General features: G+C 37.0%; 1 non-coding gene across 1 annotated transcript; it reads right to left on the reverse strand.

The window, feature by feature from the left end:
- Window positions 1-34,102: 34,102 nt before the first annotated feature.
- LOC115303174 lies at window positions 34,103-34,206 on the reverse strand. The gene has a single exon (XR_003913884.1). It is a non-coding gene; the product is annotated as a U6 spliceosomal RNA (small nuclear RNA).
- Window positions 34,207-72,089: the final 37,883 nt, after the last annotated feature.

The following is a 72,089-nucleotide window of genomic DNA, read 5'->3' on the forward strand; positions in this document are numbered from 1 at the left end:
TTAGTTTATCAATTATTTCTTCCCCTAGTCATTCTTCAGGAAACAAGCTGGATACAGACAGACGCAACAAGACGCTTTTCTTCAGCAGTTTCAATGTTAGTTTGCAAACGTGCTTAATTGTACAGGATGTACTAAGTGTTGTTGCTATTTTAGTCCTGGTTTCTTTTCTGGAAAATGTGATCTGTTTTTTGTGAGGCCTGACAATTCATATTCGAGCTTGTTTGCTTGAATTTTGTCTAATACGTCAGTGCCTTCACATTGCCTTAACTGTTCACAGTTTTCCTCAATTGCCTCCTCAACTGATTGCTCCTTTTTAAATAATGTATTCACAATACTGTAGACATTTTTTACTGTTTTTATTTATTTTTGAGAGAGAGAGAGAGACAGCATGAGCAGGGGAGGGTCAGAGAGAGAGGGAGACACAGCATCTAAAGACTGGTTCCAGGCTCTGAGCTGTCAGCACAGAGCCCGACGCGGGGCTCGAACCCACAAACCAGAAGATCATGACCTGAGCAGAAGCCGGATGCTCACCCAGGTGCCCCTACTGTAGACAGTTTAACATGGTCTTCTCAGAATCCAAATGGTCCACAAACTAATATTCATCCATATCATTTACTTTAGCATAGCACACAAAGTAAGGCAAATGAAATGTGATTTTGTTCAAACTCTTTTGTAAGATTCCACAATTATTCATGTCTTCTTTCCCCCTGAATGTTTAGAAATTTAAATTTCACATGTTTTAACTGTTCTATGGCTTATATACATTCCTATGTAATCACTCTTTAGATTGTAGCACTACCCATTTTAACACAACAGATAATTCTGTTAAAAGTCCTCTTCCAGGGGTGCCTGGATGGCTTAGTGGGTTAAGCATCTGACTTTGGCTCAGGTCTTGATCTCACAGTTCATGTGTTTGAGCCCCACATCCTACTGTCAGCACAGAGCCCTCTTTGGATCCTCTGTTTCCCTCTCTCTCTGCCCCTCCCCTATCCTATCTCTCTCTCTCTAAAATAAATAAGCATTAAACATAAAAGACCTCTTCCAAATTATTAAGCGGTTAACTGTTGTTAAGTTAAATAATGTTGAATGACATCTAAAGCTACACTTATAAACTCGTTAAAATTGAGGACAGCACAGCATTATGGTGATGACATTCTTATCATGTTTTTACACAGAGTCTTCTAGTTATTGATGGCAATACAATTAATCTAATACGTTTTTAATGAATTACTATATACTAAATGTTAGAATGTTGATCTCTAATCATTATCATCTATCACAGGATGCCTAAGCCCACACTTGGCATTGCGTCCACTGCTCCCCCTGCTGTTGCAAGATAAGCTACTGTGGCACCTGTGACACTTATTTGAAAAACCACTGGAGGCCCAACACCATCAGAAGGGACCAATAGACTGAAATTTTGAACACCAGTGGGGTGAGGGTCCTGCTGGATCGGGGGACTGTTTCTCCTACTGCCCATCAGAGTCTGCCACCGCTCATTTCTCCCACTGCCAATGAGAGAAGCACTCACATTCTTCTTTGAAAAGAAACTATATTCTCCCACTATAAAAATAGCATAATAAAAATTTGAAGTATCTGTAAGTAAATGCTACACTGGAGGAAGAAAAACCAATATCCAATATGCCATACATGAGCATAGATGAAAGGGAAAACTCAGATAAACACTTGAAGAGTAAATCAAAATGACAAGGCCTTACTAAAGTTGGTGAGATGGAAACACCCAAGAAGAAACTGTGGCCAGTTCTTCCTCTTCTCAGAGAACAGTTAATGCGTCCTTCAGAATTCAGCATAGACAGAACCAAGAAGAAAAGGTTTACCTTAAATATTCCTCTTTTAAGTGATTAAGAAAATAAAATTAGGGTATTTAATTATTAACCAAAGATAGTTGATAAGGCAACCAGGCTTTGAATCAAAGTATCGCTTTTCTAAAAAGAAAAAATATTGGGGACACTTGGGTTGCTCAGTAGGTTAAGCGTCCAATTTCAACTCAGATCATAATCTCATGGTTTGTGGGCTCAAGTCCCACATCAGGTTCTGTGCTGACAGCTCAGAGCCTGGAGCCTGCTTCAGATTCCCTGTCTCCCTCTCTCTGTTCCTCTTCCAGTCACCCTCTATCTCCCTCTCATTGATAAACATAAAAACAACAACAACAATGTTTAAAATAACAACAGAATAACTGCACCTTGAAATATTTTCAATATACTTTTTCATTTGTTTTATGAAATATGACCAGGTTTTTGTTGACCAAAGTAAACAAAATTCACATATTGTAAACATTAAAAAAATGCATGTGTTGGACATTTAACTGAATATACATTGGACCTTATTTGTATTATCATATTATGAATAGGTATATGTCTCGATTTGATTATTGTTGTAATTTAATGTGCATACTATAACACTAATTTTTTTCATGTTTTTAAGTATATAATTTTTATTAAAAACCATTTTTCTTTTTTATTCAACAATATAAAAAATACAACATATAAGACACCAAAAAGAACAACTCACAGAGTACATACAATCTGATCATAGTAAGCAACTTTGGTCTATTTGAAAGTATAATTTTATTGTACAAGCATGAAATAATCAATACTATTGATTTTATAGCTCTTTATTATAAGTGGCAACTGTGCAAAGCAATTTACTAAATTGAGTTTTTCCTTTACACAACCTTGACCTTAGGTATAACTGCTGTGCTTATCATGTTTAAAGTCAGCGTAAGAATAAAACAAACTCACTGCACAGTGCTCGATACAGAATGTGTTTTTTTGCTAAATAAGTGTTATAAGAGTAATATTTACTCAGTTAAGTGTGATTATTAACAATTAATAATAGAAGGGTTATAATTTAAAAGGTCTCCAGTGAGCAAAAAGGCATTTTATTATTCACCATGAAGTGTTTCTATTTCCTACTTCTAACTTTATCTTTGTTCTAATTTTTGATGTTTTCTTCTTTGGAACTTAAAATAAATATATTCTGAGATCACGGATAATTACTTAAGTGTGTATTTTGTTTTGACTCATACTCTAGCCACGAGTGGCAGTAAAAGATAAGGATAAGGTTTACTGACTTTCCTCCAGAAAAAGAAAAGGGGGAAGGAAAAATTTAGTACAAACATAGCCATTCAAAACACTATGGATTTATGTACTTTTGAAATCCTGGAAACAGATGAATTCCATGCAGCATCTCTGGACAGTGTTTGACTGTGGTTTGTATATGGTGTAGATATGAAATACTTTTCTCTAGATGGCAAGGCTTGACTGGAAACATTATATCTGCCAACTCTCAATTATCTAGACTATTATTAAATTTGAAAATTAAACAGACCCTTGTCTTCTCTTTCTTTTTACTTTCTTTTTTTTCTTCCTGCTAAATCTTTGACAATTTCACTGCCAAGTAGTTTTCCACCAAAAGATCTACCAAACCAAAACAGAACAAAATAAAACAAACAAAAACAAAAACCCAAAGAAAAAGCAATCACTTTGAATCCTGTTAGTGGACCACGTAGAAAGATTTGGTTAGAGGAAAACCTAGTTCACATAACACACAACAAATTTCCAAGGAACACCTTGTCACGTCCTGGATAATGCACAGTTTAAGGGAAAACAACAACAACAACAACACTTTTATTTGAGGCTCTGAAATTGCTTTAAAAATCAAAATGCCAGCCAATGACAAGTGAGAATGCATATTACCTAGAGTAAGGAAGGCTCGCCATGCAAGAGTAGACCATTATTGTCATAATCTAGCAGATGTTTTATTTGTAATACTGTATTTTTTCCTAGTTCTGCAGAAGAATTTGGCAGCTATAAAGAGTTTTATGTATATGTTCCTTTCTAGAAATTTGGCAAGCATACTATCACATTGAAATTTCTATTGCATAAAAATTTTAAAGCGTGCTTCCCCGAAAAGCAGAATGTTTAGCAACAAAATATATAGCTAAGGAGTTTTACTAAAGTGACTCAGGTGAAGTTTTGTTTTCCTTTATTGCCTGAAGGGATATATAGTAAGAAACTAGATGAGGGGCTCCTGCATGGGCTCAGTCGGTTAAGCATCTGACTTCCGCTCAGGTCATGATCTTGCAGTTCATGAGTTCAAGCCCCACGTCAGGCCATTGGGTTCTGTACTAACAGCTGGGAGCCTGGAGTCTGCTTCAGATTCTGTGTCTCCCTCTCTTTTTCTCCTGCCCCTGCTCATGCTTTGTATTTCTCTCTGAAAAATAAACATTAAAATTTTTTTTAAAAGGAAACGAGATGATATATTCATGCATTATTTTCTAACAAAAAGTGTGTCTTCTTCCCTCTTCTTGCTTCCGCTAGAGGGACCACTCCGAGAATGTGTTTTCATGAAAGTCCCTCCAATTCCCACTAGTCCCAAGGCATTTCCCTAAAGTCCCTGTAGCCCCTAGATTTGCTCCAACCTGAGGCCCATCACCCGAAGGGAAAACCAGTCCAGTCCATGATCTGAGGGTACCAATTACCCAAATGTTCAATCAAGAGAACTATGCTGTCTCTCACTTAATAATCCAAATGTTTGGTACTATAAAACCACCCAGGCATAATCTTATAATAAGTGACATAACTTCCCAAAGAAAGTCCTTGGACAATTTCTATTAATGAGAAGCAAATGAAAACCAGGTTATCAGACAATATTTACTGGTTATCTGTGTTTGCCTTTCATGGCATAAATCCTTATATGGACTCATTTTCAAGGTAACTCCCAAAATATTGGTAAAAGAGATTTGGGCTTAACACTAGAGAAATATGGTATGAAAACTATTTTAACTTCTTTTTCTTGTGTAAACTTTTTCTACAAACCATTTTTAAAGATGATACCTAATTAATAATTTTTCTCTATTCAATATATTTTGGTCAAATATTCCCTATATGTCTAATAAAATGTTAAGCATTATGGGGATATTAAAAACTATGTTGGAACAAAAAAGTTACATATTTTGTATAAATTACCAGAAAATAATATAAAATACACATAATCTAGTCAGAATGCATAGTATTTAAAAAAATTCTTTTGAGATGTTAAAAAGATAACAGGGAATAACGTTACTAAGCATTGTCATTACATCCCCACAAATGTTCCCCACCTGATACTGGGTAGGCATTCAAAATAATTTATTGAATAAGTAAAAGTTATGAGTTTGAGGACCCATAGTCTGTATCATATAACCTAGAACTTGAGTATAATATTTATATGAACTTGATGGGAAGCAATTGCCCAGTTCTGATGTGGAGGAGAGAATTCCAACCTGTAGCAGAGACATCTATGGGGGCAGCGCTGATAAGGAAACATGGTCAATAATCTGAAAAAGCTTGGGGCACCTGGGTGGCTCAGTCAGTTGATCATCCAACTCTTGATTTTGACTCAGGTCATGATTAACCCACAGGTGGTGGGATTGAACCTGTTTGGGATTCTCTCTGTCTTCCCTCCCCCATTCTCTCTCTCTCTCTCTCTCTCTCTCTCTCTCTGTCACTCTCTCTCTTTTTCTCTCAAAATGAATAAATAAAGATTTTTAAAAAATAATTTGAAAAAGAACTATAATTTCAAAAAAGAAATGTTTCCACCCTCAATGTCCTAACTTTGAACCCTTAACAAATGTTCAGGATGACAGAGTGATTAGGAAGTAGCAAACAAGGAAATATGTTAGACATTCAGTATATGAAGTATTATGACATCATGATGATATATAATTCTTAAGTTTTTTCTTTTTTAATGCATTCTCTTCTCTTTATCTGTTTCCTACCCTGCTTCCTTTTTTCCTCCCCACCCCGTCCATCCCACATACACAAGCAAAAGCTACATTGAAATTATATAATTTGAAATCAGTTTTCTTTCTGTGAGTGATGTTTAAGTGAGGGCTACTTTAAAAAGTACAGTCAAGCCTCTTTTGTTCTTGCCTAACTACAGATAAGAAAAACATCCCATGTAATAAAAGTAGTTTAGTCTGTTCAAAGTTCTGGGAATGATATTTATCCAAAGGCCAAATGTCCCATCTTTAGAGCGGAGGTGTCATGCAGCTATGGTGTCATCACAGAATGCAGACCATCTGGGAAAGTGGCCCTCACCACACCCTTGAGGACCACGCAGAAAGAAAGTGCACATTCCAGCAGATTGCCATTCCACAGCTGCATGCCAGATGGATTTCCCAGTAGAGCTCCTCCATCAGTTGGCTCTGTCTAGCCCATTCCCGATGGAAGAGGCAAAAGGCTCGCACCTGCTTGTTTGGAGTGCTGATTGAAGAAAACATAGGCACTGAAAAAGTCTTCTGAGCATGAGGGGATGAAATAATGAAATCAGGAAGCTTAACAGAAGTTCTGCCAATAGGAAGGGTTTCCAGTGGCTTAAGTTTTTGGTCTATAGTTCCCAAGAAAAAACAGAATAAAAGATATATTCAATTCTTCATTGCAAGGTTGACCTGACACACGAAAAGCTGATCCACACTGGGAAAGGCAGTGCAGGACTTAATTCTATTAGACCCATTTGGCTAATTTTAATTCTCTCTTCAAACAATTATCTGTAGACAAGTGACTTACTTGTTCTATCAAAATTAAACTGAATTTATAAATCATTACCAGATATCATATTTACCTTTATTGTCAACAAATGATTCAGAAAATGCCATATTTCATTTTTTTCTAAAATGACCTATTTAAAATAGAAGTTAAAGCTTTCTGAGCATTTAAAGGTAATTTTCACTGACTCGAGCTTACCAAGTATCCTTCTCTAAAGAGGGTGATTAATTAAAACTTCCTTCAGAAGACAGAGAATCACAAAAGAAAACACACATATGCCATAAAAATAACAAATGTAAAACCATACTTTGGGGAAAAGGAGAACATCCTTTTCACACTAATGACATGTAGAGACAATCTGAGTCTCACAGAAAGTGAAGAACAAATCAGTTTCTCTGCATGACCCTCCAGTCATGTATTGTTACATGTATATTTACGTATAATTTATATTTTTAAATCATAGTTTAGAAAAATATGTGATTATCTAAAAAATGTATACAGCGTAGACAAGTTAAAAGAGGAAATTAAAATATACCTGAAAACCCCTTCTCTAAGAAACAAACACAAGTAAATTTGAGGAGGGAGAAACATCTATCTGATCTTCTGGACTTCTATTTCTGATGTAGGCATGTTTGTATGTATCTATCTGTTATAGATACATTGATAGACAGATACAAAGCCTGATAGAAAACTTATGATAAGACATCTATATTGTACAGACTGTTTTATAACCTATTTTAATTTCATGCCATATTTTTGTATGTCTATAAAATAGAACTGCATTATTCATTTTGATACTTGAATCATAAACATGCAATTTCACTACACTTTTGCTATTACTGGATATTGACTTTTCAATCTGATGGGTAAACTATGATATTTTATTGTTTAATTGCATTTCTTTGATTTTTTAGTCAAATTGCAAATTTTCAAACTGTTAGTGATTGTAGTTACTTGTTTGGAAAAGTACATATTCAAGTTCTATAACATTATATTCCATTGAGTTGTTTACTTTTTAGTATTTACTTTTTAAAGTTTATTTCATTATTATTTTGATTATTTTGAATCATTAAAATGGGAGGGCCAGAGAGAGAGGGAGACAGAATCTCAAGCAGACTCCATGCTGTCAGAGCAGAGCCCATTGGTGGGCTCAATCTCACAAACCATGAGATCATGACAGAGCCGAAATCAAGAGTCGAAAACTTACTGAGCCAACCAAGTTCCCCTATTCTTAATATTTTTCTTAGAGCTATTTATATATTATTGCTCTTAAATTCTATATATCCTTTGTGTCATACATAATATTTCTAAACTTTCATTCACTATGTGGAAATAAATGCATATATGTGTGTGAATATGAACAGCAATAGAAGATTTGAAAAACAACCATAGAGCCATTGGGTCAGAGATGGCCGTGATGATCTGAAAAGAATAACGTCCGCGGACTAGTTTGGATAGACTGGCCACGCGGTCATAAAGGAGCCATCTAGTTGATGACATTCATCACAGAGGGGCTAGATAGTAACTTGTCATCTCTAGAAAGAGGGAATGTTAACCAGAATGAGCTTGGTCAGCCAGTGAAGCAAAAGGTCTATGAGTAGGTACCCAGCTTACACTTAGAAAGGTTTGTTACAAACCTTACTTTTTCCTCCAGAGTGCAGTCTCCTTCCCGAGGCAGATCTGAGTCATTTGCATGACAATAGCCACCACCGGCTGAGCTTCTACTGAAAGAACTGTCACTGCCCAGTATTTAATCCTCAATGAACATTTTGAAAAAAAGAATGATGTACAAAACGAGATGACTGATTCATTCACAGATGATGAGAAATAGCACCATCCAGCTTCACTGTGGAAAAGTTGTTTGATCACAGTGTGGTCAGAAGTAGCAGAAGATGGGGGAGTGATTCCTTGATTCTCCCTTATAATGAGTGTCATCACTGTACAACCTTCTATGGCTGACCAAACTTATTCTGGTTGACATCCCCTGTTTTTAGGGAGGTCAGGTTACTGTCTTGCCCCTCTATCCTAGGAACTATTCTCCTCCTTCCTCTCTCTTTCTCCCCCACTTCCTCATTCTCCCCCACTTCCACCTCCTCTTTGAATGTTTATTTTTGAGAGAAAGACAGATAGAGTGAAAGTGGGGGAGAAGCAGAGAGAGAAGGAGACAGAATCTGAAACAGGCTCCAGGCTCCACGCTGTCAGCACAGAGCCGTGTGGGGTTCGAACTCATGAACAGCATGATCATGACCTGAACCGAAGTCAAGGCTTAACCAACCTAGCCACCCAGGTACCCATTCTTCTTTTTTAAATAACTTTACCCAACTTTGTTTCAATCCATTGAAGTTTAATTCTCAGAATATCACGTCTTTCCAAATTATTGTGGTATTCCCCATGTTATCTGCTAAATACCACTTAAAATAAAATTTCTAAAATACAAACCTAACCATTATTATTAATGGCAATTAAAAAAATGAAAATTCCTGTTGTCTGATGCCAGAAAATGTTAATTATGACAAGAATGGCAAAACTTAAAAATGTATTTGTGTAATCAGCTAAATCTGATCAATGCTTTCTGAATTGTACAAATTATTTTAAATAAAGTATATTTAAAGGGTTAAAAAAGTTTTCATAAAAAATTACATACATATACATGTAATACATACATGTGTATGTATATATAGTGATAAGACTACTTTTCCAGATCCCATTAAAATTTCCCAGTCTTTTAAACTTTATTATAATTATTATATCATTTGTTTATGCTTTGTGTTCAAATTATATAAAAATTGATTCTTTGTTTCTACAAATACTGGCAGATGGATCACATGGCAACATATTGGGATTTTCATATTACCTTACTTTTCTCCATTTTTTTGATAAAGACTATAACAAACAGCAAGGAGTCAAAAGTAAAACCTAAACACAAAAGAAAATTCTAAAAAGGGAAAATCCTGGGTCATCTATTCCTGAATAACTGAGGGTTGGCACTTGTTCAGAAGATCTGCTGAATCACCTACAGGGACTCTATTGTCTTCGAACACACCAAATTCAACTCTTTCAAACGATTTCCAATTTAGGGAAACTTAGACTCTACTGGTTAAATAAAAATTGAAGCTGATTTCTCACTTTGTATAATAAAAATAATGTGAGCTGTCCCAGGTTCAGGTATTCTGGGTGTCTTTTTTTAATATGCAGTAAATTTGATAATTAACTTTTGGATAAGGAAGCATGCAGGATATAGAACACACTTCAGGAAGAAAAAAGTATGTGTGGTGTTAGCAGAATGGGAAGGCTGCCCAGAACATGTCCCCTGCTACAAGATTAGTTTGGGAATTAGGGATTTACAGTGCTTACCCCCATCTAGAGGGGACTTGGCAACATTCCCTAGAACTGCAAAGATAAATTGGTGAGAGTGAAAGAAATAAGTAAAGGCCAGAGGTTGCTGGAAAACAGGCTTTCCTGTCACTAAGTCGTGATGTTGTAAAGAGTTCTGAAATCAACCTAGGTCCTAGCCTGAGAAGGAAAGTTTTCTATATGTTAACAGTAACAAATGGCCAATTCAGTCTCCTAATGGTCAGTCTGAGAAACAGAATAGAGGCCCATATTGGGAGAGGAAGTAGCAGTGAGGTCATTCACTCGGCCGAAGAGGTCCAATGCCTATTTCCTGTCACAGTGTCATGTGGCAAATGGAGGCTTGAGATGAAGACTGGATGAGGAGCAGGATGGTAATTATGAATGGTGAAATTTAGAAATGGTGAGAAGACTATTGTGGGAGAGAGGAAAGATTAATTACTTTTAAAAATCTGAATACATGACTATAAATGGGATAGATATTAGATGCTGGTAAAAACATTTAAATGTGCTTCATTCAGAAGAAACCCCATCAGAATTCACTTCTGTTCAAAAACCAAAAAGATTGTAACTTAGAGTAGTTTCTAGAAGCTGTTGTAAATAGAAATGCTTCAATTTTTATAGGGAATTATTTCTATTGAACAAAATAAAGCAGTAAAGTTTGCCTGGAAATTCCCCTCACCTGGTCCTACATACCACTTTTGACTTCTTATTTTGCCCCCTTGCCCTTTTGTCCCCTGTTATGAGAGAAAATTATAATTTAATATACATTATTACTAGTCTCATTTTAAATATTTAAATAGGGGACATATGTAATTTAGTAATAATAATACATAAATTCCTTCCTTCTTTCCACTATTACTTAAAATGTTTATGTATTTTTGACAGAGAGGGAGAGGAGAGAGAATGAGCACACATGTTGGGGAGGGGCAGAGAGAGAAAGAGAGAATTCCAAGCAGACTCTACACTGTCAGCACAATGATCATTACTGAGATCAAGGGTGAGATGCCTAACTGACTGAGCCACCCAAGTGCCCAGTTTCCACTATTTTTTAATTTTTCTTCTTTTATTCCTTCTTTCTCTCCATTTTCTCCCACCCCTTTTCCTACCTGTCTTCTTTCCTTTCTGTCTCTCTCCCTCCCCAACTCCCGTGCCCTAGAAGAAATCCAGCAAGTAATAACAGCCTGCATTTTTTCAAGAAAAGACATTCATCTTGAAGTACTTCTCTTGGAAATGTAAGGAAGGAGGGGCAAAAAAAAAAACCCTCAGACTCTCAAACTATGTTGGTGCCAATTTGATTGCAGTTCCTGCCTGGCAGCCTCTTCAACTGGCCTTTTCTCCATACTCAGAAGCATAGATGTGAGGTAAGAGTCACACAAATCTGGTCCTATTCCATCTGGATCAAGCCCATCCAGGATTCCCGGCCTTCAGTGCATATGGACTCCAGTATTCAGTGGAATAACAAATTGAGCTGATTGCAGGGGTGAAATGAGGATTCACGAGTCAATCCCAGGTTGATGCTATATACATGTATTTCACTGCAGGTTAGTATAATCTTTTCATCTCTTTTCTTTTCTTTTCTTTTCTTTTCTTTTTCTTTTTGAGAGACAGAGCGAGACAGGGTATGATTGAGGGAGGGGCAGAGAGAGCCAAAGCAGGCTCCAGGCTCTGAGCTGTCAGTACAGAGCCCTACATGGGGCTCAAACCCATGGACCGCGAGATTATGACCTGAGCCAAAGTCAGAGACTTAACCGACCCAAGTGCCCTGCAAGTTAGTATAATTCTTAAGCCATAGAAATACTTGACTCAAACATATCAAAGATTAGATCTTTAAGTCTGTTATGACCAGCCGTGGCTTCTAAATAGGCTACTTCCACAAAATGATGTTATTGCAGACAATAAAAAGGACATCTTCATGGAAATCTTTATGCTAATCTTTTAGTAGATGTTACTTGTAGAAGCATGCTGTCTTTTTAGTAGAGGTAGACATGGCCTCTGTGCTCATTGCCTGACAATAATAGACATTTTATTTACACTTTATGCCATTAGGGAAAAAAATAGGATTGGATTTGTGTGACCATGGAACAGTTCTTGATTTCCTTATCTGTGATCAAGGGCATAATCATGAGGGCTCAAGTGCACTCCTCAACTCCCACAGTGAAACAGGATAAAATGCACATCAGTATTAAAATATCCATAAACTTGCACTTATAAGATGATAAGTTCTGATGATCTAATGCATATATTGTGACTGTAGTTAAAGACACCATACATTAAACTTGAAATTTTCTCAGAGAGTAGATGTTAAGTATGCTTACCAAAAACAAACAAAAAGTAACTATATGAGGTGTTGGAATTAACTATATGTTAATTAGCGTGATTGTAAGATAGAGTTTGACAAGGTATACATGCATCAAATCATCACATTGTACACTTTCAAAGTATTGCATTTCTAGTTGTCAGATATACTTAAAGCTGGGGAAAAAATAAAGTTTTATTTTCAGATCCTCCCCTCTTGCTAGGGTGCCAGATAAAATATAGAATGACCAGTTGGGTTTGAATTTCACATAAATGACAAAAAAATCTTAGCACAATATGCCATACTTATACTAAAAAAATTATTATTTATTTGAAAATCATATTTTAATTTAGAGTCTTGTTTTTTTTCTATGAAATCTAGCTGTCCCATATAATACTATTATTCTCCCAGTGATTTCTTTATCCTATTTTTGTCTTCTTTGCTCTTATCACACCATCTGATAACACATTGTTCATTCTTTTTATTTTTTTTCTGGATCATTGTCTGTATTCCAGTACTGAAAAGCTTGCTCAATAGAAGTAAAGATGTTTTCATGTTGTTTCTCACTGGACCTCCAATAAATGGAATGATGCTCAACATATCATAGTTACTCAGTAAGTATAGAATGGAATTATTTAATTTCTGGATTTAATTAGCAAATAGAATATCCATCTCAAAAACCTATTGCTTGCCCATCAGATAGGCAAATAATTCTTATGGATAACTAAATCTATAACATTTGCTGTTTGTCTTTACTTTTGATAGTTTTTTACTAGTTAGATTGAAACCATTAAAAGATATGGATGATGCTAATATTTGCATACTTACTATGTGCATTCTGTCATGTACGGTTAATACAAACCTCTGATGAAATTGATATAATTTGTATTCTCAGTTTGGCAATCAGAAAAATGAAGCTTAGTAAATAACAATGTCCAAATTCACATAATCCAATTACCAAGCAAGACTTGAGACCTCATTTAAAACTGTCCCTGGTATAAAGCATTTTTTCAGTATTTATTTTATGCTGTATGAACTCATAGTAATGGTAACTGAAAAGACACATGGACAATATCCTCACACTTTTTATGAAAATTTATTTTTGTAGATCCTAATCTAATGTACTGGCAAAAAGTAAGTAAGAAAAACTATAGCAAACAACTAATTTAAATGAATTTTTCTAACAGATTAAAAGCAATTTAGCACTTTATTTTCCAGAGGAGAAACTGCACAGCTCTTTAATTAATTTTTCTGCACAAATTATGAGTAATTATGGTGTTAAACAATACAATTTCATAAGAGTTTTCATTTTGGGTTTTACTAATATAATTCTACTTACATGCAGAGAAAATGAGAAAAGAGGGCAACAGTATGTTTTCCTATGTTATTTAATCTTCTACAGGCTTCTTTCCAAACCAAGCAACTAAAATGAAACACAGCTTTCCTTCCCAAGAGGGTTTCACTTGTTCCTTCTTTTGCCTCCATTCCGTCTACCCCCTTTCTTCCTGTGCTTTTGACTTTCCTTCTCTTTCCTTCCACCACAGGCACTTTTGAAAAGGCCTCAGATGGCAGGGTGAGATCAGAAATATGCCTATAGAACTCTCTACACGTGGGTCTGGCAGGCTCTCAACACAAACGCAATTAGAGGGCTTACCCTTGCATGAAATATTTGCTTTCCTGAGAGTCACCAACATTAAACTTTAGAAATGCTAAGGCGTAGTGTTTCTATGTCAGGCCAGAATCCTCAACTTTTCTTCCTCAAAGTTATTGTTTTTAAAGTAGGCACATTGTATCAAAGGCCAACTAAGGAATAAATAGGAAAGCAAAAATTTTATTAAAATCCACTTGGGACCACTGCATCTGTCATTGGTGTTCTTCGGCCAGCATCTGAAAAATTATAGTACACCCAACCAGGGGTATGTACGAACATCATTCATGAATTCAATTTTTTTATGATTTAAATGTTTTTTTGTTAGAGAGAGCGGGAGAGAGAGAGAGAATCTTAAGCAGGTTCCACACTGAGTGTGGAGCGCAATGCAGGGCTGGATCCCACAACCCTGAGATCCTGACCTGAGCCAAAATCAAGACTTGGACATTCAATCAAAAAAAAAAAAAAAAAAACCCAAACCACCCAGGCATTCAACATTTATCAAATGTATCTCCTAGAGGATACCATACACTGAGCTCAGACCAGCGTGAAACTCTGAAACTCAGCTTCAGTGGTGGACATTGACAGCTGACCAGGAACGTGAAGAGTAATTGATAAAGGTACTTGATCATCCTTATCCCTCTACACTATAGAATTTCTAAATATAAAGAAAGCCTAAGTAGAACACTTTTTTGCTTTGGTCAAGGATAAATATATTTCAAATTTGGTCAATACACTGATACTTGAAGAGAGAAAAAGCATATTTTCCACATACATCATGATATATTGATATTAAAACCATATATATTTTAGTATAGAAATACAAAACACACACACCATATGTTAGTTAAATTTTCAAGTTCTGAAATTAGAAAAATAGTTTGTAATTTTTTTTCACCCTAAATCAACTTAAAATGGTCACAACATTTTAGTCATTCATTTCATGCATCATATTTTACTTTATATTTTATCCTTGGAAACTAGTCTTCTAAATAGGTTATGTTCAATAAATATTTGTTAAATTGAAGTTTAATCACAATGTAAATAATATTAAAAATGTTATGCAATGTTGGGGCACCTGGGTGGCTCAGTCGGTTAAGCCTCTGGCTTCGGCTCAGGTCAGATCTCACGTTCGTGGGTTGGAGCCCCGCGTCGGGCTCCGTGCTGACAGCTAGCTCGGAGCCTGGAGCCTGCTTCTGGTTCTGTGTCTCCTTCTCTCTCTGCCCCTCCCCCTCTCATGTTCTGTCTCTCTCAGTATCAAAAATAAATAAAACATTAAAAAATTTTTTTTAAAATGTTATGCAATGTTGAAGTATATGTAGAAGTCTTTGATCTTTCTCAAACAGAGAAAGTAAACAAACACTAAGGCATTCTAAAAATATTATTCAGTGATCAAGATATGCTTTATATACCGCTACGAACTTGGCGAGCACTAAGTCATTCAGTGCTGCTGACATTCATGTAGGTGAGGAACGTGAGGCTGGGAGAGCTTCAGGAAGCTGTTGAAGACATGTCCGGTTAAGGGGAGATGGCAACTTCCTACAGCTACTGGAACAAATTATCCCACTTGCTGGCTTAAAACAACAAAAAATTGCTCTCTCATGGTTCTAGAGGCCGGAAGCCTGAGGTAAGTATCACTGGGCTGATACCAAGGCGCTGGGAGGCCTGCGCTCCCTTCGGAAGTTCTAAGGCAGAATCTCTTTGCCTCATGCACACATCACGCCAATCTTCAAGGCCAGTGTCTCCAATTCTCTCATTGCTCCACTTTCACAACCCCCTCTACTGTGTGTGTGTGTGTGTGTGTGTGTGTGATCTCCCTCAGCGTCCTCCTATAAGTGTACTTCTGATGGCATTTAGGACTCATCCAGGCAATCCAATGTAATCTCCCCATCTCAAAATCTTTCAATTTAATCGTTTCTGCAAAAAAAAAAAAAATTACCATGTAAGATAACATTCACAATTTCCAAGGATTTGGTCTTGATCTCTTTTAGGCGCCAACATTCAGTTCAACATAGGATTAGGCCTAGAAATTCAACAGACAGCTTGCCTCTTAGGTCTTTGTTTTTAGCCACTGTGATATACTGAATCTCCAGTGTGTGGCTTTTATCTAGAGAGGGAGAAAACACTACAGATGGGAAATTTACCAAACCATTAGACTAAGACGAAATGCTAGTGAGAACTACTGGATGTTTTGAAAAGGGGAGATACAAAGTGAAATTTCTATTTTCAGAAGGATTGCCATCCTGTAGTGTGAAGTATAAAGCAGGTAAGGAATTACTGCAATAGTTTATGCAAAAAAAATGATAAGAAGAAATGACAGGACTTGTAACTGAGTAGACCCAGAAGGACAACAGAGGGGAAAGAACTATTCATTCATTTGACGACACTTACAGGCACTATCTATACACCAGCCCTTCCTTGGATCCAAATATGAAGAGTTAAATCAGAGCCTTTAATTTCAAAAAGTGCAATAAAAGATGACAACAAATAACCAAAGACTAAAATAGATTGTTATGAGAATGATCTCACTGGAAATGTGGGAACACAGTTAAAAAAAAAACACTGCATAGAATGGTTGTGTAAGTTAGACAAAGTGTTTTATTTTGGGCCCTTCCAGAATCCAGGTTCTTTCAGACCTAACACAGAGATCCCAGCCCAAGTAGGATGTGAGGTCAGTAAGCATAATGGGGTAATGAAGAATCGATACAGGAAGACAGGGAGGCCAAGAATGCATACATTTTTGAGCCAGTTATTGGCGTGGTAACTGGAGTCAATGCTGCTGGCGTCCTCTGGAAGCCAGTGCAGAAATGATGCTATAGAAATTTTTTACTTTTTTTAGAGGGAGGGTAATTTCACAATATGACAAATGAAAATTTAAACTACATTTTTACAGCCAGTCACAGGGATAAAAAGATCCAGAGGCTGTATAGAGATGGATCCCATTTTCCACCTGAGTTGTGGGCTTGTTTTTCCTTGCTGCAGCAGATAAACGCCGCAGAACTTCCTGCACAGGTGTCTCCCTTCACCTATGATTTCCCACTCCTCCACATTGTATGCACTTCAGTGACCTATCAAACGACTAGTAGGTTAGTCCACCGGGAATCTTATCACCTGCAGTTTTTATGGTCTGTTCAGTAATGAAAATAGAGAGGAGTTTGAACTCCCTGACATGGAAACCTTCAAGAAGCTATGGAATGTGGTCACTGGTATTTCTGGTATCTTTTAAATGTCAAGAGAGCAGAATTTCTTTTGTCAGTTGTCACAGTAAGGCTAACAATTAAAGCCATCTGCTCTTCATTGCACTCCCCAAGGGCATCTTTCATTTTTCACCAACTTCCTGTTGTTGACAGCACAGTCCTCCCCTCTTCTCTCCAAAACGGTGAGGTCATCACCAGGCTCAAGCCATTCAGTGAACTGCTGGATTGGTCTAACCCCCAAAATGTCCCTCTTTGCCCCAGAGGCTACAACCTCCAGTAACTGGGACCTTGCAGCAGACACAAATTATAAAGAACATGGGCTCTTCCCCCAAGCAGTGCTGGTGAGGCCATGGCATGCTTGTGCACAACCACCATCACAGCTGACACTGCTTTGTTTGAGACTTTTTAGGGGGAGGTGAGCAGGAAGAAAGGAAAAGAAGTGGGAGGTGAGGAAACAAGGGAGGAGAGAGATAAAAAGAAAAAGGAAGCAAGGAGGAAGGGAGAAAAAGGGAAAAGGAAAAGGAAGGGAAGGGAAAGGAAGAAGAAGAAAAAGGAAAAGAAAAGAAAGGAGAAAGGGAAGAAAAGAGAAAGGGAAGAAAACAAAAAGATTAGGGAAAAAAAGAAAAGTGAGTCTATGTTCTTTTTGAATTCAGGCTCATTACTGTCTCTGATGATATTAAAATATCTGTCAATTGCAAGCTCTAAATGCCTTTATTATACTGTTTAGTTAAAAGGAGGGTGGTAGCAAATGAATAAAAGCAGAAAGTATATAGAGCAGGTTTATGAATTCATTGATTGTAAAAAAAAAACCTTTACAAATGAACTGATTGCAATGATTCAAACCAATAATTTGGCTGCTTAATGTGTTCAAGGGCTATTCTTTTTGTTGTTATTGTTAATGTGACAGCACCATGAAATAATAAGAAAAGTCATCCCATTGCTGAGAAGAAAATCACCCTCCAGTTCTGGGGATAGATTTTTTTTCTTTAATATCCAAGGCTATCAAATACTATATGATTATAAATATTGTGAAATCTCAATGCAGGTTTTGAATAAACTTATTTATCAACCCAATTCAGACAAAAGCAATGTTTCTAGAAATTCTGTCAGCATGAAGTTCTACATAAACTAGGGAAATACACAGTTGTTGTTTCAAGTCACAATTTTAAAATACCTAATCAGATTTGTTAATAGACATTTCAATTTTATATGCACAATTCTGACCAAAACTAATGAACAAATTCTAAGGAATAATTCTCTTTGGGACTATGGATAGCAGAATCAAGCAAGTCACCTCAGGGCCCCAAGACATGCAGTCTTTGCCTGGTATAGACAGAATTTGGTTTATTTTGAATTAGTAAATTGGTCACTTGAGAAATTCATTAATTTAGGTCCCTAAGGTACTGTTTAGTAAATTGCTGCCTTAGCCTCTCATAAAGTGATACTTTATGTGAAGAACCCTGTAGTTGGCCAGTTAGCTCATTAAGAATAGAGTTACAGTAAACATCCTTCAAGTAATCATTTCTGGATATTTCTGAGCTCATAGCACACAAAGTGCCAACACCATGTGTGAGGTTTAAATTTGTGTCAAATTGTCTACTTCACTCGGTTTTTGAAAACACAGAACTAAAAATTGCAGAAGTCGACAAGACTTCTAAATAGCTTCTGCTCTACATGTATCCAGAATGGTGAGAGGCTTGTACAGTGTTTTCCCCTAATAATCATCAAGTTGTAATTTAGCTAGATCAAAGTTATTAATTTTTTTTCTAGATCTTTCTTCTGAACACATCAAATAGAGGAGCCAGAGTGGCTCAGTGAGTTAAGTGTCCGATTCTTGAGTTCCAGCTCTGTCTCACTTTGTGTGTCATACTCACTGAGTGCGCTGACAGCGCGGAGCCTGCTTGGGACTCTCTCTCTCCCTGCCCGTCCCTCACTCACACTTTCTCTCAAAGTAAGTAAAGAAACATTTAAAAAAGAGCATATCAAATAAACGGCTATCAATATAATAAAAAAATTTTTTTCATAAACATGTTTGAAGACACATTTTTTAAAAACTGTATCTTTGAAAAGCAATAGAGCAGCCATCTCAGGATCAAAAGAACTGACTAACATAGCTATTTATATGTATATTAATGTTTTTTGCCTTCTGTTTCTGAGAAAATGGCAAAATACTATGGCTTCTTCCCTAAGACCCAGTTCTAGAAAAGTCACATATGTAAGAGAGAAGTTAGTGAATCATGAATATAAACAACAACAAAAAAAGAAGAAAGAAAGGAAGGAACAGAGGAAGGGAGCGAGGGAGGAAAGGAGAAGGAAAGAAAGAAGGAAGAAAGGAAAGGAAAGGAAGGAGAGAAAAAAAGAATAGAAGACAAAAAGAAACAAACAAAAGATTCTAGGCCACCAGGAATAAGACGTATATTTGCAGTGGGCATTTGCATGAAGGGGAAGAGTAGCACACACACACATATAACACACACCCCAAAATAAAGGGGCCTTCCTATGTCCTCTCAGAAAATGTTGATAGTTGGCTTTGAACTGAGGTGTGTGCTTAACACTCTGCACTTAATATCCAAGAAAGTAAAAAATAAAAATAAAAAAGACTCCAAGACAAGGAACTGAGCCCATATGTTTACCTAACTTCACTCTTAATATCAAATGAAATGAAAAAAATAAGAGTAGATTAATATTAGTGCTAAAAAACGGGAAGGAAACCATTAATGGAGTTTATGGAAGATATAAAGCAGATGGGATCAAATTAAAAACAAAACAAACAGAAAACAACTGGAATAAAGCTCTCGCGATCAATGGAAGCTTTAAAAGAATAGACTATCATAAACTTTTCTATTAAAGTTCTGCAAAAAAGTCCAAGTGCAAACATGCAGAGGCTGGAAATGCATGCAGGCCTAGCGACTGTTGGTGCCATATTACAATGATTTCCTTTACCAGCATCAACATATGTAAACCATCCAGCCTGGGTTCACTTCAAATGGAGAAAGATCTCAAAGTACAATGGGAGAGCCACCACAAAGTTTCTCAGCATGAGGCCAGAGAAAACAGCAGAAATATTCTGCAAAGTACTATAATAGATGAGAAAGAGCAATGAGAAAGAAAATAGAAATCAAAAAGAAAAGAAGCTCAGCCCAGAAATAAATTAACTAAATCTTATCTCTAGGGCAAGTCCTTCCTATTGGTCAGTTCAAAGGATCTCTATATTGTCATCTTGTTTCCTGCCTGTGAAATCTAAAATCAGGTTCACCTGTCCATATGGCCCTACATCCTCTTTGCAGTTGGGGGGCATCAGGTCCTGCATCCAGCACCTACATCCATCACACCTGCTGGAGTGCCTGCCATGGTCAGACTCAAGAGAAAAGGATAGATAGGAGATGGATAGATAGACCTGAATCTTTACAATGTTATAAGACACTACCTAGAAGATGGACATTTGTGTGATAAGAAATAACTGATTATAACATGTAGGAACAGCTACTTTAGTGGAGAAAGCCTTATCAATAGATGCTGAAACTACAGAAAAATGTAGTGTTTGTCTTTCATAACATACCCTTAGCAAGTTAGGATTAAAGACTCTTATCAAGTCAATTTTTTTATTTTGAAAATAAGTAGTTATCAAAAGACAGCAGAGAATATGATACTCAAGGGTCAAACATTAGAGACATTTCTTTATGTCAGCTTGATTTTGCTGATTAAGTGGAAGCACATGTTATGGTCCTGAATTCAAAAATCCTACACTGTAAAGGTGCCTTTTCTGGTCAAATAACCTATAAATTACAATTCCAATAAACACCCCAAATTCCAATAAATACCCCAATGTGATTTTGAGGGGAAAGACAACATTTTGTCAAGGGAATTTCTGATGGAGAGTCCTTATGTGATCTCTGCAACTTATTGAGAAATGTAAAACCTTGAGTTCTCGTCTGGTTTAAGATACATTAAGGTCTTTAAAAGGGTCTTTTAGGGGGAGATCTACCAGCCTAGAAGAAACTCAGCCCAGAGCTTCCCTCCTAAGAAGTCCTATTCTTACTGCATGTATAAAAGAGATACTCAGGAAAAGAGTTTGCTTTTTGAAAACTTATCTCTATATTGCAATCATTGACATAATTAAATCAAAGGTGAACTACATTCATGGAAATTTTCCCCTCTACAATTTATTTTTCTTTTATAATCCATTTCCAAAAAATAAATTTTGAATAATAATTTTGTTAAGGAGAGTTAACAGAGAATTTATTTCCTGTCACACCTTTTATTGATTTTTATCAAATATATATAAATTTTTAAATTTTTTTATGTTTTTATTTTATTTTTGAAAGATAGAAAATATATCTTTAAAAAAATTTTTTTTAGTTTTTATTTTTGGGGGGGAAAGAGAGAGAGAGACAGAGCACAAGTGGAAGAGGGGCAGAGAGAGACACAGAGTCCGAGGCAGGCTTCCGGTTCTGAGCCATCAGCACAGACCCCAATGTGGGGCTCAAACATACAAGCCATGATATCATGACCTGAGCCAAAGTCTGACTTTTAATGTACTGAGCCACCCAGGTGTCCCAATATATCTTTTTCTTTTAAGGTTATTTATTTATTTTGAGAGAGATGGTGTGAGTGAGGGAGGGGAAGAATGGAAGAAGGATAGAGAGAGAATCCCAAGCAGGCTTAGTGCTCTCAGTGCAGAGCCAGACACAGGGCTCAGACTCAGACAGTGAGATCCTGACCTGAACCAAAACCAAGAGTAGGACACTTAACCAACTGAGGTGCCCAGGTGCCCCTGATTTTTGTCAAATATATCTTTATTTCAAAATAAAATTATAAGTTAATTGAAAAGGCAATCATTTTGCTGAAAGGGCTAGACAACGTGGCTAGAAATGAATTTGATTATTCACTCTGCCTTCAGACATGCTCCCTCAAACAATCCCTTAATACTTTTGGTTTCAGATACCACCTCAGGTAGAACTACAACTCATCCAGCTAGTTTCAAATATTGACACAGCTTCACTTGTGTATATGGAGAATTCCAGCCTGATATAAATCAAAGCATCCAGCATCTCCTCATTTCCAGTGGAATCATGCAGTGATTCCACAAGATGGCCATGAGCATGAGCAAAGCAGTGTATGTGCTATTTCTCAGCCCCTACTCTACTACCTCCAATCTCACTGGACCACTTTTGGATCCACTGGAGGCCAGGGACAAAAGAAGGAAGGGAGAGGTGTGAAAGAGGAAATGGTCCATTACTCAATCAATGGAATTTATAGTGTCCTGTAACTGGCTGATGCCCTTTGCCTTACCTTACTTCTAACCACTGGCTCTTTCTCATGGGATGCTTTGGTTGATTCTTCTGCACACTTCCTTCTAATGGGGCCCTCAGTACTATGCCTTACCCTGTCGCTAAGGAATTGTCACTCTCTCACAATGAGTTAGGTCTGCCAGCTTCCACTTGGCCCCAGGACTATGAAACTGCAGGTAGATCTCAAGCTCCTCACTCTTCCTTTGTGAGTCATGGTCATTCTTGCCTTGAATTTTTCCAGGCAAAGACTAATATCTGTCTCAATGCCTCACAGGAGGAAAGCCAGGGACCCCAAGGCCCTGCTCCACAGCAACCTGGAGCCCACACATATTTGCTGCTCAGCAAGTGGGCAATTAGGAAGTACGATGCCAGTTTTCCACATCTTTCCAAAGAATTCTTCTGCTATGATTTATTCCCTTGGTTTGAAGGATAGAAAGAGAAGCATATCCACTCCAATCCACCACAGTCCTCTCTTCCCACAAATCTCTTCATATAATCTTGTCTTTGATCTCCGAGTATCATTGAGGCTGACAGTGCATGATGGAGATGGATGGCCGAACATCCAGCCTGCCCAATCCCTCATTGGTCTGGTGGGGATGTATCTATCACTTTCGGTAGAATATTTGTGCACTTACCACTTGCCTTCAGTTTGGAGCTTCAGAAGAGACTCAAAAATAAGACAAAACTCCATTTAAATGTTTCTCCTGCCTCCATCTCTTTCTCTTCATATCTCTCTGTGTTCTGTCTTTCTGTCATTCTCTCTCATACACACACACACACACACACACACACACACACACACACACACAGCAAAAGTAAATAAATAAGCCATATTTCTGTCACCTATAAGCATGTCTATGAAGATCTCTATTGCATTTTCACTTTCAGGACATAGACACAAGAAATCTAAATCACCCAACTCTACTGGCAGTTGGATTGGAGTCATGTAGTAGGATCTAGACAAAAATATATGGACAGAAGTGATGTATGCCACCTCCAGGCATGACCATTACAACCTCCATGTCTTGTTCTGTCTTCCTATTTGATGGCAACCTTGAGAGCTGTGTTTAAGATGGCAACACTTCTAATAGAAGCAGCCCGGAGTCACTGCTTGGAGGAAAGCTGTCAAAAAGAACCTCCCAACCCTCTTCAGACTGTGAAATAAACAACCAATAACCATTCATTGTATTAAGCTACCAAGATTTGGGGGTTTGTTTGCTATTGTGGCATGACCTATTCTGTCTATTCCAACTGACTAAGCCACCAAGGCGCCCCTCAAATATAAGTAGTCATTTAAACAATTGCTTCACCACTCATTTTACTAGATAACACCTGGAAAATATTGCCTTTCAAGCCATGACTATTGACCAGTTCATCATTGATAATTTTTGCTCATCCAGAAAAAGGAAAGAGCTTGATAAACTCTCATTGGCTTTGCCAAGCAACTGTTATGTCTTAGGGTCTTTCATCAGCAGTGGCACAATTCAGTTGCCATTCTCAGTATTAGGACACTGTGTTAGAATAGGCCAGAATTTGTTAAGATAACAAAAAAAAAATCCCAGATATCAGTACCTTGACATAACAGAGCTTCATGTCTCACTTAGGTCACCTGCAAATTAAGCCACTGATCCTTACCCCTTAAGTGGTGACTCCGGCATCATGTTCTTTCCTCATGATAATGTTGCTAGCTTAATTACATGGTCTACAGAAGGATAAGAAAGAACATGTATGGAGTTTCATAACTAAGACAGAAAGAGATGTACATTATTTCTGTTCATGTCTTACTGGGTGGAACTGTCACATGGCCCCACTGTCCCTGAAAAAGGGTCTCATAAATGCAGGCTTCCTATGTGTCCAAGAGCAGAAGTGGAACCAATGTGTGCTTCTTAAGTCTCTTCAGTCTTCACCCTCCGGATCACAGAACAACCATTTCATTCTTCCTCTCATACCTAGAGCACATATGATCACTTCTCCAACAAGGACAACTGAAAGCACTATTTAGTTACTAAATCCAACAAAAAGTTTATCATTTTCAGGTGTATTGGAATTATTCAGAGAAACAAAACCAATAGAATTTGTGTATATAGTTAGAGACTTGTTTTCAGTAATTGGTTTATATGATTGTGGAGGTTTAGTAAATGAATGAATAAATATGATACCTATTGTTGGCCTCTGCAAGGGATTTTAAATATCAGATGAACTTTGGTTTAAGCTATCCTATTTTTTAAATACTTTTTTAATGTTAATTTATTTTTGTAAGAGAGAGACAGGGGAGGATCAGAGAGAGAGGGAGACACAGAATCCAAAGCACGCTTTAGGCTCTGAGCTGTCAACACAGAGCCAGATGTAGGGCTTGAACTCACAAGACATAAGATCATGACCTGAGCCCAAGTCAGACACCTAACCAACTGAGCTATCCAGATGCCCCTGAGCTAGCCAATGTTTAACCTCACAGACAATTGTTGGATGTATATGGCTTGGTTAAGATGTGCCTTTTCTGTCGATGGCCTAGAAGGCAAGTTCACCATATTGTTAAAACCTTGTTTCCATTATCCTTAAGTTAGTGTGATAATTGAGAATGAAATGACCCAAGGGAGTCTTGGGTTAAGCTCAGTTGGTTAAGCATCTGACTCTGGATTTCAGCTCAGGTTATGATCTCATGGTTTGTGGGATCAATCCTCCATTGGGCTCTGGGTTGACAGCACAAAACCTGCATGGGATTCTCTCTCTATGTCCCTCCACTCCCTCTCTCTCTCTCTCTCTCTCTCTCTCTCTCTCTCTCTCAAATTTAAAAAGTTAAAAAAAAAAGAATGGAAAGACCCAAGAGGAGCTAGAGGAAGCTAATCATCTAAATATCCCCAATCCTTGTCCTAAGATATTGATTGAATCACTGTAAAGCCCCTGTGTTCACATAACCTCAAGAGCTGTTGGGGCTGCGAAGATAATGGATCCCCTATAAAATTGTGCTTTCCAAATCTTCACTTGGGAACTCAGAACACTTCTGCAAAGTCCAAGATGGACTTCAGGATTCAATTCATTATAGTTTTCCTTTCACACTGCCAGCATGTAAGTATCTTAGTTATCTTCCCCTTCATTCACTCAGCAAAACTTCTTGCCAGTTTTTCTGTGGTAGAGTTTCATTACCAAGAAAGCGTTTTAGAAATGTAAGAAACAGAACACTTGGAGGAACAAGTGTGGAAGAAGGGAAAGAAACTAAAGTGTCTTTCTTATAAGATTAAAGTCTGATTCTCATTAGAACCATCTTTTTTATTTCTTTTAGTCCTTGGAAACATAGACCAGCAGTTATTTAATAGATGATCTAATTCATGCCACCGCCTCCAAGAAGAATAAAATCTAAACCATACAAGATAAATAATAGTGCAATGTTTTCCTAAAATTGTTCAAAGGAAACGGTTCCACAGTTTTTTCTATCCAAATTCATTAAAGAACTTATTTCTTGATATTAAATTCACTTCTTTCTTTCTTTCCCTCCTTCATTCCTCTCTTCTCACCCCCTGTCCTTTCTTTTTCTCTCTTCCTCTTCTCTCTTTCTCTTCTTGTATTGGCCTTTTTAGGCTGCCATGACAAAATACCACAGACTGGTGGCTTAAACAACAGAAACAACAGAATTTTATTGTCTCACTGTTAGAATTCCAAGATCAAGGAGCTGTCAGTGTTAGTTTCCAGTGAGGTCTCTCTTCCTGGTTTGTAGGTAACTGCCTTCTCATGGTATCCTCACACGGCCTCTTCTCTGTGTGTGTCTGGCGTTTTTCCTAAGAAGACTAGTCCTAACATATTAGGGCCCTGTTAAGACTTCATTCAACTTTAACTGCCTCCTTAAGGCTCTGTCTCCAAATCGAGTCCCATTGGAGATTCAGCTTCAACACGTGTTTGGGGAGGTATAATTTAGTCGTTACCACCACTGTACTCAAACATGCAAATTCGTGCTTGTCTGAGACAAGTTGTGTAACTCCCTCAGCCTTAGTCATGGGGACAATAAAACTGAACACTGAGTGGCCTTTGTGAGAATTAAAGCAAATTGCAACACCTCAAAAGTTAGCCCCAAATATATGAAATATTTAATAACTTTGACCATTAATTTACTTTGAAACCATTGTGACTTCCTTCAGCCTTTTTCTTCTTGTCAATAAACCAACCTTTTTTTCCATTTCTTGGAAAATTATTTTTGTCAAATATTCTCATCTTTCTTTCATCGATTTAACAAATATTTTGGAGTGGGGAGGTCCTGGCTGGTTCAATTGGTTAAGCAGCCAACTTCAGCTCAGGTCATGATCTCCTGGTCCACGGGTTTGAGCCCCGCATCAGGCTCTGTGCTGACAGCTCAGAGCCTGGAGCCTGCTTCAGATTCTGTGTGTGTGTGTGTGTCTCTCTCTCCTCTCCCCCACATATGCTCGGTCTAACTCTATCTTTCAAAAATAAACATTAAAAAATTTTTTTTAATATATTTTTTTTGTATGACAGGCACTGAGCTGGATACAGGCTATACAGTCCTGCATGAAACAGTCACAGTTCTCATGTAGCTTAAAGTCCAGGTGGGAAAAATGACAATCAACTAATGAAAACACCAATAATATGCAATTCTGAGTCAGCTAGTAAGAGCAATTTTAGAAATGGTTAGTTTATTACAGCTGGAAAGGCATGATTATATAAGGAAAAGCATCACTACTAATGGTCTTTATTTTCTCTCCTAAGACTTCTTAAAGTTTTTACAATTCAACTAGTTTTTAGAAAATACAACTAATACCTAAGACAGAAATACATCAGGGGAGTTAAGATAAACAAAATAAACACGGAAAAGTCCCAAGATCTCTGTAACACATAAACCAGAACTAAAGCAGGAATGTCTGGGTGGCTCAGCCAGTTCAGCCTTCGACTCCTGCTTTCTGCTCAGGTCATAATCTCATGGTCATGGGATCAAGCCCTGTGTTGGAGTTGGCACTGGTCATGGAGTCTGCCTGAGATTCCTCCACACCTCTCTCTCTATTAAAAATAAATAAACAAACACATAAATAAACAAATGAAATATTTAAAGAACTAAAGCAGTAGAGTCTTTGGCCACTCAGTAGAGAGATCAATGGCTTAAATCAAAAAATGCTAAACAGAAAATAGGTACCGTTGGGAAGAGTCTTGTCAGAGACTAGTACAAACTGTACAATAAATAAGAGTACAAATGTTTTAAACATATATACATAATTTTAACTTGCAAAATTCTACATTCATAGGAGGAGTGTCAGTCTTGAAAAAAGTAATATATGAAACATATTTATTAAGAATATTTTCTAAATTCTATGCAAATATCCTTTGAGCAGAAAATTTGTTATCTATCATGGACTATCTAACTAATGAACTAATGGATGAGCTAACTAAATGGTATTCCAAAATAAAGATCACAAGATATTTAAGTAAAAAGAAAAAAAAAAGGGAAAAGAGAAAAATCATCTTTTAAAATGTAATTTTAATGGTCCATTCAGTAGAATAATGTTATTTCTGACCTCTTGGTCAGATCCACACACTAATTAATCATGCTTAATGATGAGGAGACAGCTAATAATAGAAATATACAATTATTGTACAAATGATGTGTTCCTAGGTTTTTAGCCATTTGAGTGACAATCTGTGTACTAAAATCTTGGAGAGTTTGAGGAGATAAAAATGTTACAGGAGTGCCTGGATGGCTCAGTTGGTTGAGCGTCTAGCTTTGACCAGGTCATGACCTCCTGGTTTGTGGGTTCAAGCCCTGTGTCAGGCTCTAGGCTGACAGCTAGCTCAGAGCCTAGAGTCTGTCTTCAGATTCTGTGTCTTCCCCTCTCTCTGACAGTCCCCTGTTCATGCTGTCTCAGTCTCTCTCTCTCTCTCTCTTTCTTTCAAAAATAAATAAAACATTAAAAAATATTTTTTAAAAATATTACAGATTATTTGGCATGGTTCCTTTCATTTATAGTTGAGGGTGCTGAATCCTAGAGATATAAGTGACCTTACATGCCTTAAAGTTTAGACTTTTCATACCCCAGAGTAAGATTATGTGCATAATCATCAGTGAATAGTCACAATTTTGTCCAGCAGTCTTGACAGTCAAATAATAGAATATTAGTACATTTCCCAAGATCTAGGCTCTTCAGTCATATCTTTATATTCACCATAAGACAATATAAATGAATACTATGTTAATAGAATTGTACACAGGTTGGGGTGCCTGGGTAGGTCAGTCAGTTGAACGTCTGACTTCAGCTCAGGTCATGATCTAACAGTTTGAGAGTTGGAGCCCCACCCATGTCTGGCTCTGTGCTGACAGCTCAGAGCCTGGAGCCTGCTTCAAATTCTGTCTCCCTCTCTCTGTGCCTCTCCTCTCCTCATTCTCTTGTCTCTCGGTATCTCTCAAAAGTAAATAAACATTAAAAAAATAAAAATAAATAATAAATAAATAAACCTTAAAAAATTTTTAAATGTACACAGGTGAAAATTCAACAAGATTTTGAACATTTGCTGGACAGTCTAAAGTAGGAAGATGACTCTTTTTCAGAGAAAATAAGAAAAATACTTGGGGTTAATACAATGTCTTATTTCTAAAACAAATATTCAAAAATACTAAAAATCACTAAAGAAAATATTCATGCAAGTTCTAGATGATGCACACAACTGAAAATAGTGCAAACAGAATTTTTATAAAATTAAAATCATAATGTATTTATAATAGTGTATTCACCATTTTCCACTTACAATTAAATCATTAACATTTTCATTTTTATCATGTTAATGGTTGCCCAAAGCTTAACAAAATTGTATCAAAATTTATTAAATCATTTTTCAATTATTGTATTTTTAAGATTTTTTTCCCCAATGGTTTTCTATACATAAATAGATTTTTATAGGAAAACATTTAAAGCTTTTTTGCTTTTATTTTAATAAACCATGGTTTTCTTTTTAAATTAAAAAATGTATGCAGAAGAAAAATTAAAAGGCATAAGCAAAAATTTTTAAATCATGCATAATTTCATAATCAAAAATAATTACTATTAGTTTTTTGTCATATGACTTTCCATTATTATGTGCATTCATATATATGTATATATGTGTTTATTCATATATATGTATATATGTGTTTATGCAAATACACATAACATATAACTACAAGAAATTTTAGTTTTATGGGGGGCTTGTACCATAAACAAATATTTCTAAGTTAAAATACTCCTTATAAATGAATTTTTCACTTCTTACTAATTGCCAGACCTAACACTTCTGTCATGAACACAAGCTTTTAAAACTTATAAATAGAAAATTTCGTATTATTTATCTTTATAGTCTATCCTCTGACATGACAAGATTCTTACAAAAGATGCATATTTTCTTGCTGGTCTTCTGTAAACTGAAGAATAAAGTTTTGTTTAAATATCTGTATATAATAAAAATTTACGTATTAAACACACTATTTTCTTGTCTATTGCTTTTTCATAGTTATTTATGCTGAATATTTTATCATTTCTAAAATTATGTATCCAATGTGATAATCTACTCAAGAAGAATCTTAAATTAGATCCTCATGTGTTAATTACTATTGTGAAAGATGCTCATGTCAATCTACATATATTGTTTTCCTCCTGTGCATTACATTTATTGTCTTCATCCATTTCATTAAGATAATTGAGGCTTAGAAATGAAATGACTTCCCCAAATAATAGATAGTAAGTGATCATATTAGGACTTACACCTGAGTGTTTTGATTAGTAGCTCAGTGCCACATACTTATAAGAATGTTAGGGGAAGAATTACTTGAGATAATGTGTGTAAGGCAAAGGGTCCAAAACAGAGTGCACATTAAAATATGTGGTTATTTTTGCTGTTTTATAAGAATGCTGCTTTTTTAAAAATATAAGATGATCTTATTTCAGATGATCATGGAGATAAATGCCAGAAGCATTTAGATTGTCATTTTACTTCAATCAGCATATATGTCAACTCTGTCAGGCCTAATTAATTCAATGTTTCAAATAAAAATTCTATTTTAATGACCAATACATTATAATGCCTTTTTTATCCTAAAATAAACTTCCTAGATAATATATCTATCTTCATCAATATTTTCAATTCAGCCTATAATGTGAAAAGAAAGAGTCAATATTCTATTCTATTTTCTTTTCCTTTTTAAAAAAAATTTTTTTAAGTAATCTCTATCCCCAACATGAAGCTCAAACTCATGACCCACAGATCTAGAGTGGCATACTTTATTGACTAAGCCAGCCAAGTGTCCCTATTCTATTTTCTATTCTACATATTCTCTTCTCTATTCCCATTACTGCATAGCAAATCCTCTAAAAATACAATGGGTTTTAAATAATCAACCACTTTATTCGCCCATGATGCGAATGGGCTCAGCTGGGTAGTTCTTTGCAAGTCTTTCCTGACTAACTCATTAGGTGACTGATGAGGCTGAAGCCCTGTGGGCTGCCTGGGCACCGGCGGGTCTAGTAGCCTAAGCAGAGGTGGCTCCATGGGCCAAAAAGTGAGAAGAACAGGGTGACAAGAATGGATGTAATGGCACAGAACTAATCTTTGATAAAATCTGCCTCTTGGGCTACCCAAAACACAATCATTTCTCTTCATTCATGGGATACACCCACTTTGTGAACAAGAAACTAGGCTGAGGTCTCTCCAGTTACTGCTTGTAGCTCCAATTCTCAGATCTCTAGCCCTAACGTGCTTCTCATGATTTGATAGTTTATAACTAAAATGCAAGGTGTCTATCTCCCAAATCTATCCTCCAAGAGGCTAGCCTAAGCTTCATCCCAAGCAGAAAAAGATCTCAAAGAACTTTGACATGAAAGCAGTAAGAAAGAAAAATAGAAAAGAAGATTCAAGGTCTCTCAAAGCATAGTCCCAGGTGGCACATCATTTCTACTGTCTTGTATCTGTCAAAGCAAGCCACAAGGTCAGCCCAGATTTAAAGACATGAGGAAATAGACTCTGTCTCTTGATGGGAGGCGTTGCAAAGGATTTGTGTCCAATCTTTATTTTAGGCATTAAATCAATGTTTGGAGAACAGAGAAAAGAAATAGGAAAGGAGAGAAAGAGAAGAAAAGGAAAGAGAGGAGAGAAAGAAATGGATCAAGAAGGGGGAAAGAAATAGAAGAAAGTATTTTTAGACATCTCAAAAACTAGAATACAGGGGGAAATATTCAGGGCATAAAAAATTCAATCCTTTAAAACAGAGAATTGACATTTAATGAATTTTAAATTAGTAAAATAATGATAGCTTTAAAACATCATGACATTAAATTATAATATTACGCTAGCCCCAGTTGTCGAATGTCATGCAGAAAACTATTCCAAACTTAGTGGCAAAAAACAATCATTTATTATGCTCACAGATTCTGCGGGTCAGGAATTTGTAAAGAACTTGGCTGAGGGGCTCTTGCTTGGACGTCTCCTGCTATTGAGGTCAGATGTCAGTTGGAACAGCAGTTTTCTCAAAACTTGTGTGGGGCTGGAAACTTCCTTTCGCAGCTACACTCACAGCTGATATTTGGTGCTCATTGTTTCCCAGGAGCCCCATTTCTCCACTCTCTCACCTCTCTGAATATGGGTAGCTGGTTGCACACTGACTGACTTTGCTAACAGCAAGCAGTCCAAGAGGTCACAGACGAAGCTGCAGTGAATTTTGTGACCAACTTTCAGAAATCATATCCTGTCACTTTTACTGTATTTTATGGGTCATGCAAAAAAAAAATTCAATATGGAAGGGGATTACACATAGGCAGGGTAATAAGGAGGCAGAAATCACTGGGGAACATTTTATAAGAAGGAGCACCACAAACCCAAACATATTTTTCTAATACAGTCTATACAATCTAACATTTAAGCCACCAAATCCTAGCAACAATAATTAAGCTACAAATTTCAAAATAATTATTATACATGAGGTTAGGCAATGATTAAAAGTGTTTTTCTTTTTTTAATTTTTTTTTTTTGAGAGACAGAGAGAGACAGCATGAGCAGGGAGGGTCAGAGAGAGGGGGAGATACAGAATCCGAAGCAGTTTCCAGGCTCTGAGCTAGCTGTCAGCACAGAGCCCGATGCGGGGCTTAAACCCATGAACCATGAGATCATGACCTGAGCCGAAGCCGGATGCTTAACCGACTGAGCCACCCAGATGCCCCTAAACGTGTTTTTCATGCACAAGCTCCACAAATGGAAATGTCAAGTGTCACTGACTCTCTTTTAATGTTAAGTACACACAGAAGAGAGTGATGGAAGGGAAAGCACAATTGCATCTCTCAGTCAGGAGACATGATCCTCTAAGATTTTCATTTGAGTAAAAATCAAGTAAAATATCCCTTAGCAAAAATTATCTCTAAATAAATTTTGTCTGTACATGGGTTTTATCTCTTTTGATTGGTCAGTGAACAAAAACAGTTCACTGTTACAGACTGAACTACATCCTCCCCAAATTATACTTTGAAGACTGAATTCCTAAACTGACTGTACTTGAAGATAGGAACTTTAAGGAGTAATTGGAGTTAGATGAGGTTAACAAGGGCAGGTCCTTAACCCAATATGACTGGTGACCTTATAAGAAGAGAGAGAGAATCAAAGATGTGCACGCGCAGAGGAAAGACTATGTGAGGACCCAGGGGCACAGCCATCTAAAGCTAAGAAGAGGTCTCAGGAAGAAACAACTGTGCTGAGACCTTGATCTTAGACTTTCAGTCTCCAAAACTTCAAGAAAACAAATTTCTATTCTTTAAGCCACCCAGTCTATGGCATTTTACTATGGCAGCCCCAGGAAACTAATATACCCACCAAAATCAGGTCATGATCTCATGGTTTGTGAATTCGAGCCTCATGTTGGACTCTGTGCTGACAGCTCAGAGCCTGGAGCCTGCTTCATGTTCTGTCTCCCCAGCTCTCTGCCCCTCCCCCACTCATGCTCAAAAATAAATAAACATAAAAAAAATTTTAAATACATTTGGAATTATTAAGGGAAAACTTGTTGTTAGGGTAAATCTAAAAACTGGTTTTATGTTTTGGAATTTGGAATTTAGAATTTAGATTTCTGTCTTGTACTTAATCTCTACCTTGGATAAATCTGACACTTCTCATACACAGATGATCTATGGCCTATGACAGGGACTTGAATGTGTGTTTAATTTAAATAATCAATATCGAGAAACTAGCATTTCATCCCAATTCCTCATATATCTCAAAATCTTGGCTATTATATCTTTGAAATCTCTTTTTTTTCTCTTCATCTTTTAAAAATGGTATTGAAGTATAATTGATATATATAGTATTATATTAGTTTCAGGCATACAACATAATGATTTGCTATTTGTATATAATGCAAAATGATCACCTCAGTTAGTCCAGGTTAACTCCATCACCACACACAGAAAAAAAATTTCTTTTCTTCTTATGATAAGGACATTTAAGATTCACTCCCTTAACAACTTTCAAATATGCAATACCATATTTACTAAACATAGTCATCATGCTGTACATTATATCCTTAATTTTTTTTGAAGCATAGATTCCTAGGTACAGACTTTCTGATTGGAAGGATAGGTATGGTTTTCAAGCTTTGGTTGTTATTGAAAGCAGGGTGTACCCCCTTTTAAACTGCTATAACAAAGAGAGGGAAGTTGGGTAGAAAATGCTTTCTCTGGTTGCCAGTGGCAATGGGAAACTATCAGGCTGTTCCCTGAGTGTCCCACCCGGCAGGTGGCCTGGCCTAGGTCTTCTTGTCTTCTAGACATTTTGTTTTCATGAATTTGCGGGTCATCCTTCCGCAGGGGCCATGCTAATCTTCTCTGTATTGTTCCAATTTTAGTATATGTGCTGCCGAAGCAAGCACTGGACATTTTGTTTTCAAAGAGAGCAACCCTCTTTGCAAAAGGCTCCAAATTAGCAGAATTAGGCCCCTTTGATGCACTTCTTTCCTCTGAGACATATTTACCCAAGAAATTTTATGCACAGAAAAGGAAGAATGAAAAGGATATGCAGTCACTGTCTTGTAGGAATGAGATTTATGTTGTCACTTTCTTTCAAGTATCTTAAAACACAGCTGAATGGAGAAGGATATTATGGGTCAGTAAAATGCTGCTTAAAATATCCAGTAAATGAATAACATGGGACATTTATGATAAAAATAACAGTGAGCCAAAAAAAAAATTCCTTTACTGGATACAACTGCATCTACCCTTAATTCTTCATCAGAAATATTGCTGCAAGCAATCTGCTAATAAGTGAAATTGTAGTGATCATGAACCCTTTCACTTCTGGTGAAATTTTAAAAAACTTCTTGTCATAAGAGCAGTTGTCATTTGTCACCAGAGTGTCATGGTTAACACTTGCATCCGTTTCTTTAGAAATAAGTCATTATAGCTTAATCATCTATCTTCAAGTTCTCCTATGGTTAATTTTTAAAGCCTAAACTGTGAATGTTTGGCTTTTACTTTCTAGGCCCAGAAAAAGATATCATTTTTTATAATATTTTAGTTTTCAGAGTCATGTCTTAGTAAGGTATGAATATCATTTGGATTAGGTAGATTATTAGCCAATAGACAAGAAGTAAAGAAGCAGTGTAATTAAATTAATTAAAATTTAATTTAAAAAAGACAGTGAAGTCTAGAGTTATAAAACTTAGATTATGGCCCCAAAGCAGTTACCACCAACCATAGGATACTAGAAAAGTCATTTTCCTTCTCTGAAGTTTCTCCTTGGTTCACTTAAGAGCTTGTGGGACTGTGGTGTAGATCTCGAGTGAAAACTTTTTCCAGGTGTTTCCTAAAAGGAGAAAACTTCCATAAATGCTATTTGGAAGAATGAGGTATGTGCTGTCTGTCCAGGAGTGAGTGGAATTGAGAAGATGGGTGTGCCTGAGCATCTGGTGAGACAACGCCACTAGGAATGCTTTTGCATAGAAGGCCAAAAAGTCTTTACAGAAAGAATTCCTCCAAAAAGAAGAGAAAATCATGAAATCTCTCAGTTGTCAGAAGAGGCCAAGTCTGACTGTATCCTGTCTGTCCCATGAATGTATATCTAAAATTTAGCAAGAGGGTAGACTATGTGTAATAACAAAGACAAAAACATAAATAGCAGTTTCTCTGAAATCTTTGTAAAACTTTTAGAGATTACATGATGCTTGTGTAGAACAGGTAGGACATATTTCCAATTGTGAAGAAAGAGACATTTTCTTCCACTTCTACATAGAAAATAGCATGGTTTCTATGCATCGATGGCTCCACAAACACAAGGGAGTTTAGTGCACTCACAGTTCTGCCCACCAATGGCAGCAAAGCAGATGTAACTCAGCCTCATGAGAACACAGCTCCCCCAGCACAGACATCAGGTTCCCATCATGGACCCCAAGCAGAATAGCACCTTCAGACCAGTTTAGACCCACAAATAAAACACGTCAGGCAAGTAGACTTAGAAATATCATTGGTAACTGAATATGTTACACAGTGTAGTTTGTCAGGTATTTTAAAATTCAGAGTATCAGAGAATGAGGCAGTTAGAGAAGCAAGAAAACATATTCCACCTCAATAGAGCAAGCATGCTCTAGATTTGTTTCTCAAACTGTCTTCTTTTGAATTTCCCGCAAATTCATTAAAGCAAATTTGAGATAGTTTTCCAGGACATTAAGAAAAGACAAGAGGGAAAAACTATTGAGATAGATGATATACCTAAAGCACAGAAAAATAGAGAGAAAACTAAGAATTGTATGGGACGCCTGGGTGGCTCAGTCGGTTAATCGTCTGGCTTCAGCACAGGTCATGATCTCACGGTTCGTGGGTTCGAACCCCACGTCGGGCTTTGTGCTGACAGCTCAGAGCCTGGAGCCTGCTTCAGATTCTGTATCTCCCTCTCTCTCTGACCCTCCTGTGCTCGCACTGTCTCTCAAAAATAAATTTAAAAAACATTAAAAAAAAGAATTATAGCCATTTTTGAGAGGAGAAATGAGCATAATTTGAACAGAAAAAATACAAAATAATTAAGGCTTATCTGAACTGAAAAATATTCTCATTTAAGATGTGATCTTCTATGTAGAAGTGGGAGAAAATGTTCCAAGCAGTCTGCTAAATACTTCAGCTGAATTATCTCATTTACTTCTTAAAATAATCTTCTGAGTTAGTTTGTATGAATCCCATTTAGAGAGGAGGAAATTAACCTTAGAATGGTTAAGTAGGTACTCATTGAACTGTTCCAGGACTCTGAGAAGAAAAAAATCTGTGTGCATGTGTGTGATTACATACATATGTAAATATATTGAAATATATATGTAATGTATTGTAATAATTGTAATATACATGCAATTGTATATATTGTGTATGTTGTAATAATTGTAACATATATGTAAATACATGTAATATATGTAAAGCTATATATATATAGTTTTCTTTTTTATGCATGTATATTGAAAGAGCTTACCCTGAACTCCAGGGAAATATATTTGTATCCAGATATAACTCAGTCACTTTTCTATGACTATACATAAAAGCATGAAAAGCATCCAGGCAGAACTAGTATATTAATTGTAAAGGAAAATATTAGATTGTCTCAGATATCCTCTATAAAATGCAAGACAAAACAAATGGAGCAATGACTACATAGTTTTGAGAGAAAAAGTCAATAGCCAATGTGTTTTTTGTATTTGTAGGCAATACACATGCAAAGAGTGACAAAATATAGAACACAGATGGTCTTTTAAAATATGAGGACCTAGAAATGAATACAAATTAAGACCTGAAAAATATGGATCACATAATATCATTAAAAAGAATTAACCATTCAGGTAAATCAAACAATTATAAATCTAACTACAAAATTAAAGGCACAGTTTTTAAAAGTGTTCTTAAAGGAGAAAATAAATAATTTCAAATTTAATAGTTTAGTGTATTAATCTGGATTTAAAATAATATTCTCATGTAATGTGAAGAGAAAAATCTAACCCTAAATTTTATAGCACAAATTCCTTTAAAGTTATAGAGACCAGTTAGGTAGGGGAGGAGCCAAGATGGCGGAGAGGAAGGGAGCACTGTAAACTTCATCTGCCCCATCTATCGAACTGAGAAGGACATTACTCTCATCTGCAAGAGCAGAAGGAGAAAATACAGACTCCAGAAAGTAGACAGCCTCAAAGATGTCTGAGTGAGTGCGAACTGGGGAGATTGGAAAACGGGCCAGCCTGAGACGGACAGTGGAGGTGGGAGCCCCAGCCCAATGTGGAGCAAGCGCGAGGACCCCTGAGACAAAGGGAAGAGAAAGAGAAACTGAACAGGTTCATAACTGTCTCTGGAGAAGAGATAAAGAACGTTTAACCACGCTGGAGAGACAAACTCTCACTCCATATATAAAGTTATAGAGACCAGTTAAGAGCATAAGCCAGAGATGTACGTATGCATACATATATATAAAGATTATCTAATACTGGTAGGAAATGATAATAGCCATGAAAGTTTACAAGCAGAATAATATTTTATAGTGATATACAAAGGCAAAACTTTTTTTAATAAAGAGGTAAAATAAATGTGTAAATATAATAATGGGGGCTTTAATATGTATTTAATTTTTTTATAATTTAAGTAGGTCTAAAATCAATCAAAATATAGATTTGTATATAATCTGAATCTGGTTGCTTAGTAAGAGATATGCATAGGTCTTTGTACACTCCAAATTGAATAAGTATTTACTGAGGTCCTGTGGTACATTTACAAATGTTATTTGTCATAGGAGTAAAGGAAAACCTCAATCCCAAAATGCTAAGTACATCTATGTATTTTTTACATAACCCAGGAAAAAAATTGAAGTTGTACATAAAACAGTAAAAATTAAAAAGGTAAACATATATAGACTTGAAAATGGCAAGTCTATATATAGTTGAATAACTCTAGTACCAACATAGTATACAAAATTACAACTAAAAAATATTCAGACACTAGGGATGACAGTGTTACATTTCAACACTATGTGTTACTGAAAGCTTTGTGCTGAGCTGAAGTCATATGTGTAAATAAGTTGGTTAGTAAAGAATTTACTGAATGGACAAAGTCCTCAATCCACAGGCCTATTTCTGGACTATTCTTAACCCCATCTCTCCTTGACTAGGTAATTCTTTGTTACAAGTAATTTCTTAGCACTTAGATTTCCACTCAAATGTCATTTTCTCAGGGAAACTCAGTCTTACTTCTCAAACCATATCAGTACTCGATATTATATACTTTCACACATTATTTGTAATATACTTTATTTTGATTATGAATTCATAAGACAAGAGCAGTTTGCTATAAAAAAGAGTAGGATACCATGAGGCAATGGAAATCAAAACTACAACTGCCAAAATGTAAAAGTAAACCCAAGGGCTAGAAGATATGTTTGAAGCGCTCCCTTACAAAAAGCAAAAGAACAACACAAAAAAAGCAAGCCTAAGGTAATTCAACTCAGGAGATCTGAAGTCTAACAGATAAGAGTTCCTGAAAGGAAAAAGGGGGAGATGCTTAATCAAAGAAGTAATAAAAACAGAATTTTCCAAAACAGAAGAGAGAAATCAGTCTTACTCTAAAATGGTTAGATGTTTACTTCTGAGGAAGGAATAAACTTTGGTGAGGGAGAATAATTACAATTTTTATTTTTATTTTTATCCTTCTGTGTGCTTTGATTTTTTTCCCCCACAGAGGGAATGGTTTCTTAAGTTAATTTCATATAAATTTGAAAACAACACAAACAAATATTAGGGATAAGATGAAAAATTATACACATTTTATCCTTTTTGTATTTAAAAATTCTTTTCAGTGTCTTCCATTATGGTGTTTGGAAACTCCTGCCTTCCTCTCCCTGCTCCAATCCAAACACTAGCTCTTCTCCTGAACTTGGTGAGCCTCCAAAGCTGTGGAAACAGGCAGGACCTGTCAGGGGAGAAGGCCAGGATGAGGGTGAAGCCAGTGAGGAACTCACCTTAGGTCTAAAAGTTAAGCGGGTGCCAAAAACCTCAGTAACCAAGATAAATAATATTTTAATGCAATATGTTAAAACTCAAAATTAATACCAAAAAATCCACAATGGACAAAATCTCAAAATTGTTGATAAAGTCACAAACAGTATTACTGAATTTTCTTCCTGCTTCTGGTTCCAATATGGTTCACCGCCACGCTGCTGAGTATGAACAAACTTCAGAAGCCATGGTATCTTATTAAGGGGTCCAAGTCATTACTTTTCTCACTTTGTACCAACCAAAGAGGGGCTGACATGAGGGTCAGAACAGAGTGTATCCCGGAAAGAGATGTATTTGAGGACATCTATGGTCCATTAGAGGAAGTAGAATGCTATCCCTCATGAGAGTTTCTTGAAGAATCTCTTTCTATCTCTCTCTCCACACATTTTCACCAGGAGTGTGGCAGATTGGTTGAGACAAGGGAAGTACTTGCAGCTGTGAAGAACAAGGAACATAGAGACATCTCAAGGGATCTCAATAGGATACCTACCCCTTCCTGACCAGTATGCCACCTGTCTCCAACAGAAGACTCTGCTATGTCCACCACCATCCACAAGATAGCTGCCACTTATGATTTTGGCACCATGCCCAAGGAATAAACAAAGAGCAATTGTGATGCACCTAAGTGGATGCAGGAAGCAGCTAGAGGAAAAACAAGCACAAGATCCAGAAAGGATGGTGCAGAGCAAAACAGAACTATTAGGGGAAAAGACAAGACAACTGACCCACAAAATAATAACAAAAACACATGAGAAAAGTTAATGACAGCACACGCATACACACACGTACATGCATGCAAACACACATGTTATAATCTTTCTGAGACGTAGGAAACAACATGATTTTTAACTTAAGGAAATGGTAAATTGAAGAGAGAATAATTGTAATGAAACTGAATGATCAGGTTGAAGAGATGTCTAACAAGGAAGAAGAAGAAATACAAATACATGGCAAACATACAGAAAAATATACAAGAACTGGATGTCATGATGACTACATATTGATAAATACACACGACTGGTATAAGTGACAGAAAGATCAGGCACAGAAGCCCAAACTGCTTGGTTGTGCCCATCTAAAGGATTCAGAAGAATATCAGCAGAATCTGAATATACAGCAGAGAGATCAATAACATTCTCCGAGGAAGTTGAAATCTGCTGGCCTCCAAAGTCTTATTAAAACCTACATAGTTGTAGGTCATAGCATCTGAGTGAGTCAGTTCACATCAAACTGTTTGAGAGCATACCTGTTCTCTTCTAAGCCCTGCCTCATACACATAGGCCTAGAGCACGCCAGAATGGCGACTTGTCTGAAAACTTCTGGAGACCTCCTCAACTGGGCCAAGTGCACTTCATCAATCTTGAGGTACTCAATGCTCAATACAATTTCTACAGTACATCCCCAGTGTGCTGGTCTGAAACAGCTTGTCATGCATGTTTGCAGCCTCCACAGCCTAACTCAGCTTGATCGAATTACCTTCGTGAATGCTGTGCAGTTACCCAGGGGTTTCTAGGATATCCCAGCTGTAGAACCCATCCTGCAAGGAGACCTAAAATGGGAAAATAGGGGATCCTGGAGAAAAAGCAACAGATGTTGCAGAGGACATTCTTAGGCCAATAACATTTGTAAATTTCTCTAAGCAAAGGAAAGACATGAATTTTCAGATTATGAGGTCTCAGTGAGTTCCAGGAAGGGCTTATAAGAAAAGGTATATATTAATCCTGTATATGTCCTGATAAAATTCTTGAATTCTAGGAGTCATCTTCATGATCTATGAAACAAAGTGGTTATTTGCAAAGGATAAACAATGACATTTATCACTGAACTTTTTATCTACAACAAAGAAGGTGAGAAAGGAGTTGATCACTCACCAAAGGGGGGAAAAAGGTATGTGTGAATATGCAAGGATTCAAAAAAATATTTAAAATGGTGTACTTCACTGGAAGTAATTACTATATAAAGGATTCTACTCAAACAAAAAATCAGCAGAGCAGAACTTCAAGAGAGTAGAAGACAAGATGACAGAATTACTGAGAACATGAACTTTGAAATTAGGAGCAGCCATGTTTAGTTAATTTCAGGCCTTGGGGATATAAGCAAATGAGATGTGCTCAATGTCTGTGTTATCTCTTTAAAAAAATGTTTTAATGTTTATTCATTTACGAGAAAAAAAGAGAGAGCGTGAGCAGCGGAGGGGCAGAGAGAGAGAGAGACAGAATCTGAAGCAGGCTCCAGGCTCCAAACTGTTAAGCCCAGAGCCGGACATGAGGCCTAAACTCACAAACCAGGAGATCATGCCCTGAGCTGAAGTACGACTTAACCCAACTACCACACAGCTTTCTTTGTGTTAGCTCTTTTAGAGAAAGATACTTACCCTGAGCCTCATCTTTCTCTCTGCTTGATAGCTGGGAAATTATAGCAAACTTCAAAGACATATGTTGAGAAAGAGTCATTTCACCAACCACAAACTGATCACGCCTATGTGAGAATTAAACCATAGTGTTTGTACCCTGCATTGAGGTCCGTTTGAAACTGCAGCTTAGCTCACTAATATATTAGGGTAAACCATATGAAACTGCTGATGTTCATTCAATAGTTGTTGACCATGGGAAAATGACAATTTTATATGGTTCAATGTAATAGTTTCTATTTTATAGATCAGTTGAATTTCTGTATTATAAATTCAGATGTCTCCCAGTATCTGTTTTTGTGCCCCCAGTACTCAAGGGGACATTGAATTAGTCAATATTATTCCTTCAGGATGGGAGGATTTCTTTGTAAGCAAAGAAATGAGAGAACAATGAAAATTGACAGAAAGGAAAAATGCTCTGATTGTATTCTGCCAAAGGATGTAAGGAGAGTAAGGTTTAGAGGATTCTTTCTCTTATTTGCTTCAAGAATAGAATAGATTTTTGTAGGTATCTTTGTATTGTGTATTCTTTCTGCTTGTACTGCTCATGTGATTTTTTTCTGTGTATGCTTGCTTTTTTTTAAAACTTTTGTGTGCAACATACTTTTCTTCTTTTCAATTTGTGACAATTCTTAAAGCCTTAGATGAAGGCAGATTCCTCCAAAGAGTATTCATTCACACTTGCTTCTTCGAGGTACCTGGAAATAGTACCAATCATTTAAATGATTAAAGAATCATTTAAAATTAAATGTACAGCTTGAATTGTGTATGATAACACAGGTAGTAAACTGGTGCTACAAATCCATGAGAGAGCTGCATGTGGTTACAACTAACTTCTCAGGGAGTTGTTCTTTCCTCTAGTTTGGCTGAAGGTTGAAGCAAATGTTTTTGCATTCTTCGGGAGGAAAAGAAGGATGAGAATACCTTAATCCTTGTTCACCCTTAGCTGGGTCGGTCTGTTTCCAGGAAAGGACTGCTCCCTGACTCCTCCTGCCCCGGGAGCAGGACAAACCCTGAGCCTTCAATTCAGTCCTTTCTGTTGCAGTTCAGGTCTCAAAACTGAGGGTCAAGTTCACCTCATTCAATAAAAACCTTCAGGACAGAAGTGGCTTCCATCATTATCATATTGCTCCATGTTCCTGCTTTGGGTTAAATGTTATCTTGAGACATCTTAAATAATTTTTTAAAAAATTTTGGTTACTTGATACTTTCACTGATATTCTTTTTAATTTTTTAATGTTTATTTTTGAGGTGAGGAGGTATAGAGAGAGGGCGACACAGAATCTGAAGCAGACTCCAGGCTCTAAGTTTTAGCACAGAGCCCAATGCAGGGCTCAAACCCAGGAGCTGTGAGATGATGACCTAAGCCAAAGTCTGATGCTTAACCGACTGAGACACCCAGGCTGATATTTTTATAAAATATTTTACCCAGTATTTTTACTTGTTTTGGTGAGAGTATTGATTCAAATAGCTTAGTCAGTCATATTACCGCAAAACAAAATCATCAATAAATGTGAAAAATTATTTTCAGTGTTAAATTTGCAAAAGCATTAAGGACTTTAGATCCGGGTATATCTGGTACATTGGCACCCACTCCTCACCTGCTTCAAACCCCTCTCCCCATTATTTTATTTATAGTCTCTAATTTACCTGGGGACTGAAGAGCCAGCTTGAACCACCAAAGTTCAAATAAAGTTTTTGGAGTTGAAATTCCCATGTGAAATGTTAAAAACTCTATAGCTCTTGGTTACCAGATATTTGATACTTGACTATCTCCTCTCCATAGCAAAACATCCCTTACTTTGATATCAAAACAAATCTCTAAATGTGTCCCAGGTATATTTTGTTTGATGATTAAAATCTTTCAAAGACAGAAATATGACAAAATGCATGAAGTAATTATAAGAGAAAGATTAATAAAATGAATGTATATCTTAAGCCATAAATATCAAGGAAAATGAGGATCCTCCTCTCAAAAGTACATAGTACAAAGTTAAAATACTAGTCAATGAGCAGGAATGGTATACAATCCCAGTCTCTCTCTGAGTACAATGTGAAGTTGTAGTATTTGCGTGCCCTGCTTCTTTTCTTTCTCATTAAGTTCTTCCTCTGAGACAATTTACAAAAGAAATTCTTCGTACATGATGTCCTCTTCATGGACTCTTAAAAGTATTGGCACTATAGACACAAAATGTGCAGTGAAACATTCCTTTGTTTTTTTTACATAGTTCCGTGGGAAGGAACTTATGCAAATTACAGTCACAGACAAAACACATCCTGATGACATCATGATTTCACTGAAAACTTTCCAACTCTAAGAAAATAAAGGTTTCTTCCGTCCTTACCCTCCCCCACTGGTGGCAACAGGCACATGCAGCTGTTGTTTTCGCAGAAGGGAGTCTGTTGAAGCACCACCCTATTTTTGCTGGTCTCATCCTTCAGCATATTTTCAGAATGTTAAAATCGGTTCCTCATGTTATGGTCAAGGCTGGAGTTCTTTGTTCTGTAACACTTTCTGATTAAGATTTTCAAGAAGTTATTAAAAATAATAAACAAAGAAATCAGAGCAAATGTTATTACGGGATACACATAATCTTGCTTGCCATCCTGACAAAATACTAAACAGTTGCAAGCTGTTATAAAAATCAGTATATAATTAAAATCATAAGTCAAATAAATTAAAACCTTTAAGAATTTCATAATAAGATATATCAATTCAAAACAAGATTTTAAAGTGATTTTGGTGGGGAAGTTGAAAATGTCATGCTTTCTAGCTTCATCATTGTGGTTCAAGCAGGAATAATTTTGACCAATGCAGATTAAAAATAGTAAATGCAATTAGTTTCTTCTTAGAGGAAAATATCCCTACCAATGCTATTATTATTATAGTGCCTGTATCAAAATCTTTACACTTCAGCCCCAAATCCTGGAGAAAATTAATGAAAATGCAAAAAAACAAAAACAAAACAAAACAAAACATCACAAAATATGATTTCTGATTATATGACCAGGTATTTGATGCCATACCTTCCCAGGGACAAAGAAGTTTCTGAACCTCCAGAGCAGAGACCACAAGTGCCTAAACAGTGTCTGATAATATAGTTTTGCAATATATGTCATTACATAGATAAATCATGCACCCTAATTTGAATGTGTAAAATTTTTGGAAAAATAGATAAAATGTAAGTGTATGTTATGCCATACTAATGTTTTTTGAATAAATAAAACTCTAATCTGAAATAATGACTCTGTTGTGAAAAGATATTTTTTACTGAACATATATCATATAGCAATTAATTGAACTAAAATTCAGGAGAGGAATTTCTATTCCAAGCCCCTTACTAGGTCCACCTCTTTAAAAAACAGTCATAATGATAACTTCCTCTCAACCTGTTGGAAACAAACAGGGAAGATGACAGATGGAAATGCTAAGAAAAATAAATAAAAACAAGCCTAAGCCTCTGGTGTGCTTTTGGACCTCTCGTCAATTCTCTGAACTTTTGCTTGGTTTCTTTTTCTGTACAGTTAGAGAGTTGAACTTGAATTGGTGGTTTTCCAATTCCTTTAGTCCAAGTGCCTGACGGAAATGTCTAGGACCGGAGCAGAGCCCCTCTCAGCATTGGCAGTGGGGCCAGCTTCCCTGGGTCAGGGCTGAGGATGCCTTGGAACACAAACAACAAACCAGACAAGGGAAAGAGACTCAAACATTGATAATTTTAGGAAAAAAGAAGCAAGAGGCGAGGAGGAAAGAAATGTGCTAGCTCGTGCTTAACTCCAAGTTTAAATGCCTCCTTAAGTTTACTTTTTTACAGTATTTTGAAAAATGGTTGAGAATTTTTCATTGTCACTTTCTACATGGTTTTATTTTTTTTTTTTCATAAAATAGAGCTGGGGGATTTTTATCTTCTCACAGTTATAGTAGTTTCTTTATATTCGTTCTAGGAGGTAGCTGTGATGCTACTATATGATACCAACCAACATCTATTTCTCCCTCTTCCTTTCTAGTAAAACTGTGATTTTTTTCTTTGGAGTGGCAATGTGCCCAGTTACAACTAATTACTTACCCAGAATCTCTGGCATGTTGATATGGCCCATGTATCAGAATTTGGGCCAATGACATGAAAGCAAAGAATACTAGGTGGGAGTTTCAGGAAAGCTATTGTATTCTTGCTTTAATGAACACTTATTTGCCATTGATTTGTCGAATAAATTGTTGGCACACATCCTTTGCCCTCCACCCTTCTTACTTATCTCTGCATGGAATGTGGGCATGATACTAGAGGCATATCAGCCATTTTGCAACCATGAGAACAAGATTGTGAAGTCCAGATGACAGAGAAATGGAAAGAGCCTGAGTCCCAAAAGGCATTGTGGTTCTACCATCTGAGCCTTGTTCTAGGTGAGAAAAAAATAAATCCTATTTAAGCCAAATTCAGTTCTTAACTCATAGAAGTCAAGCTTTTCTTTGAACCATTCCCCAGCTTTTCCTTAAATCTTTGACCTACATGAAACAGCATCAGCAAAACCAATGCTTAAGAACTTTTGAGTAACAAAAATCAAAGCAGGTAACAAAGGGCACGACACTCAGCCTTATGTGGAAGGGAGTCAAAGCTAAGTGAGACAGAGATTCACAAAAACAAAGGGACTAGGGATGTATTGTGGGAAATGGTGGTGGTGGGTCAGAGACCAACACACAACTGTGTGAGGTACTGCATAAGAGACTGTGGCAAGCTGTCTATAGAGATTGGACACCAAGAACTATAGCTGGTAGAAAATCACTGAAAGTAGCTGTGAGCACATCTGTAGGCAAGGGAATAAATGGATGACTTGGAGGAACTTACATGAATATCAGTAGAGCAGACTGCTTGAAGAATAGCCTAAAAGCAATAAATGGAAGCACATTCAGTAACATAAGGAATCAGGGAAATAATGGGAACCTCTGATTGTTACAGACCCAGTCCTATCCCCAGGCCCTTAATAATATAAGTTCAAGATTCTCATATGATTATGCAAATTGAGTTTTGAATTAAGAAAGTAGGGATGTGTGTCTCAAAGAAGACTAAATCTGATTGATCAAATTAAAGGAATGTGACATGTCATTAACCCTAAAGGAGACTGTTTTATATTAGGCACACAAATTTAACACATAATTTCTTTATTTGCAAAGGAAATGTAGCTTTCTTATTTCACTTTAATTAATCTAATCTTCATCTTGCTGTCCCATGCATCCTCACTGGCAGTCAACAGCAGGAAATGGGAAGGATGAGAGAAGCTTCCATTTACAAATGAATGATATCTCAAAATCTTCACACTTAGGCAGTTTAGTGTACTTCAGTCTCTGGTGTGAGGTTGTGGTGAGGGAAAGATTCTCATGTGACCCCATCAAAGCACAGAATAGAAGGTCTTCAATTTATGTGTGCCTTCCTTTCTCTGTTAAGGGCTACCTACGCTGATATGGTCCATAGATCAATAGTCACTGGTTAGCAACTAGTTCTATCTGGCTATTTGGGTAATCTATTTGATTTTGGTCAGGTAATCTTACCACTCTGCCATCTTTGAGTCTGGCCTTAGATCAGCCTACCTACTCACTAAAGAGCCCCTTTAGTCAAAAGAGCATTAATAGCACCAGCAGATGAATCTAAAATCTGTTTGAACTCAGGATTCCAGAAATTCCCATGTGTTCTAATACTTATCTGTGACAAATGTATTGTCTTTGAAGACTCAGACACTGACACTGTCCAAACGTTCTATAAAGACAACATTTGAGTAACTGAAGCACAAGCTCTATACTTAAGAACAAGTTTAGACCATGTGGAAGACTAGTGAAATGGAGCCAGGAGCCTTGATACAAAGTCTCCAGCTATGGAAATCTTTTATCCAAGTAAAGTGAATCAGGTCCAAACAAAAAGGCCTGAAAGACAAATTTGCTTTCTCTACTTGAGCTGAGATAGCCATCTTCTCCTGTCTTCAGACATCTATGCTCTGGGTTCTCAGGCTTTGACTCAGACCAGAACTTATGGCATCAGCTGCCACCACTCCCCCCATTCTCCAACCCCCATCCATCTGAGGCCCTTGGACTTGCACTTACATCATTGGCTTTCTTGGATGGGACTTCTCTGTCTCTATAACCACATAAGCCAATCCCTACAATCAATCTCTCTTTGTCTCTCTCTCTCTCTTTCTGTCTCTCTGTCACTCTCTCTCTCTATTTTATATATATACACACACTGTATGTATGTGTGTGTATATAATGGATGTATGTATATGTTATATTATATGTATATAAATATACATACATATGATAGTATCATTAACATTTTCTCTTTTCTTATGTGATTATTTTTGCTTAATTATTATAATTACTGACAGAGTTATATTAAAATCTCCAAATATGATTTTAGGTTTGTCTTTATCTACCTTTCTATTAGTTATTACTTCATGTTTGTCAAAACTCTGGTTTTAGGCACATACACATTTAAATTAATTCTCCTGATTTATTCACCACTGTGATGGATATTACATAGCCATTCAGCTGTAATATGAATAGTATTTGCATGGTATATAATTTTTCATCCTTTTTAATTTCAAACCCTATGTGCCTTTTCATTAAAATGTATCTTTGGAGACAGCATATTGTTGGGTCTTGCTGCTTTATTCAGATTGACAATTTGCTTTTAATTAGAAAACTTAGCTCATTTACATTTAATGCAGCTATTAATATGATTAGTTCTGGAGTTGCCATTTTGTGTCATTTTTTTTCTTATATTGTTGTCTGAATGTTTTTATTGTTCAGCTATTTCTTTTTGCCCACCTTCTTTTGAGTTTATCAATTGTTTTTAGTATTCCCTTTTTATTTCTCTATTGGCTTTTCAGTACATCTCTTTCAGTTTTTTGTTTTGTAGGGGTTGCTTTAGGAATTACAATGTCTATATTCAAGTTATTACAAACTATGTAGAGTCAATAGTGAACTATTGCATAAAAATATATAGGAAACTTATAACAATGTAATTCAATTATCATCTCATGTTCTCTGTGTTTTTTGGGTATATACATACATACACATACAATCTTCAAAATTGATTTAATTTTTGCTTCATATGGTCACAAATCTTTTAAAGCAGTTGTACTCCACCAAGGGCAATTTGCCTCCCAGAAGACATTTCACAATATTTACAGACATTTTTTATTTTCACAACTGTGAAAGAGTACTGCTGACAACCAGTGGATAGAGTCCAAGGATGTTGCTAAAAAGTTTACAATGCACAGGACAGTCCCTCAAAACAAAGTCATATCCAAAGACACATTGCAAAACATCTAGCATGTGAAGGCAATAAAGTTTAAATATATAGAGCTTTCTTTGGTAACAGAGTTTCAGCTAATTAAGGACATTTTTTTTTTACCATATTCAACATTCCCTCAAATACAGCATTATATTCAAACCTGTAGCATTAAACTTCCTAAGCTTATAGTAGGTACTTATTAGCTAATGATCAATCACTGAGTTTGTTGAGTGAGTTAATCATGGTGTGTGGTTCTACATGAAAGATTTAAAGACAATTGTAATGAAACCAGAGTTTTGAAGAGGAGAATCTCCCCTATCATTTGCCTTCTTTTTCCTCTTTCTTCCTGGAGTTGCAAATACATCTAGTAGTCATTGTTGGGATTATTTCCATTTAAAAGGACAAGAGGAGGATATTTTTAAAAATCTAGCAAATTATGTTTGCATATTAAATAAACCCTAATAATTTAAACCTTTTTTAATAAGATTACTATACATTTCTTAAAGTATAATATGGCTTCTTTTGGCAAATAATCTCCTTCAGTTTTATTGGACACACTGATAAAATTATAATAAAGTCAAATTTGTCTAAGAGCACAGGATTTCAAGTTAGACCTAAGTGTAAATCTCTAGATTTATCCCTTTCTAAATTCACTACCTAACCCTCCTCCAAGTCTCATTTTATTATCATTTTTTAAATCTGTAAAACGGAGATAATACCTATCTCTCAAGGCAGTTGAGATACGCTTTGCACTTAGTCTAGAAAAAAACATTTAGACAGTCTAAGGCTTTGTTTCTTCTTGGGAAACTGGTTTGTTGGTCCACCAACTTGGCCCTTGTGCCTAAAAAATACATCCCCAGTAAACTGGAGTCAGCTGAGCTATTATGGGTGAGCACACTCATGCCTCTGTGGACAGAGACCAGCACTACAGAGATAAGGTCCAGATGCACTCTGTCACAGATCACTCACTTCAGGCAAGACTACAGGAAGCCGGGGAAATGGTGGAGGGTGGTGAACTCTTTCACCATCTTCCCAGGGAAATGCTTCCAAATTCTTGGAAGAAGCTGAGAAAACTGCAACCTGTAGCAAGTCAACTTCTTATCCAGATGTCACAGAGGACTGCAGCTCACAGACTCTCTGAAGACCATATGGGAACGAAGCCTTTAAGTCCAAAGAGAAGGATTTCTCTTTGACAAGGCAGCCTCAAAATTGATAGCAATACTGACATCACTTTCATACCAGACTCAAAAGTTGAGTAGAGGGGCCTTCTTTAGTCCTGGGAGAACCATCAGATGTGCGCGTGCGCGCGCGCGCGCACACACACACACACACACACACACACACACACACACACACACGCTGTCTCTTTTTCTCTCAAACAAATGGCATATCTTCCACCTCTTACATTGATTGCCACAGCTGCCTTCCCGACAGGGTATTCAATCACACAAATGTCTTCTGTTTGAAGGCTGTTTCCACCTCCAGTCAGGCAGGTTGTTTTCAGCACATCTGACAAAATAGGCCAGATCTGCACAGCAATGTTTGAGAGGAAGTGCAACAAAAGACATCCAGCTGTGCTGAATTAAAAGGTCTTCATTCATCACCTTCCATCAGTCCAAAAGCAAAAGGAGGCTGACGTTATTTGTAAGAAATTTAAGGGTGTTATTATTCACCTGTAATTAAAAAGAATGGTTTGATTTGGCTTACAGCCTGGAGGAGAATGAATGCTTGTATTTTGCCAGGTTATGAATTTTTCCAAGTACTGAATAGGCTCTGAGAATGAGGCAATGAGATGGAGGAACTTCTTAAGGTAGAATTTTCCTGTATTCACTCGTCACTTGTTTTTTTTCCTTTTTTTTTTCAATTCAGCATTTCTTTACCTTTGCTCTTCTGCTTTGGAAAAGTGTTCTCAGAGAATAGAAGCCCAGTGAATTTTTAATCCATCAACATTAGCAAGTTCATGTAGAAGGTTTTAGATATCCCAAAGAGATGATATATGTGGAAATTTATTACAGATGCACAAAGTTGCATTTCCTGGATACACTATAGTCAGGAAAGGTAGAGAAATAAGGCCTTCTGTAGTGTATAGTGAAAATATATATACGGTGAGAAAACTAGAGATGGTTTTATGCATCCAGAGTTCCAGAGGATGGATGTAAGGGCTTGCCAAGCAATATTTTTAATAGATTCTTTTTCAAGCATGCTTTTTATTCCAGGAAGAGTTTAAGGCTACTTGAAGGCATATTATACTACAATGTTAAATTATTAATTGCAAGAGGAAAAAAAACAGAACAAAAGGAAAAGTAAAGTAGGAAATATAAGATGAATCTAGGACTGAGGTGTATAATTCAAATAAATGTGTGTCAAGTTCCTATGTATACTGTACATAAAGCCCTGAGTTTCCCAGCAGCCATGCAAAGAGAGATCTAACATCATGTATGTGATTTATAAAGCCCACACAGTTAGAACATGAGAGGCACATGTGTTTCTCAAGAGTGCTAGCATGGTGGACAGGCCTTGGCTTTGGGGCTGAGGGGAGGGGAGAAGTTCCTAATCACGTCCTGGGGAAGTTAAACGTTTCCAGTAACAATGATAAGTTTTTGCACTTTCAGAGTATTCATATGTTTGTATTCTGATATCACTAGGTCTAGAAATCAGATTTTCTTCAGGATTGCCAAAATTGTTGTTGGAGGTTAATAGAGAGTAGGTGGCCTGAAGGCAGGTCTTGACCAGCACGAACAGCACATGAGGACCACACCAGGCCAGACCTGGGAGCCCCGCAATTTGGGGCTTCACTGTCTCCCCCCTGCGCTGACCAGTGTACACTGAGATGCAAGAAGGGAAAGGAGAGGGCCACTGAAATTTAAGCTGCTTGGATGCCCTATATAATATTTGGTATTTTGAAAACACTTTACACTTGCCAGTAAGTAAATCCAGATGGAATTCAAATAAGTTTAGCCAATATTATTATCCTGGTTTGCTGATGTGGAGAGTCGAGTCTGATTGATTTGCCCAAGGGCTTTCAATTCCTACAGAGCCACCATAGAGCTTTTTACCGCTTCCTGTCTATCCAGTGGGCCAAAGAGAGACTTTGGAAGAAAACAGAGACTTTCATATTTACTGTTCTTGGCTCAACCCGGCAGGTCACAAAAGCTTCTGAACAAAGGAAAAATGTCCATCTTATAACTTGGCTGGCTCCTCTTTCAGTACTTTCTTACTAAGCAGCCCATGGTCAGTTTGTTCAGACCTACTGACTAATTTCTGTTGGGCCATTTTTATTAGGCTCAGGATATTCTCCTGAATATTTATGAAAAACAACTTTCTCCAACTTACTCATAAGAAAGAAAGCTATCTGGGATCCAGATAGCTGGAACACAGAACAGAATATATACGATTTTAAGTTTGTATTCTCATTTCTAAGCAGAATCAAAATTATTGTTAAAAGTGTCTGCTATTTCTAGGATGGAAATTCTACATTTATTCATTGGGGTAAGTTTCTCAAATTCTTCTGATGAGAAAAATCACCTCATTTGGACGGTTAAAAAAAAGAAAAAAACCCCACAACAAACAAGCAAACAACAACAAAACAGATTCCCTAGCCCCACTCAGACTTGCTAAGTCAGAAACTCTCAGGAATCTGTAAGGAAAATTATAATATCAAAGACTCTAGAATCTCATGTAGTCTCAAATGTCACCTCTGCTACTTAATTGCTGTGTGACCTTGGACAAGTAGCTTATCCTCCTTGCACCTCTCATTTCTTCATAATGAAATATGAAATGTGAGGCTTCCCCTTGAGAAACCTCCCATTTAAAGTCAGTTTAGTGAAAAAAAAAAAAAAAAAGCTCAGCAGAGGAAATCTAGGAGGAGCCAAAGATAGTGTTTGGATCAGTCTAACTTAGAAAAACTGGGTGATGTTAAAAAATTACCTATCTTTCATTTAGATTCATCTGAGCTCCAAAATTGTGAGAATGAGACTGATTTTGAAAACAAAGATACATTCTCAGACTGCATTTAGATACCTGAAAGGAAGTGGCCATCGACTAATCATATCCGAATATGAGTACAGTTTAGGAAGAAGAAACTAAATAATTCTAGCATTCTACACTATTCATGCTTCAAATATGTTCAATCTTAAATACAAACATTAACCTAGCACCAGTGGGACTTTATGAAATGTTTTAAGTAGCTCGTTTCTAAATAGCTTACCAAATCACCTAAAACACCTTTGTTTTGTACAAAAAGAATATGCTACTCAAATGAACAACCAAATTATCTTACTTTTAAAACCCTTCCCATAAAGGACGTGCTCAAGAAGACACAGGCAGGATCTTGATCTTGACTAATCAGTGGAAACATTGGGAAAATATATCAAAATGAATAATAGAGCCAGGATGCATAAATAATGACTACATTTCTTAACTACTTACTAAAACTGGTTGCTGACAAGCCAGATGGCACAGGTCATTAGTGCCTTTTGGCTTTGGTGTCTCTGCTAACTAACTCAGGAATGGGACTCTGGACTGGAACAGTACCACTATTGTTAGGGCCCCTCAAAGCGGAACACACTAACAGGCCCTCCTGTAGCTGACGAACAATGACTTAAAATTCTTTTGTTATTCTGCAATGCCTCAAAATTCGTTAAGTCTTGTCCTCTGTCACCCCAAGGCACTTTGGGGACTTAATTAAGTTATTGTTTGCAGACACAGGATAAATTCAGTCACATCACAAAAGAAACAAATTCAGTTCCAAATGTTATACATACCTCCCTCTCCACTGTAAAGCAAGATTTGAGACCTATCTGGAAACAGTAATATAATTGTGGGTTTCTTTCTAAATGAAAGGGTCAGAATAATAATATTAAAACAAAAACAGGAAACTATAAGCTGTTTATTTTATTATGGAACTTGTTTACTCAACTCTGATGATCTTTTTAAATGTAAATATAGTTGGTGCTTTCACATATTTGTTGATGAAATTTTAGGTGGACTAAAGTGAAATAACTAAAGATCGATCAGGACATTGCTACTCAGGTCCTTATGAAGCCTCTGCCCTTATACTAAGCCCTGATCCCCCGGTGTCCTCCAGAGCCTCTGGTGGTCAGCAAAGATTGTGCTGCTAGAAAAAAAGTTCAAAAAAAATCTAAAATAGATCAAATCATAAATGATTATGAAGCTTTTGTTGAATTGGTAATAAAATCTACCACTTATTTGAGAGAGGTCATTATTTGTGTCTTGAAAAATTCCATGCCATGGTTAAGGCTTATGTAATGAACAAATGGAGAGCATTGTGGGACTCTGGGGCAGTACAGGCCTCATGAATCCCAGACTATTATTTCCCTGTTCTCTCTCAGTTGGCTCCAAAGGCAGGTCAAAGCAATAGTAAATAGTGCCTCCTACCCAGAGCGGCACTCCGAGCGTCCTGCAAAGTTAATTGGAAAACATAACCAGCACAGCCAATGGTGGCCAATCTTCCTGACAGTCTGTGAATGAAGACCATTTTTGTATTCCTTGCCTGCTTCTGGGCAGTCACATAGGGAACACCCGAAACCAAGTTTATATTTTGGTTAAGGGCTACATTGTTCTTGTAGTTTTCTCAGGCTATCCCAGCCCTCTTGGCCAATGTTATCTGTACTGAAGCTCTTAAGACCCATCTGTGTTTGCATAGTCCTCTGCTTTTACCAAGGCCTACTCCTTTGCTTCAGACCCATCCCGTCTATGAAAATCTATGGAAACTGATATTTGCCAAAAGGAGTGTCCCTTACTATAAGCTGCAATGGTCTTTCATGGTGATATTTTCATATGCCTAAGCCTAAATCCTAAAGCCACATGGAAACCCAGCCACACTTCACAACATAGGCCACGGCACAGGGTCCAAATTGAAGGTACACAGAGCATCCTAGTAAAATGCAAGGTGCTAAGTCCTGACTGTACCCCAGGTCTCTCCATATGTATTTTTATCTACAAATTATATGTCTTCTCTTCTGTTTCACAAGATTCCTAAGGAATCTTGCCAAGGAATATGCCAAGATGAGGGTGAAAGTGGCATAATGAAAGCATCCTTCTCACTTCTCTAGGGTTTGTACCCATTGTGAAATAAAACAAAAGCATCAGCAGATGAAGACCCAAATTCTTATCTTAGAAATGGTCAGCTGGAAGGTGTTACTTGGTAGGGTAGAGCTAGCTTCGAATTTGATGCTCTGATCTTGAAAAACTTACCCAAAGGAAATTCTGAATTTGCAAAGCAAACATACCTCTTTAGGTCATTTCATTTCTCAGGACTGGAAGAAGAAAGGAGAAATGAAAGAATACTTCTGCCACCATTTACAAAAATCTAATAGAGCAGCTGCATCTGACTGAGAAGCAGTGTTCAAAGGCTGATGCCCAACATATAGGTAATCCCTTTGATCTCCCTGGGAGGAAAAATGGCAGGCTGGGGGACTAGAGAGGTAGGAATGTTATACAAATGGATCTCTCTCCAGATGGATAGAATATTGACATCAAAGTAAGGTATTTTATTTATTTATTTATTTATTTATTTATTTATTTATTTTGAGAAAGAGAGAGGATGAACAGATTTATTTATTTTGAGAGAGACAGAGACAGCACAAACAGGGGAGGAGCAAGAGAGAGAGGGAGGGATTGAATCCTAAGCAGGCTCCCCATTGTCAGCATAGAGCGTGACTTGGGGCTTGATCTCATAACCATCAGATCATGACCTGAGATGAAATCAAGAGTTAGACACTTAACCAACTGAGCCACCCAGGTGCACCAAAGAGAGTGAAATATTTCTTCCCAAATACTTAAGACCAATAAAAAAGTGTTTCTTCCCTTCTGATAATTAGAGAATCAATTCTGTAATCTATTTTATTTTTATATTTTCTAGAAATTCTAAGAAGCTTAAAGTTAAGTGTATTTGCCCAATTGTAATACTTTCTCTGGTATATTTATTTGTACTTAAATACAAAGAATGAAGTAAATAAAACAATTCAGAATCCTTCCTTTATTTCATAAAATTTAAGTCTTCCACCTTTCAAAAAATTATAAGACTTGTACTACTCTGAGTTACTAATCAAATGTGATTTACTATGATGGCACATTACCAGACAACCTTTCAGGACCATGAGTGCTTCATCAATACAAACATAGTGCCAGAGTCCAGCTCCAGCAGGTCCCATCCCTGAAGGATGGGTGGTGTCAGCTTCTTTCTGGTCACCAGGCAGGCATCTCTGCACTGACCTGAGAGTCAGCTTTATTTATGGTAAAAAAAAAAAAAGTATGGGGTACAGCACAGAAGTGGCATTTGCCTTTGGCAATTATTTCTGATGACAAATTTCTTTGGCATGTAAAAATTTCCCAGAACATAGATTGGTAGAAGACTCATGCATAATCTTTATCAATAGTGATTGATGTAGGTGATTTAAATGCTTATCATATGGGGAAGGAATGTATCTTCAGTATTCAAATACAAGACAATGTTTTTAGCACAGCAAAGGCAAAAGTTAGTTCTTTGTGAGCAGGGGTCAATAGCCTGTTTTCTTTAGGGAAAAACAAGTTTCTCAGGAAATGTAATATTTGCTCCCATAATTACAAAAGAAGAAATTCTTATAATAAATTCCTTCACAAAGTGCAATCAGCATATTTTAGGATAAGGGGACAAGTCACTCCTGATACCAATCAGCAAAGTGCCTTGGGGGGGGTTGGTGCTCAAAAACTAATCAGTGGGGCATAGATGTCAGTCACCATCTGACAGGAGGCCTTGCAAAACCCTCCTTAACCACACAAGGAGTATTCTCAACTTAGTGACTTCAGAAATGGCTCCCAACAACATAGTTCATTGATTTTACAAAAATATTGTTGACAAGCCCTAAAAGAAAACAGGTGCATACATTTTTTTGAAATTTAGACCTTGTGTTTCATTAATTGGGGCTACAGATGAAGGGAAAGTCAGGATAATCAATAGTTACAAAGTAAAAGTGAAATCAGTTTCAGAAGTGTTTTCTGATGTGAAATATAAACAGATTTTCTTCGGAGAGGATGGGAAATAAAGATTAATTAAAGATAGAAAACTCTTTCATCACAGGTCAGATGTTTTACACACTGTTAAGCTCATTCTTTTTCAAGAATTGCTCAAAATTATTTGACAAAAATCAGTAATAAAAATAGAGGGAATGAAAAGGAAATCATCTTGAAATAAGTATATTTTATTTAAGTCCTTAGTATTGATCAAATGTCGACGTGTATAGCAATATTTAGTCTTTATAAAGTTCTTCACAGTTTGATCCACTGACACCACAGTTTTCTTAATTTCCTGACCAACAGCATTGTATGGCCAACAGCTGGTGCCTTTAACCTAGCAGATGTTTTTGTGTCTCAGTTGTATTCATCATACAGGCAGGGTCCAGGATTTTGTTTTCCTTCACACCCTTCTCCCACAGCAGAAACTTCCTTCAGAAGACAAAGGGAGTGTGCATAAAAACACACCACAGAGTGTGAATGAGTTTAATAAACACAGTCTCCGGTGTATAAAGAGCCTAACTCTTTCCTAGTACAGTAGGATTATACAACAGCAACTGAAGTAATTTGCAATGGTTCCTATAAGACCAAAATCCACAGCCAAAGGAATCACATAATCACAGAATATTAAACTTGGTTGGGATCAGTACAGTGTGTATCAAAGCCGAGTACTATATGGGTGCTTTTAAAGGAAAAAGTTATTTAAACTGACACTCCCTTCCCCCATGTTGATTTAAGCCATTTTTGTTATAATATTACTTAAATATGTACAACCAGAAATCAAAGTATAAAGTTATCATACCTCTAGCTTCTTCAACTCCCGACTGGGACAGATACCACTAAATGTACCACTTACATTTAGTGTCACCTACTATAAGTTGTAGTGATCTTTCAAGGTGAAAATCATGCAAAGTGTCAGCATGTTTTTATGTGGTTCCACTGCTACCATTTACTGGCTATGTCACTTGAAAGATGTTACTTAGCCAACCTGCACCTCATTGACAATAGTAGAATCTACTGTATAGGTTATAAAATTAAGCAAAATAATAAAAATGTAACAGTGCATACCATAAAGTTAGTGTTCAGTAAATGATCATGATCATTTGTTTTCAAAACCATATAGCCACCAAAATTCAAAGCTTATTTAACTTAACGATGTGATTTTTTTAAATGAAAGAATATATACAGAGAAGGTAGGTTCACAGACTATTTTTTAAACAGAATGATTTTAAGAACTTTAAGAATGTGTTGTTCAGCTCAGAAAAACTAGACCTCTGCCAGTTAGCAGGTTTAAAACCAATTTTAATAAAGTGATACTCTAAAGTTATTCTGTCAGTGCAAAGTAAGGTATTATCACATTATTGAAATCTGCGCTAAATTCATTGTTTAGCCATTTCTCTAAGGAAGAGGTACATTACACACAGCTGGTACTACCTTTAGAACCAAGGAAAATCAAAACACCCTAATAGATTTTTCAGTTAGAGTTTGGTAGCCTAAGACTATCAACCAGATCAATATCTGGGACCTGGCAAAATTACAAAGAAGTTAAGAAGTTTAGAGGCTGGGTGGCTCAGTCGTTTGAGTGTCTGACTTCGGATCTAGCCGGTCATGTGCTCGAGCCCCGCATGGGCACTGTGCTGTGCTGGCACACTCTGCTTCGGATCTGTGTCTCCCTCTCTCTTTGCCCCTTTCCAGCTCATACTCTGTCTCTCTCACTCTCTCAAAAATAAATAAAAACATTAAAAACTTTTTTAAATTAAAAAAATAGAAGTTAAGAAGTTTGATTCCTTTCCAAAGTTCTTTGTTATCTACGAAAGTCTGAAAAATCTTCACATTACAAAAAGAAATAAAAAGTTGATAGGTGATCAGGCCGGCTTTCATGGTGGTGAAGAAAACCTTCCTAATTATCCCAAAAGTGATAACTACACATTTTTAAATTATACTTATTTCCGTGTCTAATATTTTCCCCTGCTAAAATTTATTATGTATGAAAATAAACCATTAATTCATTTTAGATAGACATCACGGCTAACATTATCTCAGATCTGTAAAGAATATATTTCAGAGGACAGGATTCTCTCTATTATTTGTGTGGGATCTTAAAACCAATTTGAAAGCTAATATGAATACAATACTTTTTCCCGCATTCAGATACATAAAGTATCTCTTACATTTTTAGAAGTTTCCATCATGTCAAGTAGTTGTATTATAGTGTCCAGATTTATAAATAGATGTTTTAAATTAATAAAAATATGCATATTGGGTTCTCACATCAAAGCTTTTCAATAAAATCTTTCCCTAGCTACTTGAACGTATATATTATTATGAAGGCATTTTTCATATTTTCAGTCACTGACATTTGCAACTGATTTTTTAAAAATCCTTTCTAAGCACCAACTAAGAATACAAAACAAAGAAAACACATACCCGAAAACCTATATTCGGGGGAGGGGGGGATTGTAATATATAAAAGATGAATTAGGAGACAAACTTTCGAAAGAAAAACTTTGTAGGCTAGTTGAATGGATGTATATAAAATAGGCTGTTAACTAGATACATTTAGTTGAATTTGAACTACTCAAACAGGAATGAGAGGGTATAGAGCTCCTACTTTAGGAATCCTCATATCATATCCAGATCATTTTTTTCATTTCAGAGACTTGTTTCTCTTTCACAAACAGTACCAGTTACAATTTGCTGTGTAACAAACCACCCCACAACTTCATAAATTTAAGCAACAACATTTTTTTAGCTCAAATATCAGTTGGCCCACAGTTTGGGCTATGTTCAGCCTGAAGGCCTTTGGGTGTGGTCCAGGCTGACAGCTGTGAGCTCAGCTTTTTATAGGATCCTGACTGGAACAGCTGGATCAACAGCCTCTTGCTACATTGTCTCTTAGCTTCCAGCAGGCCAGCCCGACTGTGCACAGGGTGCAGGTTTAAGCTCAGTGTGAGAGATCTCTAATATGCAAATGCTTTTTAAGACTCTATTTGCTGCTGTTCCATTGACCAAAGCTGGGCACAAGGCCAGTTTACATTCAATAGAGTGAAGAAAGGCTCTACTTTTTAGTGAGAAGATCTGAACATATTGTCACTATTTTGCTATTTACCATACCCATAGTGTCTCTTTACCCATGTCCTTTCAAATTAGTGCCTAAATATCTCTTAAATTCATCCCTTTCTCCCTTCAGGAACATTCCTCAAGGTTGGCTATCTTTTAGTGGACTACTGCAGGAGCTTTCTGGGTGACTCCCTTCAACTCTGCTTACTGCTTTAAAAGAGGCCACTCAAGCAATCTTTAAAACATAGAAGTTATTTGAATTAAGAATCCAATTAGCCTGTGAAAGTCTTTTCATTGTATAACTTAAAACTCAAATCTTTACCAGGCCTATTAGGTCCTCCATGGTGCATTTAACACATCTGTGTGGCCTCCGTGACAGTGAATAAAAACATGTACAATGATAGGAGAGTGCTTGACCTAGCCTAATCTGAAAGCTTCTTTCAATAAAGGAAGTTTGGGCTGGTTTTGAGTAAGAAGTGACTCGAATGTGTTGGGAAAGGGGGATGAATATTTCTATCAGTTGCCATTTCACATTTTTAAACAATTTTTTAAATGTTTATAGATTTTTGAGAGAGAGAGAGAGACAGACAGACAGACAGAGCACAAGTGAGGGGAGGGGCAGAGAGAGAGGGAGACACAGAATCAGAAGCAGGCTCCAGGCTCTGAGCTGTCAGCACACCGCCTGATGCCGGGCTCGAACTCACAAACCATGAGATCATGACCCAAGCCGAAGTCTGACACTTAACCGACTGAGCCACCCAGGCACTCCTCACATTTATTTGTATGATCAATTAATTGTTAAAAGCTGAGATGACATCTGTTTTTCTCACCACTAAATCCTTGGTGTCTATCAAAGTGACTGGTTTAGAAATTTTAAGACAAGATTAAGTTTCAGATACCTAAACAAAGACTAAATTTTGGACTTCTATGAAATTGCAATATTTTGGAATTATACTTGGCCAGTGTTTGAAGCCATTATCTTTAAGACATATGACATATGATTCTGGGTTTTATGTCAAGAATGAGGAAATTTGGGTTCTAGGATTCATTTAGCCATTGCCATCTGTTAAAAATTCTTGATCTCATTATCCTCATCAGTAAAATGAGAAAAAATGTGGACATAGTATCTATCTGTCCTTCCACTTCTTTAATTATATGTCACTGATTCTGAGACTTGAAATAAGCATAAAATTTTAGCATAAAGATAACTGCCTTTCATAAGTGAATGTATTATACATTTATTTATCTGAATTTGCTTTAGACTTATGATGTGCCTTCAATTTAAGTAGCCAGAGAATATAATTATATATAAAAATCAAGTTGCTCAAAATGTTATATGTAGAGACTTTTTAAAAACACAGAGAAAATAAAAAATAAAACACAGAAGAGTAAACATATAATATGTAAACAATAGAATGAAATTAAATAGCAATAACAATCTCTTCATCACAGCTAATAGAGTAACTGTCCTAAATTTGTGGACTACTTAGATGCCTCACATTGAGAAACATGCAGAATTTCCAAAAATTTTAACACATGGGACCTGCTTATGAAGCATCTGGAAAATCCCAAAATCAAAACATGCACTTCAGCAGGACAGTTTCAAAAGAGTATAGCCCAGAGGCTATGCCCCCCCCAAGCAGAGTGTGGCAGGAAATAGTTGGGCCCTCACATGTCAGGACAAAATTTCTGCAGCACTTCTCAATAGGACATTTAAAAAGAGAAAAGCAAATAGGCAACACAGCAGTAGGTATTTTTTAATATATTTCAGATTTTACTCAAACAAAAACAACATATGGGATTCTGAAGTTAATTCACAATTCATTATAATGAATCAAATAAGAAATCTTGAACCTCTTGAACACAAATTAAGAGATTTTATTCTCATGATTTTGTGAAGCTTCTGAGGTAAATTATAGTTTTTTTGAGGAATGTACTTGACCTTCGACATCAGAAAAACAGAGTTTAAATACAGCTCTGTGATGTGGCCTTAATTTCTCAGTCTGCAATGTATATGAAAATAGGGTAAAAGAATGACCTCTGGAGGTTGACTGGTTTCAAACTCAACTCCTCCTCAGAAAAAAATGTATTAAATATCTTTGTATTTGATAAATGAAACGTCATGTATTTTGTAGGGTAGCCACTAAGTAGAGAAAGTTACAAATTCCAACTAGAGGGTAGAAAAAATGCAGCAACAGAAATAATAGAATTGCAAAGAAAGCAGGGAAAAGATTTAATACACAATATACAACAAGTTATACAAATAGTGCAAAAACATTGGTAAAATTTAACCCAAAATATATAAGTAATTATATTAAGTATGAATGAGCCATATGTTATAATTAAAAGGCAAAGATAAAATAGATTAAAATATAAAACCAAATAAATACTTTTTAATAAAAGTGCATATTAAACAGAGGATAAAAATTTTTAAGTTTGAGGGACGTCTGGGTGGCTTAGTTAGTTAAGTCTCCAACTTCGGCTCAGGTCATGATATTGTGGTTCATGGGTTCAAGCCCCATGTTGGACTCTGTGCTAACAGCTCAGAGCCTGGAGCCTGTTTTGGGTTGTGTGTCCTTCTCTCTCTGTCCCTCCCCCACTCCCACTCTGTCACTCTGTCTCTCTCTCTTTCTCAAAAGTAAATAAACATAAAAAAGTTTTTAAATGTTTTTAAGTTTGAATGGATATATACTATAAATGTTAATCTTCTCAAAATATGGTTTCACTTAGAGAAATATATAAATAAAAGGGAAATATATTTCAGCAAAAAGCATTATTGTATTTCAACAGGGTCATTTCACAATAAATACAATAGACCTCAGATAACCAAGAAGTTATAAAATTTTAAGCCTTAACATATTTAATTTAAAATATTGATAAAATTAGAAGAATAAGAATACACATTAAAAAATCAGAGTGGGAGGTTTTCACGAAATTTTCTTAATAAAAATATAACAAACAAAAGGATATGGAAAACTTGAATAGTTTGATTTAAAAATTTAACCTAGTAGATTTTTACACACTATTCTATTCAACAACCATAGAATGCACATTCTTTGACAATGTACATATTTATATAAACTGACCATATTCAGGGATAAAAAATATGTTCAACTAATTTCAAAGAATTCAAACCACACAGCCATTTTCTCTGACTAGATATTAAAAATTAATGGGGGAAATACCCTCTAGATATATGCCTTAAGTTTGAAAATTAGAAAATGCATTTCCTTTCTGACTCATTCTAAAATTCATATTAAAATTAGAAAATATTTGGAACAGACATATGAACCAAATTTAGTTAGGGATGTACCCAAACTGGGAGTTAAAGAAAAATAAATAGTTTAGCATATGTTAAAAAAAATAGAATAAAAATTAATGAATTATTCATGTCAGTGAAATAAGAAGAAGTTATAATAACAAATGCAAGAAGACTAAGAGGAAGACAAAGGAGAAGGAAGAGAAGGAAGGAAGGATAATAAAGAAGTAAATAGCAAACAAGCATGTTATAGAGAGGGTCAATAAAACAGAAAGTTGGTTTTTAAAAATAACAGGGGTGCCTTGGTGGGCTTAGTGAATTAAGCATCCAATTTCGGCTCAAGTCATGATCTCATAGTTCATGGGTTTGAGTCCAGTATTGCACTCAGTGCTGACAGCTCAAAGCTTGGAGCCTATTTCAGATTCTGTGTCTCCCTCTCTCTCTGCACCCACCCAACTCACATTCTGTCTCTGTCTGTCAAAAATAAACAAATGTTGAAAAAAATTTTTAAATAAAAATTAAAATTAAAATAACATACAATTGTCCAACTGCTCAAAAGATCAGTCAAGTAAAACAAGAGAAGGCACAAAATAATGGGTATCTGTAATATAAAATGGGCCACCATTATTATTGATACACCTATTTCTTCTGTTTAGAACACACTTCTCAAAATATCCACAAAGCCAATGCTCTCACCTTTTTCAAGTCTTTGCTTATATGTCTGCTTTTCAATACACTGATCCAAATCAACCTGTTAAAATTGGATCACTGCCTACCTAGCAATTCCTCTAACCTGCTCTACTTAATTTTTTCCTATAAAATGTATCACCCTATAATAGATTATATGATTTACAATTCATTACATTGGTTGTTTATAGTCAATCTGTTACTAAATCAGCTCAGCAAAAGCTGAGGCGTTTGCTTTCCCTTGATGTATCCCATGTACCTACAATAATTCCTAGCCCATGATAGACACTAAATAAATATTTGTTGAATGAATGAAGGTGTATGAAATCTCACTCTTTGGGGAAATACATGAATATTAGAGCTTTAAGCAAACTTTTGTTGCCCAGATAATAGTTGACTTAACTTCATGATTTGTGCTCATATGTCTGCTTATAATTGCAGATAATTTTGGAAATACACATCCAAAAATATTCACAGGAATATTTTATAAAAGTAAACAATATTGACATTTATAGTCCTTTTTAAAATTTTTATTTCTTATGTTTATTTATTTATTTTTAGAGAGAGACAGAGACATTGATCAGGGAAGGGGCAGAAAGAGAGGGAGAGAGAGAATCTTAAGCAGGTTCTGTGTTCAGTGAAAAGCCTGACACAAGGCATGAACCCACAAACCATGAGAACATGACTTCTGCCAAAATCAAGAATTGGATGCTTAGCTGATTGAGCCATCCAGGCACCCCGACATTTTAGTCCTTTAACTCCAAAACAAAAATAAAACTAGTGGAAAAAGACAAATTTTGCCCATGAGACTTTGATATATGTTAGTTAGCAGTACTGTTTCAGAATTCCACGCTATCAACAAAAGTGGCTGTTGTGGAAGGTGGTTCAGGATGTGTACAACCAAAGATGTACATGTGTCTAGTGCTGAATTTTCAAAACATTGCCTTGGGTGTCCCAAAATAAATGGTATCTGATAAGTTCTAAATTAGTAGGTGATGAGTAATTGACTCCATCAATATGGTATTTCTGGAAGATTCTCTAGAAAATTACTATAATAAGTATATTAGATTTGTGTCCTGTAACTACCCAACAGGAAAAATGTTCTCATAAATGTTTTCTGGGTGTTGCACACTTTTTATTTGTTTGGTTGAACACACACACACAGACACACATACACACATATATATTTACACACACACATATATATTCATGTCAAATTACATTCTGAAATATAAGTATAAAAATAAATTTAAATGGGACAATCTACTTTAATTTTAAACAAGTGTTTGAATCTCATCCGAGTTTGGAGAAGTGAGGACAAAGCTGGCAGTTATTACTTGGTCACACCACTTGCAATGTGGCAGCGAGTGCCCAGGCCCTCCCAACACATGTGCAGCCACTCAGGCACTGTTCTGCTGTACCCTGCCTTAAGATTCTGCAAAAAGTCCAAGCATCTTGATCTTATTAATTTTTTTGCTTCTAACAGCTGTAACAATTAGAGATGCCCTGATAGTTGAGTCAGAACATTTCCCAGTCAACAAAGCAAACAATGGTGCAGCAATTCAACTAGAAAACTTTGTGGTTTGAAGTCTGTTCTTTTCTAGTCCAAGCATCTGGGAAAGGTACTGATAATATTGAGTTGAGGAAAACCATAAGCCAGTAATAACTTTAAAAAGAACTGATAAATCAATTAATGTCTCTATGGGACTCTAATAGAGGTAGGGTTTTTCATTCTACATGGTTCTCAAAGTTAATCGTGGTTTTCATTAGGATTTCATAGGAATGAAGTATGTCACTAAGTGATGTAGGGAGATAAAAAGAAAATAAAATATGTAATCTCTACCATTAGCATATATTTAGAATCCAGTTTGAAAGAAAGAAAATGGACATATCTTTTAAAAAACAGCATCTGAGTAATAGTTTCTAAATAAATTTAAAGGTATTCAACAGAGAGACACCAAAACGGACTAGAGTGTATTGTGGAGGATTTAGATTGGTAAGGAGGCAGCAATAAGAAAGATATCCTACGCTAAGGTGTGGATAAAGTGGCAGAGAAAGGATAGGCAGGCTGGGATCTGACTGATATAAGGGGTTGGTGCCTTGGGGATGAGAAATTTGTACTCTTAGCCTTAAAGGAATTGTAGTGTCTTGCCAGGAATTGTTTTGTTTATGTTGTGTATGCATATATATATACCAAGTTTAGCTGACCCTTCCTAATAGTATATTGATCTCATTTTGCCTATCTCCAGCCAAATATCTGATTAGCAACCTCCAGTCCCAGATTTCACCAAACCCTGTAAATCATAATCACAGCCCTAGAGCAAAAAATATCAGTGCCTTCTATTAATCATGGGTCCCAGAATCCCACAATTTTTTTAACTCATAAAATAGAAAACAAATGTTCACTAAAAAGGAGTTTGATCTAACAGCTTTAAAAAGAATGAAGGGAAAGGCAGCCCAGTGCAGTGGTTTATAATCTGGACTCTAGAGCCAGACTTCCTGTGTTCAGAACACTGGATCTTCCACTTTGTGGAGGCCTGACACTGGGCAAATCTGCACCCCAATGCTTTCATCTACAATATGGAGATAATAATGATACCTCAAAGTATCTTTCATAAGATTAGATTAGTTAATATTTCTAAAGACTTTTGAGCAAAGCCCCATATACTACTACAATTAATAACATTAGTATTATTACTGAGTAAGCTGAGAAAATAGTCATATGACATATACCAAAAAAAAAAAAAAAAAAAAAGGCTCTCAGCAAGGATCCACCATACTGGTAAAGTCTGTGAGCCCGAGTTTAGGCCCCGGCGAGCCTAAGCCCGTAATAAAGCCCTTTGCTTTTGCATGTGTGACTCGGTCTCCCTGGTTCTCTGGTTCTTGGTGCAATATTAAAATCTGGGCATAACATAATGGGGGCTCATCCGGTATACCCCCCCCCAGAGCTCCTGGGACCCCAACACGTTGGACCTAATCGCAGGCTGGTGAGTGCACTCATTTCTTGTCCTTCTGTGTGCGTCTGTCTGTCTGGATCTTCGGATCATCTGGGTCCTTTGGGACCATCTGTTGTCTGACTGATCAGTTTGGTTTGTGGGGCCTCAAAGGAGCCAGGTGCACGCACCGCTAACGCTCGGGGCCGTGGGTGCCAGGAGATGTCTTGGACCCACAGGACTGGAGAGGGATTCAACCTCCGGCACCCCTTTTTCGTTTGCTCTGAGGCAAACCAGGGGAGGGATTCAGCCTCCAGAGCCTCTTTTTGCAAAAATTAGGTCCAGAGAGGGATTCAGCCTCCGATGTTTATTGAAGCCCAGGGGGCCAAGGGGGGCAATCAGAATTTGACTGCCTTGGTCCAGGGGGTTTCTCTGGTGGCAGCAGTGTGACCCCTTTAGGTACAGGGGAAGACTGGGTCAGGTCTCCTCTTGTCGGACGGACTCCAGAGTATACACGGGTGAGGGTCAGTTCCGTGGCTCTGGTGTCAAAACAGCCTGCTGGCAAAGGGAAACTGGGGCTGGAGTAAGTACATCTCTTCTTGCCAGGATTCTGGTGGTTCTCTGGAACAGGTCGTGCACCAGCGGCGCAAGGGAAAGCTGGGTGCCCTTGGCTTAGCTATAGAGCCAACTTGTGTCTGTCTCTCTGTGCATCTGTTTATGGTGTGGTATTTTTCTCTGTATGCTTTGTTTGTATAAGTCCTCCTCAGGAAGGAGGCAAAGTGTCGGAATTCCATGGGCAAGCATCATTACCTGTTTGAATTCGCGGAGATATGAGTGGCAAGTGCAGCATCTCTTTGAGATACAGGTGTAGGTAGGGCACTCACTTGAGTTTGTGTAAGGTTTGAGAGAGGGTCAAGTCCTGTGTCACTTGCAGGGACCCCAGAGAATGCACAGGTAAGATTCAGGTGAGACATCAGGCCGGTTTATGTGAGTCCCACACACACCTGAAGGTGCATCAGGCAAAAGGTCAGGTGGGTAGGTAACAGTCCCGCATATACCTAGAAAAGAGATTAATTCCGTGGCTCTAGTGTTTTTGTTGGAGACTCTTGTGTCTGTTTCTCTGCATCTGTTTGTCTAAGTCCTCTGTGGGAGGGAGGCAAAGTGTGAGTCCTCACTGGGACGAAGGTGAAGTGCAATTATCTGTTTGCTGTGCATCTAAGTATAATTTTTGCTGTGACTCTGGTTGACTAAGACATTTAAGAGAAGCAGGTGAAAGTCCCCCATCTGTGTTTTTTTCATGGGAATTTGGGGTCTTTACCCTACATATTTTTCTTTGGAAAAGGTGCAAAGACCATCATCTTACTTTTGTTTTTTCCTCTGTTGGCCAGGAGGACTAATTCCTGTGGTCTGTGTCTTAACCCTGTTTTTGTGTGTGTGTGTGTTCTATTTTGTTTGGACTAACGACATGGGACAGTCCACTTCAAAACCCCTAGACCTAGTTCTAATTCACTTCAAGGAAGTTGGGATTCGAGCTCACAATCTATCGATGTCAGAAAAGGGAAGATCTTTTTTGCAGGAACAAATGGCCAACCTTCAATGTTGGATGGCCAGAAGAAGGGACCTTTGAACTCCTCACCCTGGTTCAAATCTTTTCTTTCTCCTAGGATCTTAGAGGCCAAAAAAATTACTGCCACCCAAGAAACCAAAAGTATTGGAGCTCTTCAGTAACATTTCTGGCTTCCCCTCCCTCTCTTTGTTTCTGCACCTACTTGGGTGTGGTATGCCTCATTGTCTCCTCCCAGCCTGGGGGGCTAAGAACAAAATGCACTCCCAAGGACATCTAGGTTTTGGGAGCCGGGGAGGCACTCTTGTCTTTTCTGCCACCCTGAAAATGGCGCCAGTAATCTGTAAAAGTCACCTGTTAGAACCTCTGGAGGTAAGCTAGTTTAATTTTAAATGCACATGTGCTTTTGTCTGGGGTATTAAGTGGAAGCATGGACATGCGACTTCCCACCCCATGGCCACACCAACATGTCGGTCAGCCCTTTTGTAAATCTGTAAACCTCTGTTTTGTGGCCACTTCCGTACTTGTTTGTCCAGTTGTTATTGTCATTGTTTTTGGTCTGGTCTGTGGAAATTTTATGGGAGGGAATGTAATACATTGCAATCCTTTATGAACCTGTATAAAAGAGTCATTTGGGACTAGCTGAGGGGGACAAGGGTGCAATCCAGCTCAGTATGAGGCAGCCTGGCTTTGGTGTGAGAATGTAGACTCCTGGCCACATCGCCTGGATTTGAATGCTGGCCCCACCGGTAACTAAATATATTCCATTGTCAGGTTATTTAATGGCTTTGGGACAAAGTTTAAAGGCAGAGGAAAGTTGCAGAAGGTCCCTGTAAGGAAATCATTTAAAAAATGTTAATGTGTGAAGTTGAGATAAATAGAATATTAAAGGTATATTGGTATAAGGTTGAAATTCTGCTTTTCTCTCTTTCAAAAGACAAGTTTTTCCGGACCTGTGGTCTGCTCTTATTAAGACTATGTAAATGAAGGGTTTCTCTTTTGTTAAGAAGACAAAAGCTTTAGGTCTTTATCAGGTCTTTGATTGCTTAGTTAAAACTTCTCTGAGGTCAAAAAAAGGAGTTAGGTTTTGCTAAAGGATCCCAAAGGCAAATAAGATCTTTTATTGCCACTTTGGTTAAATAAATTGAGTTTTCAGATTTGTAACAATTTGTGATTCTATTTAGGATGTGCTTTATAACTTCCTAAGGTTTTAACAAATTTCCTAGTATTCAAATGGTAGAGAAGTCCTTTGACCAATTAGGCCCTTTCATTCAGGATGCCAAGTTACATAAGAAAGCACTGTTGTACAATGGTACACCTTAGGTTGTATAGTCTGGGTAAATGCTGCAACTGCTCAAATATATGTGCAGTTCCTAAAGTTTTAATGTTTGGGTATAAGGTCATTACTTAACACCTTTAGTAATCAAAATGTTAAGTGTCACTAAATTTCTTTGTCAAAGTACATTATAATGAACTCCTCAGATCTTTAGATTCTGTCACAGAACGTGCTTCTTCTTCAAAGGAAGTTCTAAAGAAGAGTTTTGGGACAAATGCAGTATTTGACATCTTTTAGGTTAGTACTAACATGGGTAGAAACTTCCAGAGCTAGAAGCTGCATTGAAGCTGAACAAGAATTAAAAACATGGGACCAAGTAACTTGATAAAAATTATAGTTTTGTGACTCTTTTTGGAAATATTATTGTTCCTTTAATGTTTGCTTATCCAGATTAGGAAACTTTCTCTTAAGAAATCTGTGATAGTCAGAAATGTTATAAAGTATTTGTTTGTCTAGAGCATTTATCTTTTCTCTCTACTTAAACCATCTAAAATTTAGAAACTCACAGTGAGTATTCTTTCTTTCATGGCAATTACAATTGTTTGCATAAGTTCAATGAGAATCTGTTCATTTTATAGTAGGACATCATTGGAAATACTGGTTATTTTACCAAGGCTTTGACTGGAATGTCCTATTTGAGAGTCATGCATAGACTCAGATATGACCTGACAGCTTTAAGAAACTAAGGTTGACTTTATGGAACATGGAGCCATAAAGCCTCGTGGAAATGTTGGCTGGATACCTTGCTCACAGAGTTCCCAGCAGCCTCCCCAGGTGAGTAAAGAAGGTCACTTCCTGGCAGGTACAGGAACCTCAGCATATGTTGGGAACCTCGGGAAGAGGAATTGGCCCAATTTAACAGGTATTGCAGACCTGTCTGATGGAAAGTGCTGGCTTGGCTCGGCTTCTGGCCCAGAGTGGCTATTAAAAGTTCAACCTGGAGATTCCTTATAAAAGGACCCAGCAAAACAAGCCTTATAAAATCCTAATAAACAATCTTTATTCTTGCTGAGCTTATGTAAATAATTAGGCCAGGGTTGTTAAAAATGGATTCGTTCCACCAATGCGTTAGTCTCGATTTGACTATCTCTGATAATGGAGGTTTTTTAGAGAGAAAAACTGTTTCAGCAATGCACTACTGTAAATGTAATTCTAGTTCTGAGTGTCTTTAAATATTTGTTGTTGGACCTCAGACTTGTCAGTCTGTGAGGATGATATTTAAAATGGGGGTCACACCATTTCAAAAGACTTAAAGGTAGACTTCACAGATATGCAACGAAACAAAAAGTTCAGCCCCTATTAAAGTTTCAGGTATCTCTCTGGAGTTAAGTGGACCGACTCAGAAAAACCCCCAACCTGGTAAGGTGATCCAGATCCAGTCGGTCAGCTTGAACTGATCCTCAAAAAGACTCTGACTCCAGGGATCTCCAGCCCTGCTCCAGCCACACCCCAGAAGCTGGCTGGTCTAGCACGGCAGAAACCTGAGGAATCCTAGGTCCAGTAAAATAAACTGTCCAGTCTCTTTGCAATGCAACTGGCAAATGTTGTCCCAGAAAGCTGGGGAAACAGCAAAAGTTCCTGATAGGATGTTCTCTTGGTATTAATTGCCTCTGATCCAGGCATGGAATTTCAACACGACAAAAGGTGGGGGGAGCCTATGCCTCTACCGCCAGACTCTAATGGGGGTCTTCGAGTGGCCACTGGATGGCCCACCAATTTGGCTAAGGTTGGTAATGTAGAAAGAATCATAAAGGCATATTGCACTTATACGCCCAAGGATCCTGAACAAATTGGCTGTTGTTCTTACTTTTGTAAACCAGGCAGCACCAGATATTAGAAACCCTAAAAGAGACCCTTACCAAATTAACCATGGAGACGGGCAGAAATTGGGTAAAGTCTCCTTCCCTATGCCCTTTACAGAGTAAGAAATTCCCCTTACACCAAGAAGGGCTAGGCCAGGCTTTAGGGGAACAATGTTACTTCTATGCCAGTAGTTCAGGAATTGTACAGGATAGTCTAGCTGTGGTCACCACAAGAGAGGACAAGAACGAGGAGCCAAAACCAAAATTGGTAAATACTATTTTGTTAATGGTCTTAAGAGCAAGTAGCCTTAAACCAGAACAATGGTAACATAGCTGACCCAGGATTGGGTCAGTTACAAGACAGAGCGGGGAATATAAGGACGCAGGTCTGAAACTGACT

This window comes from Suricata suricatta, chromosome 1, assembly GCF_006229205.1.
Source record: "Suricata suricatta isolate VVHF042 chromosome 1, meerkat_22Aug2017_6uvM2_HiC, whole genome shotgun sequence".
NCBI classification, from domain to species: Eukaryota; Metazoa; Chordata; class Mammalia; order Carnivora; family Herpestidae; genus Suricata; species Suricata suricatta.